Below are 61,833 nucleotides of genomic sequence, written 5' to 3' on the forward strand. Positions count from 1 at the left end.
TGTTCGGGTCTGAGGAGATCCGGAGATGCGCGGACAACAAAGTGGGATCGGAATCTGTGGATGTCCGTGTGTAGCTAGCCGCCGGCCCCCCTTCCCGAGGCGACGGACTGGACGCACCGGCACGTCCAAAACCAGACTTAGGGTAAATAATGTCCACCACGCTTTTTCGCGAACATTGCCATCACATTTGCTTTGTGTCTGGTGCAGGAAGAAACGGTAAAAACTGGCTTTTGTCACGAAAGGGTCCAAGCAGCAAGTTTGGTTGTTGAGGAACAGGAAGTTGTGGGAGGGACGTAGGCAGATGATTGACAGGCAACGACGGTCGGTGTATAGACAGCGATATTGAGAGTTGAGAGATTTGTGACATTTAGCGTTTTTGGAGTGTATAGTTAGTGTGTTATGTAGTGTTTGGTGTAGTGTGTTTAGTGTGTAGTGGAGTCGGTTTTTTGTTTAATAAGTCAGAACAATGAGGAGAAGCTGAATGTGGAGCAGGCAGTGCAGCTCTTAATTCAGCTGGAAGGAGCTCAGGCAGACCTGAGCATTGCCTGCATTTAAATGTAAATAGTTACTTATAACTTTGTATATGCACAAATTTAACAAACAACAAGTTATATTTGCATTATAAGTAAAAAAAAAAAAAAATGGTTTGTTAAACATATTTGTGGTTTTCACAGTAAAAAAATCTAACTTTTTCTACTTGGATTTTATGGTTTTTTTTGTGATTTTAGGTCCATTGTGTTAATACAGTATGTCAAAATAAAAAAATAACTGTACAGTCACACATGTGAGGTTGTACTGAAAATAATGACACCAAGTAATGGCAAAATCAAAAATTGTCAAAAACGGCCAATTATACCCTGGAATATCGGATTTCACAACAAACCTAAATATCCCTGACGTCCCACCTTCAAACACAGCCTCATTTGGCCATCCATGAAAAAACTACTTAACCTCCCACTTTTTTATAGGAATACATTTTTCTTACGGGCACTGCACTAGTAATATACAAATACACGTGTTTGGAATAATTATTTAAAATGAAATCATTGCATTGAAACAGTAACTTCGCTGGGAGTTTTTTAATTTAATTTGTTTGCCTTGTATTCCAGCTGATTAGAGACACATACTATAGATATGCATTTCAACATACTAATAAAAGTGATAAGCTTAGTTTCACTGTTATCTTTTAAATGATCCATGTGAAAAATAGTTTAATTGAATAATTTTGTCATGTGTATGACTATGTCTCTGTGTATGCACCCCTGTGTATGTGTGTGCGTGCATGTGCATGTCTAAAGTGCAGACAGGTAATGTGTGGGTGATAAAATATGTTACACACAGCTGCCTAGTTGGTGGTTTGACACTTCAGCTTTGAGGTGATATCCATTCTCAGATGTGTTGTGTGAAGCTCTTCAAAGAGTGCCAATAATAAACACACATCCAACCACCTCAATGTGATCATACCTGCACAGCCCTGATATGAAAGGGCACAACAAACTCGAAATCTAATTGAATTACCATTTAAAGCAACCTTTAAAAACAAGCTCCACAATAATAAATTCCCATATTTGGTTGAACATGAATCAGGGGATTTACAATACTCACTACCATTGACTACAGGTTGAAAGAACTTAAGAAATAAAACCAATATAGAAATATGCAATTTCATCTTATAATAATACAACGCAATTGGAAATGTGCAATAAATTTACTCATCTATGTTAAGTAAAACAACAATTAAACTGTCTAAAAAATTTAATTACGCTTGCAGTTTCTACTCATCAGTCACTGAAAAATAGTTTAGTACATCACTGCATGTGACTAAGTGAATGAATACATTGTAGTACAGTGAGCCCTTTAATAATGCAATTCAGTCCTCTGAAAGGGTAAACCTGCAGATGGCGCCCCAGTCCTGAGCCTTCAGATAATCAGTACTGAAGAGACGGTGTGCATGAACATTATAGAGCCTTGATTAATCCATATTCAATAATCAAATGAAAGACAAGTTGATTATATTTTGGCCTGCCATTACATGCACCCTGAAATTATATTTATTAAAAGCACCATAGTTTCTTCCAGCACTCAGGAAAAAAGAAAACTATTGCTGGCAAAAAAAATAATAATTTATCACATGGTACACATTAATTCAAGGGGAAAAAAGACAAATCATGAACATGTGTTGATGTGAACTTCTGTCCCATAGCATGTTAATGCAACTGTGTTTGCTTGTTTTCAAATAGAAGCATCCTGTGTCTTGCAGTGGATTAAGCCAATGTCAACAGAGAGCTGAGCTTTAAACAAACTGTGCTTTGGGGACAGTCAACTGGTTGTTATCTGGGGCCAACAACCAAAGAGTCGGGGCGTATTAGAAAAGAAACACATCACTGCAGCATGGCACACAGTTGGAGGAGAAACATGTCTCACTCATAAACAACCATAACCTAAAAAAGAGGTTTTCTAAAAATAAAAAACACCAAACAAGAGTAGGTTGTACAGACCTTTTGTTTGTACGTTGTATGTATGTTCCATTCAAATCATGCATATTTTTGGTACTCGTGATTTTATATGAAATTTGAGTAAGACTCATGACCTGAGTTATGTTGATTGATTCATACTTAGTTGATGTATCATCTAAGTTTAGTTGTACAATGTTGTACAATGTGTTCAAGAACTATAGTATAAAGACTGCACATATAAAGAACTGTTGTATATGAATGGACAAATTACTTTTATAATTTACTTCTTATTCACACAAAGAGCTGTCATGTAAGCCTGTCGATGAGACCATCTTTATGGTTGGGGGGTTTGTATTTACTTTCACATCTGAAGGTGGAGGGGGTGATGGTGGAGAAACAGCTAGGAAATTCCAAAAGTGGACACCAAGACTGGAGATGTTTTACAGGAATTTATTCTCTTACCACAGGCAGTTTATAATGGAAGGAGACTCAGGCTCAGGTGGTACTGCAGGTGTGGTAGCGGAGACACAGATGACCCACGAAGGAATGAAGGCTGCTGGCAGAGATGCCGGAGGCTGGGTGAGGGATGGTAAAGGTGGTGATCACTGGAGAAACCAAAGAGAAACAAAGTTACTATAATTGCACACAAGAAAACAAACCCAGAAATTTGGTGTTTGAAAGAGCATTTAGCTGTGAGGACATGTAACACAACACAAGGACGAGTATTTATTGTATAAGGGTAAGCTTTCAGAGGAAAACCGCCCAGCCTCCGCAGCGCACCTCTGAAAGTACACAAGCATAACACATAACACCCAAACAACCAAAACCACACACCAAAAGTCCAGATTGTGACAGACACCACAGAATATTTTTGAGGAGACCTCAGGACAATTTGTGGCAACAAAAATTCGATACACCAAAAGTAGGTCCTGTAAGCCAAAACACAATCTTCTTCACACAAATCTTTTTTTTTTTTTTTTTTTTTGTGACTTAACCTAACCAGATCATAAGTGTTGTCACAACATATCATTAGAACCTAAAGAGCCTAAAGAAAAATTCATTTGTAATTTAAAAAAATTGGACGTTTTAAGATATCCTTGGTTTAAAGAAATGTCCGAATAATGTCCTTAAACAAGATGCAGTTTATAAATTACAATGTAGCAGCGCTGCAAGAAATACTTATCAGGTTTTCCTTTGTTCATAGTCTAACTTTCCATCAGATTTAACTGAAATTTGGACAGCAGATAAACATAATATCCTTGGTAATCATCTTTGTAAATGCTCTTTAAACAACTGACCTTAGCTGTGCAGTTGTACTAAAATGATATTTTTTTTGTCACCTTATAATGGGTGAAGACTAAACTCACGGTAAATACAATATGATATTTTATAACATATAATATAACAAAATATTGCAACTGAATTATAAGTGGCTTCATGCACATTGTTGTTTTCGGCTTTCAGTTTGTTTTACATTCAACATGGTAATTAGTTTTACGTTGGGAAAGTTAAAAACACAATGTGATATACTGTTATGAAAAAGCAGGTTAATTTTCTACTTCATGTTTTGAATGAACAATGGGAATCTATGTCTTCTTACAGATCAGCTAATATATTTTGACTGTGGCAAATACATCTGTAGCTTTAGACTTTTAATAAATTCATGCCAAAACCCCCTACTATTAGACCAGCAATATTTGAGCCTAAAATCAAGTCCATGCATCTATGCAGTCCAACCTTAGAACTGGAATGGGGAGGAGATAATGCTGAATGACTAACCTTGTCTGTGAGTGGGTCACCATGGCTGGCTAGCTGCCATTGGGAACACTGAAAGTGTGAAAGGGATAGCAAAGCCCTTCAATTGGCTTCCAAAACTGAGCTTAGCAGGGCCTCCTTTCTTGCTCAATGTGACTAGCCGCCGAAGCAGGATCCCCAAGAAGCCTGTCACGTTGACCTAATCCGTTTTCTGCCCAGCTGTGGGGGAAAGTCATCTCTTAGTTTTATCACATTTGAATGCAAACAAGGCCGGGGGGATGCTTGTTTGTCACATCACAGGGCCTAAGAACTCCACTGAAAGGGAGCCCCTGTAGTCAGGGAGAAAAATGTGACAGGCAACTCGATCATTGCTCACCAGCCAGACAATTTGAAAAATATTGCCCCTTTTAAAGCGCACTTTTCTCTTTGGGGGCCTAACCCAACACACCAGGCTGTTTAGCATCTCCACAGCCACAAGATTGCTCCTGATAGCCACATTATGGGGCCTCATTGTCAGTTCTTGACATTGCATTGGAACTAAGAGGATTAACTTTAACAATCCAGCAGTCAACAGGTGCATGCATTAATTCAACAGAACATTTTAACCGTAAATCAGCAGACCATCTGGTCCAAGAAAAAAAAATCAGACTAATAAACTCTTCGATATAAACTCATTTCATTTTGTGACTTTAAAATATCTTGATTGGCTGCAAATTTTGACACGTCTTTTTTTTTTATATATATATATATCTTTGCCTCATTGGGTGCAGCTTTTAACACAATGCATGTGGTTGTTCCACCGACATTACTGTATAAGCCTAACAATAGCTTAATTATAAAGGAAAGCACAAGTTTGTTATCGGGACAAGACCATGTGCCCATAGATCTGCCAAGACATTATTGTACTGACACAGTGATGAGGTCATTAGCTAACAGAGAGTTACTTAATGTCCAGATGTGAGGGCTCAGCAGTAAATTGTGATGCAATGGACAAATATAACTATTTATATATAAACCATGTAAGTTCCCTGTGATTTTTGGGATGATCTGAAGATCTTAAAAGTGTTTTATTTTATTGTACATATTTTGACACATTTAAATAACCATTCAAGCGTGTGTAAAGCCGTACTTGCCTTTAACAGTCATTTTGGATGGCTATGCTGTTAAGCAATTTATGGAGATTAAGCATAATGACTTTAAAAGTTACCTGAAATCAAGACAAAACAAAGCGAAATGTCAACACATGCTGATTGTTCCAAACCACATTCTGTGTTAGTTCTATCCTCCAGCTACTATACTGCTGTGACAGTCTGCTCTGGCTGAAATGATGAATGGGTTTAATAAGTCTGTAGCTCATGGTTACACCACAGGCAGATAAGACAAAGGAAACCAGTGTGTTTTTAAAGAACATGCAGAAAACAAACATGTACAGACAAACTTGGCTATGGCTCTCTGGCACTCCATCACAAAAATGTCTGATGGATGTTAAGACTGTGCCCTCAGAGAAGTTTTCAAGCAAAGTAAAAATAGGAAAACACAACAGTAAATAACAAAATGTAACAACAAATGATGAAACACAATGGCAAATAGAAAAACACAAAAACAAATTTGAAATCAAAACTACAAAGCAGAAACCCTGACAACATTAGCTTCTACCAGAAAAGGTTGGTACCTTTCAAAAACAAGGATTATTTCTGATTGGACGGACTCGCTATACTACTTTTTAACTGAGAGGAACGGCGTCATTCATGTTGTTATTTCATGCACACAACTGACCTGTACCTTCTATAATGTAGCATAATAAGGAATGCATGGGCATATGTGATTCAAGAATGTAAATCAAAGTGCGCTCGGAGGATTAGGCTTCATCATCAGGCTATGAAATATGGCTCATTTCAGTCACACAGAGACTTAACAAAGAACTTATAGGCTCCTGCTATATTAAACACACACATAGCCTATAAAAATACTGTCATGCGTGGAGTGGATGGATTCTTGAAAAAACAACAATAAATGCTTCACCTTGGTCGGTAACAGATTGTAACAGGTTATTTTACGCTGTTACCGCTAAAAGAAATACATAACTGTATTGTTAACTCCAACACTGGTTGAACAACTGAACTTATATTTACACTTAATTTGGTCAAATGCCATATACAATGGAAATCTATATGGTTTATCAATGTTTGCATCGCATAGTATCTTTGTTTTATTGACTTCGGTGTACATTTTATATTCTTGTCGACTTTATAAATAGATTGGTGGTAGTAATAAAAGAGAATTCATGTTCATGGTTGTAGTCAACCATATTTTTCTGTATAGTATTTCCAGTGAGACACATAAAGGATTTTGACTGGGATCAAGCCCTTGCTGTACCTGCCATTGTAACCAGAGAATCATTGGAGTTCAGGAACTATTTATGGTGGTTGTGATCGCACAAGTATCATCTGACAGTGCCTTTGCCACATTTCATTTCAAAGAAGTACTGTAGCTATGTCAGTGGCTGCTGGTAATAATAGTATAGCTTTCCCCTCTGGCAGAAAAGTGAAAGCAATCTTACCACAGCATCGCTCTGCTTTTAAGCCTCGCGCACACTGCTGACATATCACACAAATGCTTGTTTTATTACCTGGCAGTGATTGTTTGCTGAATGGGGAATGGCCTCCAGGAACCTGCTAAGCATTCCAGAGGAGCACTACATATTCCATGGGGAGAAACAGCCATTGTGTCTCTGCTGCGACCCCCTATCATGTGGCCCAGAAATTAAGGACGAGTTTGTAAATAGTTGGATTTGATCTTATTTTTAATTTTTTTTAAGAGAGGTGCACCACGGAGGGTTTTGTTTTATATACTGTGTCTGCATACTGCATTTTAATTCTTCTGTGGCCTTCTTTGGCTAGATGTGTATTTTAAGGGCAACTTTGATTATTTGACATTGTTGCAAAAGTTTTATTATTTCAAATGCCATTTAATTTTTATTTTAAAATGTTCAAATGCAAACGTTAAACAGCTTTTACATTTTAAAATGTTTGATTTTTTTAATTAGGTATGTGAAAATGAATATGCAAATTGGATGTTTGCAATTTATTTTTATCACTTCAGTTTTTACTCAAAATACTCAGTGACTCAAATGAAAATTATAACGTTATTGTAGAATCAACACTTCCATCACTCATCAGATCTTGATGAATGAATTATTCAAGTTGAAAATCTTTACTGATGTAATTCTAAGTGCTGTATCGTAGGCAAGTGGACATGTTTCAGTTTCTTGAAGACGTTTCACCTCTCATCCAAGAGGCTTCTTCAGTTCTAACTAACTGGAGGGGGGTTGCAGGCTTTTAAACTCTGTGTGGGAGTGTCCTTACAGAGTCGTTAAGGACACATGTGAGTTCTGAGTTTCAGGGTCATGCGGGCCACTTGTGGGTCATTGACCCAACTGGCTTTCATGTAGGTTGCTAGGGCTAGGTGATTCCAGGTGTGAATGGTTGTTAAACTGTCTGGGGAGAGAACTCAGAACTACATTGTAGGTGGGTGATAAGTAATGTCTTAGGCCATCTCCTCTGTTCAATAACAGCCACACCAGTTTGACATACAGTACTAGTTAAAAGTTTGAACACACCTTTTCATCAAGTTGGGGTTTTGGAATGGAAAGTTTGGAATGTCTTGCACTGAATTCCATGCACGGAAAAGGACATTTGTAGAACACATCAGTTTGCATTGAATAGTCAGTGCGCTCGTTTTGTAAGCTCAAACAAATATTAATCAAAGACAAAGCTGTCATAGCCTATAAATAATTAAATATCAATCTTACCTATCCTATGTGCTCCTAATCAACACTCATAATGATCATGATCGCTAAACAGTTGGTTGATTTTTTTGTATTTGGAAGTATTTGTGCTCAGTGTGAACCTGCTCTCTGTAAAGAGGACAGGGAGCCAATGGTTGACCTGCCAATTCTGGTGTTCCCTCGTGAATGCCAGTCGAGCTGCACAGTGGTGGGCTGTGAGCAGAGGTTCGACGAGGGGGTCCTCATGCCACCCTTATGGAGTCTGTTTTTGACAGTTTGGTCAGACGCAGGCACACCAGTAGCGTGCTGGACATTTTTTAGGGCTCTGGCAGTTCTCCTCCTGCTCCTCCTCGCAGAAAAGGAGCATTTACCCCCAGAGGTGCCGCCAGGGATTTTTGGCCCCAACAAAAGAAATCTAATCGGGCCCTTGTATGGGCCAGCGAAAAAATTTGATGCTGTTTTATATAAAACTATGAATTTTAATGATATTTTTGACTATCACTCCCATATTTGTGAAAAGAACCTTGTAGTCCTGCATGCAGGTCTAATTTATCTCCACAACTGTAGACTCTCAGGTGGTGGCTGTGGATTTGGGGTGAAAAAATACATATATGAGGCTATATGGTCGTTGCGATTTAATCTTCTGATTTCCAGAAAATACAAACATTTCTCTGATTGCACTGAGAGTTGTACTGAGTCACACAGTCTGCATGCACCAGAAATGTTATCCTCCGTTCCTACTGAGAGTCCCAAACTACTGACCAAACATTCTACTTTAGTGATAGCTGAATTTGAACTATATCATATATAAACATGCATATGCTCTTTTTATTTAAAAACTGTTTTTAATACATTAAAATCATTCTGAAATAAATATGGATTATAGGCTTTTTTTGTATTATAGGGGGCTGACAGACAGCTGCTGCTGCTGATGATGATGCACTTGACGTATCTGTTCTAACAACATGTTTATTTTAATTATACTCTGCCTCATTGATCATTATGTGAGAAAATAATTTGTGTTTGAATTTCTGTCATTTATAAATATTTTCTTTTCTTTTTTGTTATGGTAAAAAGAGCAAGAGAGACAGAGAAATCCCCAAAGACAACATGCAATGATGCTAACTGGCATGTCATTGAACACAGTGTTGCTCACCTTCTTCACTGGGACAGTTATGGGGAGACTGGGCTGCTGCTGACTCATCTGTTGGTAAGTCTGCTAAAAGAAGCAGGGACAATGATTTAATATGAATATCTTGTTAAACGTTTCCCTGCACTAATTAAATGTTGATGAAATGTAGGCTAACCCTAGTCTGTAGCTAGCTAGCTTATTTCACTATGGACAATAAGCCACTCACAGACTGAAGGCTACCCACCCTGACACCCTTTCCTTTTTTTCCCTCTCTTTCCCTTTTTGATGACCAGATTTTGATTTAGGCAACATTGTGATCATTGGAGTTCTGGCGCATTGACTGACTGCAACTAAACACATCAATGATAAGTGCGCTAAGGCAGGACCAGACCATTTCATGCAGATACAGGGGGGTGGTGGGTTAATATTACTTTTTGGTCAATGGGGATATTTAACTTTTACTGCCAAAAACAAGTAAAAAGAAAGACATCAGTAATTATATTATTAAATTTGAAATATACTCAATGATGATGGTTTAATAATTTCATTTTTTTTTTTTTTTACCTAATTTGTGGGGCCCCTGACTGACAGGTGCCCTTGGAATTGTCCTAACTTTCCCCCCCCCCATAATGCACCCCTGTATACCCCTCCTGCTGCTGGGCTGATGCCCTTCTATGGCCCTGCCCAGATCTCCTCTTGTGACAGCCTGTCTCCTGGTATCTTCTGCTCTTTAGACTGTGCTAGGAGACGCAGCAAACCTTCTTGCAACTGCACTTATGGATTTGCCATCCTGGAAGACCTGGACTACCTGTTCAACCTGATTGGACTGCAGGTACCGCCTCATGCTGCCAGTAGTAGTTGCCCTTTTTTGGCAGTTGTCTTGCTTTTACTTCTCCATTTCACCTGTTGTCACATTAAAAGGATATTCCGGAGTAAATTTAATCCATGGTCTAACACACCATGACACCGAATAAGACCCCCCCTTGAGAGATCAATTTTTCCGATCGCTAGCTCATGCAGTAATCTCAGAAAAGACCACACGATAACAATACACTGCAGTCGATGCCTCCACCAAGAAACCGCCATCAAAAAGCCAAATTTCTATTGAAAAGACAACACAACTCACCACTCTCCTGCCGCAGCTTGCTTGTTGTGGGGAAGTCGTGACGAGTCGATTACCATGTGCAGTTAGAAATGCTCAATTCCTATCTTTTCCCTGTCAGCTCTTGATAATAACTGTTATAAACTGGTAGGCAAGACACATATGTACTTTGATTGCCTTTCCATGGATTAATAATCATACATTTTCATCCTTGAGCTGCAGAACTCGACTGCACTCGGTAATCGACTCGTCAGGGCTTCCCTACAACGAGCAAGCTGCTGCAGGAGAGTGGTGAGTTGTGTTGTCTTTTCAATAGAAATCTGGCAAAGCTAGCAAAAGTTTGATGCCTCGAACTATGTGCTGGGACCCTATTTGTACTGTTGCTAAAGTTTGGTGCCGTTCTGAGCATTATTTGTGGCTATGAGTGGCTTTTTGATGGCGGTTTCTTGGTGGAGGCATAAATTGCAGTGTATTGTTATCATGTGGTCTTTTCTGAGGTTGCTAAAACTACATAAGCTAGTGGTCGGAAAACTTTATCTCTCGAGGGGGGGTCTTACTTCATGTCACGGTGTGTTAGACCATTGATTAATCTTACGACGGAATATCCCTTTAACTTGCACCAAAGAAGGTGAAACTGATTCACAATCACTTGTTCTTCCTAAATGGACAGATTGATATCCTTGAAGATTAACTGACTTGGAGTTAAGATTAAGTGTTCCCTTAATTCTTTTGAGCAGTGTATTAATGTAGTACAATTTAATGACGGATATGAATATGACACAAAGTTATTCATCTATAAATGATTTTTTAAGAGACTGAAGCTAGAGCAAATAAATTACAATGACTACACTGATTATCTACCATGTTCATTTGTTAGTGCAATCAGTGCACTGTGTTTCTGTGCATTTCTTCATGATCATCCTCAGTGTCCTTGCACCATATTAGCTCTATGTCAGTCAGCCTGGCCGTCATCAGTTATTTAATTATTATCCTCAGTCTGATATCACTTGTCTGGCCAGCTGTGTTTTTCTGTGCGGAGGATGACACTGACAGACACCTCTGACCTCATGCTGAACTCCACTCTCTGCCAATCAGGCAGCAGCAGGGATCCGCTCCTGCAGTTAGCTATCGCTGTAACACACACAAAGGCTAAATGAATATGGAACATCTTTTCAGATCAAACGGAAAAAGAGGAACATAGGAGGAGTTCTCTGGAAAGTGTGTGTCAGTGGAGCTTTTAGTGATGCAGCCTGCCTGCACTTCTGAAATACACAAGAAAAGTCATCACCTGTTAAATCTAAGAGCCACTGTCTTAATCTGTACATTTTCTTTCCCAAAGTGCTCTGCAAAAAACTTTGTATCAGTGGCAGGCTGCCTAGGTCCGGGAAAATGCTCCTCCTGCTTATGGTCAGTCCAAAAGGCTCAACATAAATATCAACTTTCCCTTCTTGAGGAGGCCTCAAGCTGTCTAAACAATGACAGAGGAGGGACAGCAACAAGCAACATGAGGCTGCCATGGGAAAGCAGAATGCACATCTCATGGAGCAGAAGGAAGAAATAGCCTTTATTTTTCTTATTCTGAGAAATATGTGCCTAGATCCCACATGTGCTTGTTTTACTTTTTTATATTCACCAGGTGCAGAGCTGCACAGACTCCCTACATTTCAACTATCATATCCAATTAAATATCGACACCATGTGATATTGACTGAGACCAGTTGGAGGCAACTTGTGTATCTGAAGGTTTAAAAAGCACCTTAATTGTCCTCAGTCAAAACTTAAGTTAATCTGCTAATAGCAGGATTCTTATTAACCCTGAGTCATCAATTAAATAAAGTGCTGACTATTGGTTGCGAGACTAACTCAACTATTATTTGCTGCCCGTCGTCATCAGAATAACCATAAAGGTCAGTTTTGGAAGCAGCTTCTTATGTACAAATTTACATTTTTTGTCCGGCAGTGACTTCTTCTGGCCGTAGTTATTATTATAGAGGAAGTCAGCAGAAGTAGTGGAACAGGGTGGACCATTCGGTTTAACCAACACAGGAATGTTACCCAAGAGATCACTATTTGTGTCCAGTGTGACAAGCCAACAGTAGTAAACCTGCCTAAACTGAAACAAGTAGTTTTTCTGCATTAACTGGACAGAACTATGACTGTACGTCAACATGGGAATGTGTGGATTTACTTAATACTTACATAAAAAATACCCCACTGGCTTCTGCGGGTGGTCTTGTGTTCTTCCTATCTCTTCCAAGCTCTGGTCCTTGAACCAGAAGCCTGGGAAACTTGAGGGTTCTGAGCAGTATCATAGCTGTTCTTAGGACTGCGCTCTAATGGACAGAGATCTCGGATGTTGTTCCTGTTAGCATTGGTTTGATGGAGTCAGTAAAGTTGCAGTTGTGTTCCCTAGGTTGTTTCTTATAAACTAAAGGACGCCTTATTATTACATGAAGTCATACATGACATTTGTGTGTTATATTCCGACGTGATGACGTATCAACCTTGCTCAGGCGTGGTTGGGGCCGGAGCAGTGTGAGTGCAAGCCAGAACGAAAACTGGAAAGGAACAACAATTGTGCTCCGGCACGGTACAGAGCAATTGGAGGAAGTGTGAGTGCACCCTAACTGTGCGTTCAGACCAAAGGCGCATAAAGAGGAAAATGATCCCGGAAGTCATTTATTGTGTATTGGGAACCAGGCGGACAAGGAGGGAAAGGTGGAAAAGGCGGATTAGGGGGGAAAAAAAAGTTTAAAATCCTCCAGCTTTATGTAATGAGCTATGACGCGTCTTGGTGGAAAAGGTGGAAAAGCCATGCGATAACCAATGGGGATGTCTCGTTCTGCTGTCGTTCCTCGAGATGGCGCTGGAAATGTTGATTGCTGCAGTAGCAGAACTCCTCTACGATTTGACCCTGTTCACGTATAGGGATTAGAGTTTAGATCGGGCCCACAAAATCAAGCCCGACCCAACCCAAACCCGGCCCGGCCCAACACATTAAAGGGATAGTTCGGGTTTTTTAAGTGGGGTCATATAAAGTACATATCTATAGTCGATCTGTTTCCTACCGTAATCACCGATCAGCACAGCCTCAGTTTGGAGAAGTAGAGAGCCGCTCCAGCCCAGACGCTCAGCTTTGTACTGCAGTGAACGGGGTTCAGCAAAAAAGCGAAATTAACCACCTACAACAAGGCTCACCTAAAAAAATCGATATCAGGTCAAGTGTACGTTGTATAGGTAAAATTCACACCGCTTTACATCGCCGTCAGACCGCGCTTTCTTTTGGCACTACATTTTCTCAACCGCAGAACCCCCGTGTCCCTACGCATGAGCGCTAATGCGGAAGGATACGGAGAGTTAAGTTTCGTTTTTATCGAAAGTAAACCTCTCGTCCAGCCGCCGCTCGCAGATCAGCTGTTGCCCAGTTACGCTAGTGCGTAGGGATACGAAGGTTCTGTGGTTGAGAAAATGTAGTGCCAAAAGAAAGCGCGGTCTGACAGTGATGTAAAGCGGTGTGAATTTTACCCATACAACGTACACTTGAACTGATGTAAACATTTTTAGGTGAGCCTTGTTTTAGGTGGTTAATTTCGCTTTTTCGCTTAACCCCGTTCACTGCAGTACAAAGCTGAGCGGCTGGGCTGGAGCAGCTCTCTACTTCTCCAAACTGAGGCTGCGCTGATCGGTGATTACGGTAGGAAACAGATCGACTATAGATATGTACTTTAGATGACCCGCATTCAAAAAACCCGAACTATCCCTTTAACTGTAATTATGAGCTGACCACTTTTTTAAGGCGTTAATATTTCCAAACCAGTAATCATATTAAAGTGCTATTTCAAGTCACTGTGTGTAACTATTATTTTTGTCATTTTCCATTTCCATTTTCCATTTTCCATGTCATATATATTTTGCTTACTTCTTGCGTCTCAGGGAGTGATGTCACGTGTGCAACAAGTCCCGTTTTCAGCATGAGGACAACTCACTCACGTGTTAGACCATGCAGCGACTCAAACAACATGGAGGGAGGAGAGAGATGCGCGTTTTGTAGCTGGAAATACAATCATTATTTTTGAGTTATTAAAAAAATACAAAACACAAATGCTTGATCAAGCAACCCGCGGTCCGGGTCGGGTCGGGCTCGGGCAGAGAATCTAAACTCTAATAGGGATCAATTAAAGACGGCCGATGCGTGGAGGAAGGTCGCTTTTTTAATTGTGTAATATGTTTGTAAGAAAGGAGAGAAATTATTGCATACAATCTTTGCAACGTAGCATGCTAGCATGCTATTTAATGACTTTATGAAGTAACTTTCCGTGATCAACGATGTCGGTAAATGGATGGGCTGCTACAGCAATAGGTGCGTGGTGGTGTTTAACACGAGTGGCGTGTGGGCCCTTTAAATTCAGAAGCAGGAACGAACAGGGTGACAAAAGCGACTCAAGCAACTTAGGTGGAGTGGACAAGGCGGACAAGGCAGATTTTCCTCTTTGTGCGCTTTCGGTCTGAACGCACAGTAAGGCTACAGCCAGCAGTCAGTTAGCTTTGCATAAAGACTGCAAATGGGGGAAAAAGATAGCCTGGCTCTGCTGATTCAGACAAATTATGAATACATTTTCAGAATTCATTCATTATGGATTTCGTTCCTGAAGAAACTGGCCTGTAAAATCCAGAAAGTGGGTTAAATACTGAGAGTGACATAGCTTCCTGCTCTCCTTAACAGATTTATATAATTGCTCTTTTAAACAATACCAAGCAGTCGACCCATCCCAGTACTAGCTGCAGGTTTCAAGGACAGAGGCCTATACAAACTACAAGGGAATCTCTTTCAACCTGAAAAAAAGAGTAGAACTGTATTATAGATCTTCAGAGGGTTTTGATCTCTGTCTCCCTTTTTACCTCTGCCAGACTTTGTCTGAACATCAGAGGCTGCAGTGAGATGAAAGGTCACCACACCCAGAGGTACAGTAATGTTGTTGTCACTATTGTTTTCCCTGCAGTATCATTACCCTGAGAGCTGACATGCAATCTGGCTTTAATATGTCACGCAGACCTACAAAGGATCTGCATAATGTTTACAGACACCAGGTAGTCGGGGCTGCCTCAGCTTCCAAAGCATGACATTTGGCACAGACGAGAGAAGCGTTTTTTTTCCTTTAGAAATGATGACTTGTCACTTGTTAAAACTTGTTTTAAAGCAACACAGCAGATAACTAACCAGTCCAAACATAGGCTAATGTTGCCAGCGTGAATGACTAAGCCCCCGAGTCATCATTGCCATACTAAGTTTCCAGACTAGTTTCCACGGTTTATAAGGCTGTGCCATTCTTGTGACCTTACTGTGAACCTCTAAACTGACTATTTTCTATGCTGGTAATACAAAGAAGCATGCAGTTTTGGGTGCAAACTCCAGAGTCATGCATGTTTACAATATGAGCGTGTCTTATCTTAGTAATTCCTCATGAAGCTCATAAAGATATGTGCTTGATGAATGTGGGCAGAATAGTTTCCTAACTGAAGCAAAGCATACATAAAAACAAAGGTGATTGCACGTTTAAGATAACGTGCAGCGAGGTCCTGTACAGGTAAGCACACCCAAACCTCAGAGGAAAACAAAGCTCAGGTTTCCTGTCTGGGCCTGATTCTCAGGAGGAGATGTTAGAAAGGTGACAAGTCCACTGAGGCCTTGCAGGTTTTAAGACCAGTTACATATGATCTGTCATAATTAGCTGGCCCGGTGTCTGGTCAGGGGAATGAAACACTGGATTCTAAGGCTGAACAAGTACCCCTTTCACAATAACTGGAACTGATCATCATCAAGCAGCAGCTAGCAGCTAAAGAGCCGGATTTCCATCAGGAGTTGGAAGAGACTAAAACCAGAGTTAAAACAGAGTATGTATTAGACTTACAATGGCTAGGTGGACACAAAGACCACAGCGAGTGAATAATCGTCTCCCCCCATATTAGATGGATGAGTAAATCAGCAACTGGCTACTAACAAGTTGAATATAAAATATAAAAATTAACTGGACTTTCATAATATTTTTTGTTGATATTAGTTAGTAGCAATATGAATTCAACCTTAAAGGTTCTCTAAGTAACAATTTGTAGCAACTATTATGAATGAATCACCACACTCCACAGAGCCCATTTAAAACATTACCTTACTGGTTAACAATTCTCCCTGAGTCATGTGGATAAATGTTCAATATTAATGATTAGCAATGATTCCCATTCCCATTGTCTCACATTGCTTACGTCTCTTTTTTTGTTTTCAATGGAGTGACCCCTTGTGGCAGAAATTGCATTCTGTACATTTAAAGGTCCCATATTATACTGTTTTTCATCAATTTCGCACAGCTGTCAGAGGTCCAACAACTCTGTATTCGATATGTATTGCCCCAAACACATGTCACACACAGCTGTCTAAAAGTTGCTCTGCTGAGCTCTATTCACAGCACTCTGTTTCTGTGCCTGCACCTTTAAATGCTAATGAGCTCAGTCTGTCAACGCCTACTTGGGGAGCCTTGCCTGCTACGTCACTCTCAGGGAGAGGAAGCCCCTCCTGCTAACGGTAGCATGCGCTAATGTTTACGGCTTGCAGAGATTTTTTCGTTCAACCGAACCAGTTTGACCCAGAGTCGGACCCAGAAGGAGAGGCTCCTGAAGAAATGCAGACTCTGCGGCTGCAGCAGGACGTTTCAGAATGGTTAGTGTGGCTGAATAATGTTAGTTTGTTTGTATGTGTTGTTACAGTTACAACCATGTAGCTAATGGCTAACAGCTAGCGAAAGTTGTGTTTGTCTCCAACACAGTCTCCAAACTATTATACACTGTTCGCATCGTCTCTGTCTCCAGTCTGCACATGTTTCCAGACTTTTTACTGTGACAAAACAAGCTCCATCGTAATAATATTAACATCAAACTCACTTCAAACGCCATTGCATAGCGGACCGAAGTCAAGCTAACTAGTTAGCCAATTTCCAGCTGACTTCACCATACTCGTCGGCAACTGTAAATACTATCAAACCGCATAGCGGACCGAAGTCAAGCTAACTAGTTAGCCAATTTCCAGCTGACTTCACCATACTCGTCGGCAACTGTAAATACTATCAAACCGCGGCGGCACTTATCGGTGGCTTAGGTGCAGTTGCTGGGTCCGGTATGTTTGGGACTGATCCTTTTACGAGGGTCAGTGTCGAGGCAAAGCCAGCTTTGTACTGACCCTCGTTGCTGAAGCAGTCCAATGTGAAGTGGTTAGCACACACATACAAGCTAACACGAACCGCAGCCGACACGTTGTCGGTAAAAATGAAACACAAATGAAATCAGCTGTCTGCTGAAAACACTGATAATCAGTCCCTCCAGAAAAACGCGATTATGGGATCCACATATTTATGCGGGGGCCGCATTTTTTTCAAATACGCCGCACTTTTGCCACATAAATTACCAATTTCCGCACAAAATATGCGGGGCTTACATGATTTCATAATCCCCGCATTTTCGTTGCAAAAAAGTCACATATATCATATTATGAAGTGACGTAATTACGCGACGTGAACATCATCAAAAGCTGCAAACCCCGCAATGAAGCCATCATGAAACCCGCAAATCAGTCTCATATGCCAACAAAAAAATCATACTAGTTTCAAAAACCTTACAGTTGTAAGTATATTAGTAGTGTGTAAATTTACCCAATAAGAGACTGCACTTTGTGCATTGGAAGCACTTTTTTTAACAGAAGATGTCTATTTTGTATAGCTACCTCTGTAAAAAAGAAAGCACACATTTTATTTTTTTATATTTTATTTATTCATATTTACAGAAGTTGTAGCATATTCCTTTTGTAAAGCTACAGAACTTGTTTGACTCATCAATGCTTTGTAAGTTTGAGCCATGTGTTCATTAAGGTCTGAAATAAAAGAACCTGAGAACTTTAATATTCCCAGCACTTTCTGTGATGTAGTATGCTGCTTATCATAGGAAGTAATAAGAAATGGCTTTTTACATTAAGGTAGTAGCCTAGTGAGAACAGGGTGTTGGGGGAATCACTTTTTTTTCTATTTTTCAACAAACCGCAGTTTATGCAAGTTCCCGCAATTTTTGCAAGTTCCCGCAATTTCATAGCATAAAATTGCATAAATATCCTGCATATTCCATCGCATTTTTTAGGAAAACGTGCCGCATAATCAAGGATTTTTGCCTGCAACAATCACAAAAAAACTCTGTAATAATTCTCTGCTGGTTTGTATCTACATTTTGTCATTTTTTATCTTTGTTAATATGAAAATACTGTTAATATCAACTGTAATATCATTTAAATATTGTGTGTCATAAGCCAATTGAGGGCTTTTTGAGGGCCTTTATCATTGCAGATGTTAACTATCAAGATGTTTGATTTCTTAAAAAAAAAAACAGAAATGCTTCAGACACATGGAGCATTAAAGCAGACTTCTTGTGGTAATTTTCAGGTTGATACTTTTATTTTGGGTCACTAGGTTTACATGCTTTAATGCTCAAAAAACACATACATTTTCTCGTACTGTCCAGTGCTGCAGCTCTGTGTTCATCCTCTGTCTCAAACGCATTGTTTTAGCTACCGTCTCTTAAAGGCCCCCCTCCCAAATACCCAATCTGCTCTGATTGTTCAACTCATGCCTGCCTAAACTAGCCCCACTAACCAGTTCGAGCTATGCTAAATAATCTAATATTTCTGCATAAATCATACAAATATATGACACGGTGACAATGTGATGTCAAGAAGTCACAGAATTAAAGGCAGGACTAGTGACTGTTTCAGGCACTTCAGGAGCAGTGTTTTCTGTGAGAGAGGAGCTCCTGTTGGTGCACAGATGTTTGACTTTCAAGACCTGTTACATGCATAAGAACATACTGAAGGAAAGGAAAAATAAGTATTCAGTTCTACCTATAATCAATAGAAACAGCAACATTGGTATGGATTGACAGAAAACATCACTTGTTATTGCTTGAATGCAAGCTCTGTGAATGTGCAATAGTACTTCCAATATAAAGGCTTCTCATTCATCTGACAGGAAGAGAGAAAGCAGGTTTTTGGGATATATTAATTGTCAAGCTGTTCATTACTCAAACTTATTTTACCATGACTGTCACAACTGTGTTCAGGTACCTCAGGTTCAGCTGCCCTCACCACTGCTAACAGATTATCCATCACATTCCTCGGCCTAAATCAACAGCAAATGGTGTGAGGTGATGAAACCATCAAAAATGAGCAAATTCAACACAGGAATGTGTGTGTCACTTAAAGTGTACCTGCTCGCTCCATTAAGAATGATCTTTGCTGTGATTCACCAGTGCAGCAAACTTAAAACAGGATACAGGATTAGTTGTCGATTCAACCTCTCCACCCTCACTTGTGCTTCAGGCCTCAGACACAGTTTTTAGATAATTGAATTGTCCTAATTGCTTCAAGCTTTTTACGTCCTTTTATTTAGATAAAAATTACATCTTGCTGGGTGTAAAGTAGGAAGTCGTTTGTGTAGCTGATGCTTGCTTTTTTGGTGTTCATGTCAACATGGCCACGGGGACATACCTCCCATGTGCTGTCGGTACAGCGGTTCAAGCAGTGCATACCATGTGTCATTACTGCATTCTTCACACAGTTTTACAGCCAAAGCAGCAGAGGATGTAGTGTCTGATGTAAACATTTGTAGGGACAACTCATGATTAGGTTCTCCTGTGCTGTAAGCTTTTAAAATATTTTGATAATTTTATATATACTCAACAAATTGGTATGAACTGCAAGCTAACACACATAAGAATCATATCTAATCCTTTTCATATATGGGGTGTAATTTCAGACACATGCTACACATATGGTAGAAAGGCCTGCATAGGAAACAAAGTGTAACTATGTACGTGCATCTTCATGTTATTTCCTTTGGTTGCTCTATCATTAAGCTGCCTTGTCAATCACTGCAGGAAACAAAGGCGGCCTGGGACGTTCTGCTGCATGGCTTAATGTCTCGTAGCACAACCACAGTACAACTTGGTCCACACATGGATCTCTGTTTGGACTGATGTGGACAGGTAATTGACATGACTACAACATTGAAAACTGGGACAATCCTTTAATTATAGAGTTCCTTATAATATTGGACAAATGTGTTATGTGTTAAAATATCATGAGAGCATTGTTCCTACATTGAGATACCTCACTCGGGTAAGTAGATCTGGAAAGTAGATGTTCTGGACATTTCTCAAGTCAATCTTAAGGCTGGGTAAGGTAAGATTGTAGGAACCAGCAAGAGTAAGCTCATTTTTTTTAGATCCCTCCCATCCAAAGTCACTCCTCCAGAACACATGAAGGGGCATGTGTTACCAAACTGAGCTTTTGTTGGCCTGCAGGAATATGTTGTAGCAGCTAGTTTGGTAGTTTTAACAAGTGTCTTTGGCTTTTTTAGTGTAATAAAAAATAAAAATAAACAGCTCTGTTAAATGCCACAATCATATACAGCAATCAGGCATAACATTATGACCACCTGCCTAATATTGTGTTAGTCCCCCCTTTGCTGCCAAAACAGCCCTGATATGACCCATCGAGGCATGGACTCCACTAGACCCCTGAAGGTGTGCTGTGGTGTCTGGCACCCAGCAGATCCTTTAAGTCCTGTAAGTTTCGAGGTGGGCCATCCATGGATTGGACTTGTTTGTCGAGCCCATCAAACAGGTGCACGATTGGATTGAGAGCTGGGGAATTTTGGAGGACAAGTCAACACCTCAAACTCATTGTTGTGCTGCTCAAACCATTCCTGAACCATTTTTGCTTTGTGGCATGGCGCACTATCATGCTGAAAGAGGCCACAGTCATCAGGGAATACCGTTTCAATGAAAGGGTGTACGTGGTCTGCAACAATGCTAGTTGGTACATGTCAAAGTAACATCCAGATGGATGGCGGGACCCAAGATTTCCCAGCAGAACATTGCCCAAAGCATCACACTGTCTCTGCCACCTTGCCTTCTTCCCATAGTGCATCCTGGTGCCATGTGTTCCCCAAGTAAGCAACACACAGGCACACATGATGTAAAAGAAAACATGATTTGTCAGACCAGGCCACCTTCTTCCATTGCTCTGTGGTCCAGTTCTGATGCCGATTTGTGCCGATTGTTGGTGCTTTCGGCAGTGGACAAGAGTCAGCTGCCTGATCAGTGTATAAACAAGCAAACTGGCTGTCACAAACGGAAAAGGCTTCCTGGCACAACTGTTACTGCAGTGTGTGTGTTTTTGTAATGGGTTAGCTGCTGAAAGCTACTGAAGGAGGCTGCTGCTGTCGCCAAGACTCTCCTCTTTGGTTTAGAGGCCACTGGGTAAGCTGCTGAAAAACCGGCTCAGTGGCTGTGTACTGTGAACACAGAGCATTGTTGTTAACGCTAACCCTACCATCCAACTATCTCATGACGATGAATTAAAATGTCAATGTAATGTAAATGTCAATATACTATAATATAATCCAGCATGCAAAATATTTTTATTCAATCGTGTTTTTTTATTTTCAATTTACCAATTAACTGTAAACTAAACTTTCATATGCAATTGAAATAAGAACACAATTGTATATATAGCGCAACATTTGAGTTGGACTGGTCACAAGAAATGCAATGAGCAGCTGGCTCTGCTGTCGCTCATCATAAATGTCTCTACAGAGCAAAACAAATAGTAATTTTCGGATTGAGATTAAATTGATTTTTAATGTAATTCATAAAACCACCCCAGATATTTTCAAAATCAATCAAAATGCTTTTAAATATGTCTGGGAGTGGCTCTATGAATAAAACAACTTTTTTTATTTACAAGAAGGAGATATTAGATAAAGAGCTGCAGGCCATAGGCTGCACACCTCCAACTTCTCATTGAGGTAACAACACCTTTTCCCTCATTAACCTTATCACATTCTCTATCACTGAGTTTAAATCCAACGTATTGCCAAACAGGCACTTTTGCTTTTCACTTTGACACTAAAAGCCTAATCCAAAACAAATGTATACAAAGTGCTGTTTGCATTTTGAAATACCAGCAGTGGCCCAAAGCTAATTTAAGTTTGAGACCCCTAAGGTAGCCTGTCCAAGTATTTAATACAGGCTTAATGAGACGATTGGGTGGGTGTTATGATTCAGACTTTGTGGTGGCCTGTTTGTGGTCTGTGTTTTGTGCTTTTCGTTCTAGAGATGATTGGTGAGGCTGGGCGTGGAATTGTGGCTGGCCGGACCTGTGCCGGTCCACACACCCTGCAGTGCATCAGGTAAAATCAGCACCTGCACTTATACCCAGATACACATATCTCTTGAGTTTATGTATTTAGAAAGCTGGACCATAAAAGGCTCCTCAACCACTTACCACCCAGCCTTCTACACATCTACCACCCCTTACAACCCAAACTGCCTTAGCCAGCCTCACATGTAAACCGTGAGTCTCCAGGGAGCTCTCGGCCTGTGCTCGAGCTCACCATCTCATCCTACCAGCAAAATCATTTTTGTGATCAATAAATTCACCTTTCACTACCTGTTTGGCGTCACTTTTTTAGTTGGTCAGATCAGATGATTTATCATCTGAATTATTATCTGATTTATTATCTGTCGGATGTTCAGAGAGTTTTCTACAAATGTAACAAAACTTGCTAGTAGAAAAATGTTTCAACCTTGGCTTTAATACATACAACATTCAGATGTGTTGGTTGGCTACGGTTATTGGTCACTATGATCACTCCCTAATTTTAGACTAGCTATAAAGTAATGTTTCCATAACTCAACTTTACTGAAATAAATTGACAAAATCCACCATGCAAATTGCATTCCAAAGTTGAGCCAAAGCTAATACAAGGCTTCAGCCTCAGTTAACAAAATCAAGAGTATCTTCCAAAGTTCTGGGCTTTTTGGTACCTCTGTGTTAGTCCACAGAGTGGTTTATTGTTGGGCTGCAGGAGATACATCTTCCAAAGTTGTCAGTTGGTTGCAGGAATGACTTTGTGCTCCAGGTGAGCTCACACTGAAACAGGAGGTGAATTTGCAGGTTGGTTTACTTGTGTTATTTACTTGCTTATTGGATCCAATGGCCATTAAAGGTAACAATACAGACTATTTCTGTCAAACTGAATGACATGCCCTCCTTCTGTGTGTGTGAAGAGTGCATTTAGGTTTCATAACTGACCAAAAACTTGCAAGAAACCCCAGATGCTTATCTTACTTTTCTCTTCACCAGACACTCTCACAGGGTCCCTCTCAGGGAATTTACATACTTCAGAGTTCATGGGAGGAAAGGGAAAAAATCAAGACCTTGAAAGTTTTTAAAAATAGAGATATTTAGACAAAGTGCTTAAAGTCATATTTTATTCATATATTTTGCTCAAGCATGGAAAATGTATTTATTTCAATATTTATCTATTTCACATTAGTTAAACAAGTGACATAAGAAGTTGACATTACTAGGCATTACTCAAAATAATTTGTTCTAATTTGTGTTTAATGTCTGTGTTCAGTTAAGCATACAGTATGTAACAAAATCATAGTGGCTTAACGCCGAATTCAATACTAAACTTTATTTTGGTAAGCAATGCATTCCTTATTGGAAAAACAAACAACAATTTTACATTAAAAACACAGCAAGTTTCCATGGACTACTGTAACTCACTAGGCTCATTCCACCCAAGCGCCCTCTTTTTGTCCAGTTTTGATTAGGATTGGTGATGGCCCGTATGACAGACAATGAGCTTCATTTTGGCTCCTCGCAAAATATGGGGTGATCTATGGCTCGGCCCACTAATTTTTCAGTCAATGATGTGCACTGCCTGAATTGACTGCCCTGTAGCTCTCAATGGTCGGCTGTGAGATATGTGAATGACTAGTTTTTCAGTGTTCCACAGGCTCTCTTTGATTTTGTTGTCAAATATGTATAAACAACCCTGTTACATGCCAGAGTCATAAACGACAGCAAAATAACCACCATGGACTTACCTCTGGTTGAAAAGGCTACCAGGCCTGGCAGTTCCTGCTCACTGCCGTGGGTGTGTGCTCTGTTCTCCAGGGTTAGCTGCTGAACAGTCTGTTGCTGCTGCAGCGACCTGTTTTTCAGCTCAGGAACAGTGAATCAAATCAGATCAAATCAATTTTATTTATATAGCCCAAAATCACAATCACATTGCCTCAATGGGCTATACAATCTGTACAGTGAACAACATCTCTGTCCTTAGACCCTCGATTTGAGTGAGGAAAACCATGTCCACCATGATGACCTGGAAGAGGGCAGGCCACACAAGATAATTAGTAATAGACAGAGAGAGGCATCAAGATTTACAGAAATATAGATATGAGGAGATAGTGAAGCAGAGGAGAGCAATGATCCAGCAGAGCCCGGGGTGTGACAATCCAGATCCATCAGTGTTTCAAGGCAGCAGGAGCCCAGAAACAGTAGATGGTCCCAGGGGGCCGTGGTCCATCGGAAGGGAGCCTGAAAGACAGAGGGGAGGAGGAGAAAGAGAAGGAGGAGAGAGAAGAAGAGGAGGAGGAGGACGACGAGGAGGAGGAAGAGGAAGCTATAGAGAGTGTAGAGAGTGACACAGCTTGCAGCTTGTGGGAACAGAATCAGCGATATTGATCTGAATAAACAGATTGTTTCTCATCGGCAGCACAATGTAAATCTAGTACTATAGGAACTCATTGAGACTGACACCGACCCACTGAAGAAGCTTACATTTGATATCAAGGGCTAATTAAAGGCTAAATCGAAGAAGTGAGTTTTGAGTTTAGATTTAAATGCGTCAACAGAGCCAGATTGTCTGATGTCAGCTGTGAGGTTATTCCAGAGGAAAGGAGCCCGATAGGAAAAAGACCTGCAGCCAGCTAACTTCTTCTTTATCCTAGGAACCAGCAGGAGCCCTGAATTTTGAGAGCGTAATGTCCGAGTTGGAATATATGGTTTAATGAGATCTGACATGTACAACGGGGCAAGGCCGTGTACAGTTTTGTATGTCATCAGCAGCACCTTAAAGTCTGATCTTAGATGAACTGGGAGCCAGTGTAGAGATGCTAAGATTGGTGTAATATGATCAAATTTTCTTGTACGTGTTAAGACTCTGGCTGCAGCATTCTGAACCATCTGAAGACTTTTAGTGCTCTCACGTGGAAGACTTGAGAATAAGGCATTGCAGTAATCCAGCCTAGACAAAACAAAGGCATGAATCAGGATCTCTGCATCCGCGGTGGACAGGAAGGACCTGATTTTAGCTATGTTGCGCAGGTGGTAGAAGGCGATCTTGGTAATTTCTTTGATGTGCTAATCAAAAGAGAGTGTAGAATCAAAAGTAACACCTAGATTCTCATTATCATAATAAACATAAACAAAGAACATGGCTATGAGTTATGGTGCATTTCAATTGCATGAAAGTCAGAATTTTCAAGTTGATATTCCGGACCTCCAATCTAAAAGTGCATTTGCTTGGAAAAACATGGACGCTTGGTGCAAACCAGTTTTTGAATGGCAAGTCTATGAACTTCACAAGCAACTACAGCAGCTGGTTTAACAGTTAAGGGAACTTGACAAGGGAATGCATACTATCAAATACTTTGTGTTGATCACAGGTCAATTGAATGAAAGTAAAAATGATAACTACAAAGTTGTATTTACTGCATGTTTCACAAACAAAGTACTATATGAGGTAAAAAGTAATTTTTCACTATGTGTGACACCATACTGCTGTAATATCACCTGCATCAGCAAATTCAGGCTATGTGAACCTTGTCCGAGTTTCATACTGGGAATACTGGCTTGGATGACCATTCCATGCACTTTTCTGTGTTGGAAGTTGTTTTTTGCGAGTTCAGAGTACAATGGAATGCATCACTAGTATTCAGCCCTGTCAAGAAAGCAATTAGGTATTGGGGAATTTGCTGCCCTTTCTCTGTCCTTCTTGTGTGAAAAGCTTGGTAATGGCTTCAGCAGTATATCTACCACTGGGCAGGTGAAAAAGTTTGTGGTTTTTTGGCAATTTGTTGAACCTACACTTTTGATAAGAAAATATTATGAGGCCATAACTCCTCAAGTATTCATGCAAAGGATCTTTACAAACAATTCCAATTGCTTAAACTATAAAGCTATTTCAGCACTGGAAACATTTTACAACCAGATAGCAGAGGTTTAGCTTTGGGCTATAGCTTTATCATTATCTGGCATGCCCCAACCATGGCCTATTTTAACCAACAAATAGCAAATCATTCATTATTCAGTCACTTCTGAGCCAAATTATGATTTATTATAGATGCAGTCCTTAAAGTAGGTGATATGAAATGTTTGATTCATGCATCCTTCAATTAAAATGTTCATAACAACCTTTGGTTTTCCAAAGTATGTTTACCATGTTTCTTGCTCATTCCTCAGCAACGACTTTGTTGGCAGAGGAGATTTCGTTTTGACTGTGATTGGCCCTTGCACTGAAGGTACTGCTATAATGATAGTTATTAGGCAGCCCCTGTCTTAAATAATCAGTGTCCTGACAAAGAATCTCTCCCGAACAAGCCAAGCATGACAGCTTCCAGCAACATTTGCAGTGGAGCACCAACCTGTCAGCTCTTCATGCTAAAAGAACCTGATCTGAAAACATCAAAGTTCTGTGTTAAAAGAGTTAAGCTCTGCACAAATGAGTTCCTACTCTGTTCTCACACAAGCAACCTCAGATATAGATAGCGATGAGGCAGTCGCAGTAATAGTCAGCTCATCTTGAAGACTGGCAGCCATAAATTACGACGACCACCTTAATGCAGGATTTTCACAGGTGCACTGCGTGATGAAAGGACAGAGCAAGGCTAGCCCCAACAGTTCCAGACCCCTTAAACAAGCAGAGGGACCAATGACACAGTGGTGTTTAAAGGAAAAACACCATGAAGCAGTTCATTAGTACTACCATGATCCTCTTTTGGTGTGGGGTTTTTGACAGAGTAAGGCCTATGAAGGATGAGTCAGTGCTGTGGTCTGGCTTATAACTGCACTGTGTGTTCATAGTTAGTTTATGCCTATCTTAAGATGCACATGGTTTAATTTGATTTACGATTAAAGAGCATGTATGACAAAATGTATTCAAAGAAAACATTTCAGGCGTGTGGCACATCGTGCGACAAAAATTTGTTTGCATTGACTTCTGTAATTCCACACTGATTTTTATGTGGATAACAAATGGAATCTGCATCTTCTGTTCCTCAGAAGAACACAGAAATAAAAGGTATCTAAATGATATCATATCATCACACTTGCAAAAAGGGTTATTAGTTGAATGAGTAACAACTTGATTTTCGGAATGTTTTTTCACAATTAACAAATTATTAAACCAAAAGAGAAAAGAGAAAAAATGCTGTTTTTAGCTTGTTAGATGTGATTTCCTGCTTTTTTGTTTAATAAAGCTGAAAAGTAAATCAGTAAAGCAATTGATGCTGCATAGCAATTAACACCATCCAGGCACTGTTGACCGAAGAGTCCCACCACAGGGTCCATTTCCATTGAGCTTTCAAATCATACCACATGATCTTCCTCAGACAAGTTTGCCCAGTGATCATCAAAATTCAGATGTTTCGATTTCCTTCTGAACACATCAAAGACTTCTCATCTGTGATGGCTTAAAGTTGAGATTGTAAATACATTTTTGACCCACGAAATAGTTGTTGACTGTTGAGATATTGTCATGTGAGCAATGGCATACTGTAAACTACGCTGCATACTATGCCTTAGTATACTTTGGTTGTACCATGGTACTTCTGACATTACCATTTACATCGGCACCTCAGACAGTTCAGTGCAAGATCCCCATACCAAGTCAATGGTATGGGGATGACACAACAAAGGAAATATTACTCAAGTGCTTCTGAACCTTGAAGTCAACCAGGAGATTGAAACCAATATTACAGATATATGGGGCCAGGTTTGTTAGTGAATGGGAAGGATGGTCATAAGACAACTATATTAATACCTAATAGAGATAGAGATAAAGAACTGATCTATCTGTGGTTGTGTCTGTTAAGTGTCAGATTATTTCATGTTGACAGAATTAGTTGGAAGGAAATGTGAATAGGAAAGTTAAGCATGTAACAAGCCAGACACTTGAGTTTTCAGTGACAGTGGCCTGGTGTTACTGAAACCAATGCTGTTTGGCCAGCTGCCTTTTGAAAGCGTCACTCCATTGAGGCAAAGTTTAGCTGAGGAATGTTTTGTGCCGACTATTCCAGGAGTTAAGACCTTTTCTGTTGCTCAGATTGAAATTCTTATCAACATCATCCCCTTGCAATTGTAAAGACCCCTCCTTGCTTTCGTTCCATTTGCCATTTCCACAAAATAAATAGCATCCAAATTTTATCTGGGTTTTGCATGGTTACCATTTTGTTAATGGGCAGTCTGGCCTCTCGATGAGATGAAGAGCATTTTTGTGGGGCACAGTGAGGTTGTTGTAGCAACGTTGTTGAGGAGTGAATGACGCAGATGTCAGAGTAATCCATCAGCTGGCAGCTCCACACTCCCACTGCTCACTGAGGCACACACTGCTGTGACACCCTCTGCATCACAACCCTCAATCAGACCCACTTCACCCTGATCGGATCCTTAGACTTGAAAAATTTGTATTAAATATGAATTTAGCTCCTTCTGTTTATTCTGAGAAAGCATTTATTAACCAGAGATGGATGAAATGATGGTAAGGTTTAACTTGAAATAGAGGAACAACGATCCCTGATTTAAGAGCAGTACAGCATTTGGGTGATGTCATTTCATCAGTTTATCACACAAAGAGAATAGCCTCTGATGAGAACTGTTTCAGTATTGACAAACTCTTCATTAGAAACTTTATAATAACCAAACAAGAGAAATGCAACCAAAACCATGGAACACACTTTTGATACTTATACTAATAAAGGCGAGTTACAGTTTTGATACTGCACTGTCCCAACTGGTTACTATTGTCCCTGTTGAGACACATCTGATTGTTTTATATTTCAGTGTTGGGGTTGGGTATCAAACCTTTACAGTAATTAAGTACCATCAGCTGCCAACCATGAACCTGAACCCATGAACAATTTGGTTTTGTTGCTTGCCATTTTCTGACATCACAAGGAAAAAAAATAAAAATAAAAATGGTTGACATGAAACAATACCAGGCCCGAGTTGCCGTCAGTTAGAGACTTCCCAAAAAGCATAAACTTCATATTTGTGGGCCAATGGTTAACCTTATTGAGAGCTAAAATAACTTTACTTTTGTACTAACACTAATGACTAAAAATCCTTTTTTTTCAATGATTGTACTTTAATAGATGATAAGGGTCTGCATACCCCAATACATTTAATGTTTCAACAATACATAATTAATCATTATTTCTTGAAAAATCTCAAATTTCAGTAACTGACCCCATTTGACAACTGACTAAAAATTCAGCCTTGGAACAGAACCTTGGTCAACAGTATGTCACGCCAATCCATATATCTAGATGGATGTGAATGAGATGGATATTTTCTGATAAAATAATGATTCATGTGTATTTATTATTTTTTAATTACCTTTGTAAAGGTAAAGATGTAACATGCAAGATGCGGCCACCTGCCAAAAGTAACCCAAAATCATACGGGGTAGCATAACTGCTTACTGCACTATACTCTTTGCTGAAGCTATGGCTGTAGTGATTAGCTGCTGTTGGCAAAATTTAGCTCAGTTAACTGTGCAGCTAAGTGTCCCTATTAACTGATCACAGGTCACAGGTCAGGACCCTGACCTGGGATAATGGGGGAGTCATTACAGGCAACGAAACTCAGCCTCATGGGGCTCAGGAGCCTTATAGTAAACACTGCTGGACACTAGACTGGGGCTTGACAAAGCCAGAAGATTTATTGTCTACCACACCAAACATGTTTTGGACAGACAACCCATGACTGTTCTGATTACTTCAGTTTCTGCTGAGTTTGAATGAAGTGTGTTTTATTATTTTCCTTGCCACACTGAAAAACACTGAGATTTTCAGTTTGGTAAGGAAAATGATTTAAAAAAATTAAATTGTATTTCCTTTCTTGATATTTTGTTAGTTCATTTTGTTAATTCGTTAGTTGGGGAAAAAAATCGCCACTGATATACACTACTCAAAAATTAGCTAGGGATATCGGGATATGGGTGTATATATGCATGTGCATGGATATGCAATAAAAGTCCAATTAAATGAGACACAGTATTTTTGGGGACCAAAAATATTCACAAAGCACAAAATTTAAATTCAGATATGTCAGAGAAGAAACAATCAAGTGAAACACTAAAATATACCAATATCCCTTAATAATTTTGTGTAGTTCACATCTCCTTACTGAAACTACAGCAGCTATCAGACTATTGCATCTTGAGGTATGTAGTACTATGAATGTGTCCTTGAGTGACCGAAAGGCGCCTATGAAATAACATGTATTATTATTATTATGAAACAGAAGGGGCTCGATTTACTGGTTAGCATCCTCACTTAAGCAGACACCTCTGCAACAAAATACACAGACTTCTTTGAAATAACATATTGTTTCTTCACATTCTGCAGAAAATGTCTTAAACTGAAATTTTGGGCAAATCTTACGAATTCCCCCTTTAACGAGCACCTCTGATGCCCTTCAACAGGAGATGACAGTTGAGTGGCTGTAGCTAGGCATGGCTGACATGAAAAGTACAATGGTGCAGACCTTTTCAGACAGCACAGGCTATAGCCAAAAATATGTAAATATGACAAAAAAACATGAATGAACATCATAGATAAATAAGAAACAGTTATTTCTTTTACTGTTAATATGAAACACTGGCATACTGTTCTGTTAAACATTTATAGCAGCTGTAGTTTCTGAGGCTAACAAATTAGTCATGCGCAAAAGCACAAAAGTTTGACCTTTTCAGAACATTCTAACATTTATAAAACAACGAGCCTGGACGTGACACCAGGAGTTTTACACTCAATGGGCAGTAAGACAAGGTGAGATAATGTTTTCTGAAATGGGTTACAAATCACAATACTGCGTATTTCAGTATAATGTTGTTATATTCTACTGCTTAGGAACAAGGCACATTTTCAAAACTGTCAGTGGGTAATTTTCTTTCAGCAAGCTAGGTAACTGTACAGATAGAATTGCTAAGGCAAAATATCTTACATAGAAAGAAAAAATAAATAAAAAAAAAATAGCATATAAAAATAATCTCTTACAAAATATACTCTATCAACCAACATTAGGGGGATTTATGTCTGGAAGCTTGTGTTTGTTTCTGGTGGTGTCAATTTAGCTTAAAGAGTCAATATGGCTGCTCAGTCACAAACTCCATATCCTTCCAGACAACTAGCAGCAAACTGAAGGAGAGAGGGGACAGAAACAAGTAGAAAACAATACTATCATACGGCGCCCAGGTTCAGTAGTTTAATGTTCTTCTGCTAGGTTTAATGCACTTAAGCTGCAGGGTCCCAAATAAGTAATTCAGTCGAGTTCAGTTTTGACTGTTTCAGTTTCCGCTCTAAGTTCTCTTGTTTTCACTAACATACCTAAAACGCTGCACCACCTTAAACTCTACCAGATTTAATCAACAGTGAATTTTAAAAATCATCAGTAGTTTTCTCATTGAATAAATTATTAGTCTAGGAAAAAAAACGGTTTGAGGTGAGTCATGCCAATAGACCAGTATGGTCAAGTCTGGGGCATGAAATGTTCATAATATAAAATAAAAATACAATTTATGAGCCCGTGGGTTGAGTCCAGTGTCATGGTAGATGTCCATTGGCATCGGAATAATCAACATGCGTTAGAGAAACTGGTTGCCGTGGTGCCCAGACAGCGAGTCAGTCCACATGTGTCTATCATCCACAGAGAACTCCTATTCTGAAATACATACATACACACGCATGCACACACACACACACACACACATATGCACGCACATGTTCAACATCTAGCTGTGTGTCTAAATGCACGTCCAATAATTATTTCTATTTACAGGTATACACCTCCGTCCTCTCACTGCAGGTGTTGCATTTAACATAACAGCACCATAGGAATTTGCAGTTGCACTGCCAAACGCGGGAGTATTGGTGCGTGTTATATCCTCGACCGCAACACATCAGGTCACAGCTGTTGGGCTGCAGAGCCGTTTTATTGCAAAGGCGACCCTGTGTTCCCATGCTGCCAGTCAAAGAGTCAGCCTCACAGTAGTTGGGTGACCTCTCGATGTAGACCAATTCCGTGTCCATGGGCTTTCGGTATGAGTGGGGTTTTTTGATCTTCAGGAAGGTGGGGCGCTTGTTGCGGCTGGCTCGTACAGGCTCCACATGCACGGCCTGGTTGTACTTGTCCTTGAGGATATATCCCAGCTGACGGAACTTTGGGAGCGTCGTCCAGCATGTCTTGGTGGTGCAGGATCCTGACACACCGTGACACTTGCACTCCAGCCGCATGCCCTTCTCCAGGACCTAAAACATCGACGAAAAGTTCAGTTGAAGCGAGGTATCAAAGTTTAAACTGTAAAGTATACAGAGTTACATTTGCCCAGTTGAAATTTGGTCAAATGTACTTATTTCTTTTATTGTTAAATCAAACTTGTGTGCTTTACCTAATACATTGTGCAGCTATGAGATATGAAGTTAGATAATTTAATTTCTTACAATTTGTTGTTGTTTTTCAAATATGAGCAGATAGGAAACGTGATTTCACAGATATCCTCATTCAAATATATTGCATGAAATAGTTCAACAGGTTGAGACAAAAGTTTTCTGGCATTCCAAATGAATGTAAGCATTCCAGAGATCTCAGTCCTGCTACAGTATGTCACCCTGTGGCTAGTAGCTATGTACGTGCCATTCTTTTACAAGACGGGTTGAGCTCAAAAATACTGGAAACTTCATGCATATGATTTTATATGACTGACATCTTAAAACTTCTGACAGTTAAAGGAAAATTATGGGAGTTATCTTACATTTGCATTTCAGCAATTTAGTGGCAAAGAATAGAAAAATCACAAGATTAGTCACACAGAAGACCTTCACCCAGGCTACTGGGGTTTTTGTCCTGTGTGAAAGTCAATACCAAATGAATTATTTCCTTAAGTTACCAATCCCTCCACCGGCCTCTTTATGACACCACATGAGCAGTAATCACCAGACACAGTAGCAAACAGGCAGACAGGATCTCTTCTTCATGAAGTTCTCTGTCATGATTGGATAAAGTGGTTAGGGATACAAGAAAATTATGTATCTGTTTTACTGCATGAGCAGGTGGAGGAGAGACATGAATAACTTACCAAACACTCTATAACAGTGATTTCTATTAGAATACAGGGCTAATCTAAACTTAATTTTAAGAACAATATATCACTCACAGCAGCTTTAACAAAGTAGTTTTTGTGCCCCAAGTCTAACCAAGCATTACCCACGTGTTAGTTAGGCAGGAAGGCTTTGTTTGTCTCTCATGGATGCTAACATCTATTTGAGATGCTGAAGGGCTTGACAAACCAGTCTTTTTATTTGACCATCTTGGATAGGACCGTGTTGGTCCAGTGGAAAATGCTATCAAGTTGCATGAACAGAAAAGTAGGATGCAGGGGTTTTGAGGCTTGAACCATACTTGGGACTGGTATTTGTGCTAGTATTTGTTTTGTTTATGATAGATTTTCAGAAGAAATATACCTGGATTTTTTTAAAGAAATAGATTGATTGTAACTTATTTTCACCCAGATTTAAAGAAGAGGAAGAATCTCAATTTGATCATATATCATACAATGCACAGCATACTAAAACTGGTACATTTAACCCATCCTGAGGGAGCAGTGGGCAACTAACGCATCTAGGGACCAACTCCAGATCTCGCCTTGGTCAAGGGCGCTGACTGAATCAATGTAGTGTGCATGTTTTGATGGTGGGGTGAACCGGAGTACCTGAAGAAAACCAACGCAAGCACAGGCAGAACATGCAAACTCCACACAGAATCCAGGACCTTCTTTTTTTAAGGCAACAGTGTTAACCACTGTGCCACCATGCTACAAACCTATGTTCCTTAATGTTTCCAGTTGACTTGAAAACATCGAGTATCAAGTGATAGTGTCACATCAAGTCATAAACTCAACATACAACATACAAAATGTATTTATTAACATTTTACAACACAGCGTAGGAAAAGTTAATCTTAATCTTAATCTGGTATTAAAACAGAAATTATATAAGTGGATAAATAATTAATTAAAACAAATGAAACCATTTTTTGCTAATTGTGTTGAAAATTGTGTTAACATTTGATGTCTGCCCCACATTTGCATTAACGTTCATGTTTGCAAACAGAGTCACAAATAAATGCATCTCTCGTCCTCTCCCTCTACAAAGCAATCTGCTACTTTTCATGGATCTGCAGTAAATTCATCAACTGCTTCACTATGGACAACAATACTGGAAAAACAAGCAGAATCACCACAAATCTAAGTATGTGGTTACACTAAAATGAATGTGTAAAGGTGATGAATTGAGACAGAAGCTTGATTAAGTTACAAGTTCTTGTGGTGACTGAAGAGGCAGTTTGGTTTGTCACCCGTTGAGGCGTTTACAACAAGCAAACTGGCTGTGGTGATGGGTCCTTTCAGGGATAGAGAGGAACCTTTCGGCATGTTTTGTAAAGCAGCTTGGATATTCTCTATGCCTCAGGCTGAATGACATCAGCTTACCCTCCTTCCTCCTCACAGAGTGGGAACCCTCGCTTGCATTAGAGAAGCCTCACCCTGCTTTTAAATGACTCCACTGTGATGTGGCCTCAGACTCTCTGGAGTCTCATGGGGTAATTGTCGAAAGCCTTGGGTGCATAAAGCTTAGTGTGGTCATGCCCCCGAGACCTGACAAACATTTAATTCATGGAGTTCAGTAGAGTGAAATGCCAATGAAGCTGCCATTGTTAGTCTAACAGAACTCCTGTAAGCCTCCCGTTGCACCTTTTACATTATTGTTATTTCTCCTCAAGAAATTTGAAGGCACTCAAACCACACACTGACATCATCTCCAATTTAACATGAAAACCCTACTACAATAATTACAGAGGAATCAGTTTAGTAAGTGTATATTAGGAGATTCACACACACCATCACATTCCACCTGATGCCAGACCTCAAATATGAAGACTAGACTGAGATGAGTGCTCCTCTTTCCTCCTGAATGGGACCAAAACCTGTCACTATAACGCTGTCATGAAATCTCTCTCTACATAGTCACCTCTTAACACATTCTGGCTTCTCAAATTTTACATCAATAGCCCTCCAAATGTACATTCTTCTTTAAAATAAGATTTTCAGCAGAAGATATTATCGAACAAAGAACTCTGCTAACAGCTATGGGCATTGCAGACAGTGATAGCATCAGTTTATACAAATCTATGGAGTACACAAAATCTGTGTATATGAGAAAAAAAATAAACAATATATTGTAAACACTGGGGTATGCAGTGTATTTATTAAATATTTACAGTTTTTATGCATGTTTTTAAATTATGTAAATGTGGTTTTAAAACATGGATTAAAACCAAGCAATATATTGACTGGTATAAATCAGAAGAATAACTGCTATGTTGAAATAACATCTAGTGACCAGTGGGGTTTTAATCTAACCACGAAGCATTTCATAAAATTGCTAATCTTTCAGTCTGTGTAGGGCTTCAGCCAACAGTTCTTAAAGGGTGCTGCTCCCACAGGGGATGTTGAGCTGTGCTGCAGGAAACCTGGTTTCATCCACTTTCCATGTGACGATGTAACATAAACTATAATGTAAAATAAAATGGCTCATACATTAGAATGAAGCTGTATGAAATGTTTTCCTTGTCATTATCTCAGAGCGTGGTCTTTCAATTTGACAGCATGTTGCGGCACACACATGCACTTCTCAAGCTGCCAGTGTGTCCAGTGGTCACTCCTCAACCCATGTTTTTTTCGAGCATAAAATTTAACCATGGACAGCACAACCCCTGCTATGTCAAAGGATGCCATCACAACTGGAGTTAGAGAAAGAGTTCTTAAATCAATGTTTTAACATCGCTGAAAACCAAAAACAAACACTGTTTTCCAGAAAAGTTACTGTGCTCGGACGTTTTCATTAGCTGTAACGCTAAGAGGCCTTGCAACGGAGGCTTGCTGGTAAGTGGTTGTGTGTTGCTGTATGTAACTACATTTAACGTTACTTGATGGATGTGCCCTGTGGAGTAATGATACAGTAGATGGTAGAACTGCAGTTATTTATAGGCTTGGCAACGTTCTATAACTTTGATTAGCACACAGCAGTTAGCTTGCTAATTGTGATCTGCTGAGCATTATTATGGTACTAGTAACAATACTGATGCAGCAAGTGCTAAATCAGTGTAACACCTCAGGGTCATAGTGTTTCACTGTTTCTTGCATACAGGCCAGCACATCACTACAGTTCCCTGCTACAACAAGAAGTATCTTTATTTGATCAAATATCACACAGTGTAGAACAGGTTGTCTTGGTTTGAGTTTGTGGTTCAGTTAATTACTGTATTATTTTGAAGTTCCCTTCCTCACATGTCATGTTTTCATCTTCTCTCTTTGTCTTTTCCAGTCCTTCTTCCTGTTCAAAATGTGTTTCATTTGTTAATTAGTCCTGTCTGTTGGAGCCTGTGCTTCTCTATTACTCGTTGACAGTTTTGTCATGTCTCTTTCATTCTCATGTCCTTCTTGTTCCTGCCTGTGTTCCCAGGCGCTTCTTTGGTTTGGTTTCATTCTGATTTTTCAGAGAACTAAAGGAATACAAAAAAAATGCTTCTGTTTTGTTACCTTTTGTTGCAGTTTTTGTATACTTGGATTTGATATTTTGGAGTTTGGATTTATTAGATTTTGGACTTCAGCTTTTTGTTAATAAAGCTTGCTTTTTTCAGTTACTTGCCTGCCTGTGAGTCTTGCATTCGGGTCCTCTTTTTTTCTAACCATAACCAAGGTAGTCTGCATTTTACCCATCCCAAAGGAGCGGTGGGCAACGTATACCTCCAGGAACCATCTCTAGATCTTAGCAGGTGGTAAGGAAAACCGACGCACAAATTTTATTTGAAGATTTTTATGATTAAAGTGCTTTGTTTTTCAGGTGCTCTTTGGTCATTTTTAAATCAAATAGCAGCCCTGTTGTATTAAAGAAACAGGTTTTTGTATGTTCACTGTTAAAACAGGTGATAAAAAGCAAACTGCATTCTGAAGTGTTAAAAAACCTGGTTCATTAAACATCCTGACTAAGAAGAGCTTTGCTTGTAACCCTTTCCTACAGATAATAATAATGTAAGCAAAGATTTCTGTTTCACATTCAAACTCTATTGTGGTGTTACTATTCTATGCAGTATTTTTAAAGGGTATCAAACATTTAATCAGCAGCTTTGACACAGATTCAAAAGCAGAAATAAGGCAATGATTTAATACAAGCAAAAACGTCCTGAGTGCTCAGATCCATGTTACTCTGAAACAGACACAGTATAGCCCTCACAGTAGCTAGAGATACTTACTGAGCAGTTTTCCAAGATAAAAGCAAGTTACTGTAGGCCTATTAAATAAGTCTTACCCTCAGTTATGTAGTGTTCTGTTGTCAGGATAACACACAGGGACAGGGACAGTGGCTACAGTACGTACTACTAGTGTTGATTACTTCAGTGGATTGGTTAGTTAGTTGTCCTTTTAACAGAAATTATTGTTTAATGTTTCACCTCATCTGTTCTGAATCATACTTTTCATTTTATTTCCACCCCACATTCTCGTAATGAACTTGCTGTGATAGTATAATATGATTATTGTTTAAGTGTACTATGCTGCATGCTTATGCCAACAGTTTACCTCTGTAATACTAGCTCCTCACAACAAATACTTTATAATGTGATTTCACTGGGTTCTCTTGTTACTTATTATGAACATACCTGTAAAGATACATTTAAAAAAACAGTGTTTGTTTAGAGAGTTATGACTTCAGTAAGCTACTAACCTAATATTATGTGACAGAGAAATATAAATAATGGTAGCATTATTTACCCGTCCTTGTGCTGTAATATGGATTCATGGAGAAAAAGTATGCCAATAAATTGAACACGTGCCGTCTGGTAAACAGGCCAAGAGTACAGCAAAACATGTTTCAGCAGCACTCAGCACAAGGACGTTACGTTAAAACCTGGATGCAGTGTTGGAGGCGGAGCCCCATTTACTCCTATGAAAGCCACTCAGTGGCGCATGAAGCCAAAATAGCTCAACTTACCAGCTAGATAATTATCTGCTGTGCTGCTCATAGAGCATGCGCACTCAAGACTGCTGCCAACCAAGCCGGCTAACTTGAAATGAAATAACATAATTACATCACCCGACTCTTCTAGACTCTCCAAGTTTTATTCGAACGCATGGCCTTAAATTATGATAGTCAAACAAATCATTTTGTACGGGTTGTTCTGGTACACAACATGACATTGTAATGACATGGTTTGACCACTACGCAAGTTGGCTTCAAAGCCTGGCGCTCTTTCTGGGGTCTTGAGTCAGCAGCATTCACTCTCTCAATCTCTTTTGAAAGCTTCTCCAGCCATGTTTGCTTTACAACAGTGCCCCCTAGTGGTATACTGTAACATACATCTCTCTTAAAAGCAAGTAATCTCTGTCTGTCTGTGTGTGTATGTGTGCCTCAAATATCTCTGCAACGTCGCAATTGCTTGGACTACAATGATTCCGTTAATAAATTATTTCATAAATGCTTTACGAATTCCGCTAGCATTGTCAACCATAGCCACCATAGTCACGTGCACACCAGAGCCAATCACCGCACACCATAGCCACGTGCGCACCAGAGCCAATCACTGCAGAGCTCAAGCGCACGACACACCTTAAGAAACAAGCGGATTTATACCTGCAGTGGCGCGAGCTAGACCGGGTTTTTGCCGGCGGTTCGGTCCCGTTCTGTGCATCTAAACTGACTGTTGTGGATTAATGAGACTAAACGAGTCCGGACCGAGTCTGTTCCGGTCTGAGGAGATCCGGATACGCGTGGACAACAAAGTGGAATCGGAATCTGTGGATTTTCGTGTGTAGCTAGTTGCTAGCCCACCCACACGGCCCACCTCCCGAGTCGATGGACTGGCACGTCCAAAACCGGACTTAGGGTAAATAATGTCTGCCACGCTTTTTCGCGAACATTGCCGTCACATTTGCTTTGTGTCTGGTGCAGGAAGTAATGGCAAAAACTGACTTTTGTCACGAAAGTGTCTGCAAGCAGCAAGTTTGGTTGTTGAGGTTCAGGGGAAGTTGTGTGAGGGACGCCGGCGGTGATACAGACAGCGACAGATATGGCGAGTTTTGAGAGTTGAGAGATTTGTGACGTGTTTGGAGTGTATAGTTAGTGTGTAATGTAGTGTTTGGTGTGGTGTGTTAAGTGTGTAGTGTAGTCGTTTTTTTGTGTTGTGAGTCAAAACAATGAGGAGACTGCTGAATGTGGAACAGGAAGGAATGAGCTGAGCCCTGAGCCTGAGGCATTGCCTGCATTAAAATGTAAATAGTTACACATAACTTTGTAAATTTCAAAAACTTATGCACAAATTTAGCAAACAACAATTTATATTTGCATTATAACTAATGCAATTGGTTCATTAAACATATTTGTGGTTTTCACAGTACAAAATCTAACTTTTATTATTATTTTGTGATTTTAGGTCCATAGTGTTAATATAGTATGTCAAAATGAAAGAATAACTGTACAGTCACACATGTGAGGTTGTGCTGAAAATAATGACACAAAGCAAGGCAAGGTAAATTGTTTTAAAGGTGAAATATAATGGTATAATCAAAAGTACTACTTAACCTCCAACTTTTCTATAGGAATACATGCTTCCTACGGGCAATGCACTAGTACAGCGGTGTTGTTAGTTTTGGAGGGGGACACCAACGCTGCCATCAAAAACACTGTTTAGCAAGAAATTTGCAACAAACTGTTATTATATGTACATAGTGGAAACACTGATTTGCTGAGTAATTGAAAGACAAATAAATTAGGGGTCTTACCAGCATGTTAAAACACTAAAATAACTATATTAATAGTCATAATAGTTATAAATGTGCTCCTCAGCAGATTTTGTACGTTCAACCAAAAATACCACAAATGGCCAGTGGGTGGTAATGGCACACCATATATGGATATAGTTTTCCTAATTACATGAGAATGATGGTATCTTATCTTACTGAATCTCTTTGAGAAATATCATGTTTCAGTATGAATTTGCTTTATAATTATATTTTTGGATACATTTATGCAGTCATTAAATATGTGTCACTGGTTTAATCTCTTTGTCAGTTTCAATAGCTTTGGACAGATAGTTCAAAATAAGTAGTGAAGGCATAGGCAAAGCATATTCTTCAAAAGTATTTATCATCTGAAGTGCCTCTGAAAAACAACTTTTAGACATTTACAGTATAAGGCGAGTGAATATTGCACTTTTAAATTATTACTGTAACTGTATGAGTAAAATAAAATATATATATTCACCTAATTATATTACAGAAATATCACTGTTATCATCTACAAACAACAGTATTTTTGTATTACAATTCACCTTCTTAACTTAAAACTTAACATCTGGCATTTCTAACAAAAAGAAACCCTGGCATACTATTGGCTGGGGAAATTTGACAGGATCACTGCACAAAAAAAGAGAGAAAACAAAAGAGAAAGCAATAGTTTCACAAGCACAGAGAAGTAGCCTGGTGAAGAGAGGAGAAGGGCATCTTGTCAGACACCCTAACATCTTGACTAAACTTTGTTTTGTAAATGACAGTATGATCTGACCACACCTTGTAGCTCATGATTTTAATACATGTATAACCATTCATGAACTCTCTCATTGTTTTACTGACTATACATGTCAAAATATATGTAAAACATATTCAAGTTGTTGTCTTTATTCCCTAAAAGAAAATATTCCTACCAAGTTCCTACCATGGCAGATAAATATTCCACTAATATAGCATTCAGATTTGCCTGACTCTGACTGGCTTAGTGATCACCCCCGAACTAAAGACTCTGGCGTGGCTTTAAGTGAGAATGTGTTTGCCAAACAACATGTTCTGATGTGATATGTTGGATCTGGTGTGACAATGCTGTGACCAATTCACACTAGCTTGAAAAAGGTATTCCAATACAGATACAAATGACCTGTTTAAAAAAATGTAGTCAGTGATGTAATCCAAGTATTACAAAAAACGCATAATGTTACTTGATTACTTTCTATTGCTTTTGGAATACTTTAGTACCAAACATATGCAGGTCAAGACAAGAGAAAAGAAATACCAATTACATTACTTTTATTTAAACTTAATGATGAATGAATTGTGTGTAAGAATACACAATGTAATGTATGTATGTATGTATGTATGTATGTATGTATGTATGTGGATCATTTTATGAAAATGGTAGCTTTCCTGTCCCTGCATTATTCACCAGGAAAAACACTCAAAAGTGTTAAACAGTGACACAAAATATACATGTTTTGTTGCAATTGAAGTATGTTCTTGTTATCAAACCATACTTAAGACGGATACAATGCAACTTTTTTATATATATCTTGAAGAGCATGGCTAGCGTCATGAATTTGGCTTGTCCCTTGGGTAAGGAGTCATGGTTTAGTGACATATTTTGAATTTAAATTCATGTTTTTCTCCTGTTTTAAAGATCATAATACAAAGTAAAGTGTTATAGTTATTTAGTATAATACTAAAAAAAATGAAAATATCAATTAATAATTAAAATAGTTTACAAAAAACAGGTGTCCCTTGATTTCATGTCACTGGTTTTACTATTTGTAAAAATCTTTATTTTGAAAAACTGCTGCATCCCTGCAAACATCTTCTTGGGTCAAGAGGTCATTGGAGGCGTGTCCATTTTGAAGAGCACATGGCAAGTCAGCACCTTCTCTTCATATGTTGACAATTTTAAGAATGAACTAGTAATTTCATGTGAGGACTTAAGATGTGTCACTTGTGTTATAGAGTTTATAGTAAGGGGAAAGGAAATTTGATTAAAATAATTGATCAAATTGCATGATTAGCTGATATATTTATAAGTTAAGAAGTGTGGTATTGCCTGCAATATCCACCATCTTGAATAGGCCATCTTGTCTGTCGTTGTGTCACTGGTGTAACTTTCATGGGTGTTATTGTTCTAGTTAGTAACACCAGTGACGATCATTAGCACCAGTAATTCCTTCCCCCAAAATAAATAAAAGGCCAGCATTTAAATAAAACAGACTTCATTTAATTCCTGTTTCACTATTGTAACCATATGACTTTCCTTTGTATAGATATGGCAAAGTTGAGTGCTGCTGAAAAGCAAAGACTCCACAGACAGCGCAGGGATACTGACCCAGATTGCAGCGCAGCCTACCTTAAAAAAAAAAACAACAAACTTATTTGGTGCATCCTGACTTACGACGAACAACCATACCCTGACATTATACTGGATGTCTATACTTTTGTGTAAAATAAATAAATACACAAATACCAAGAACACACACACACTACATACTCACACACCACTATACCAAGCACACATACATACAAATACTCACTCACCACAAATGTTCTATTTTATACGTTCACTTGTGTGGGTGCATCATCATTGGGTGCAACCCCTGGTCCAACATTTAGTTTTATTGAATTATTTGTTCAGTCTCTTTTATACTCATTCCTCGGTTCCTAAGTTCACAAATTAATGAATTTTATGTTATGAAATACATATTTTTAGGCTTCATCCTAGCCTACATTTGAATAAAACAAGTCATTAAATGTGAAATTATTTGAGGTGAAACACTAAACAATAAAAAAATCAAACAACTGTTTGAAACATCTTCTGTTGTGCCATTTCCTTCACATTGTGTCAGTGGTGTAACAGAGCATCACTGGTGTTACAGTATGGCATGTTGGTGTTCCGGCATCAGAGTTGTCCAGTTTATTTGAATATGTTTTTCTGTATCTAGCTAACTGTTGCAACAGTCATTAGTAAGCATTTTAAGGATATGATATTTCAAATTTGAAGACTCAATGCCAATTAATTCCAAAGTTTTGCAAAAATGTGAATGACAGAAATTGAAAAACGTCACATTATATTACTATACACATACATATATAAATTGTTACTCATTTAAAAAAACGTATTAATAATGTCATTAACCTTTTCTTTCTTTGATTATACTTGCAAATGAAATAGTCCAATTACATCCCAGGAAGCCTGGGAAAAAGGAAAAGGCAGAACAAGCATTTTTTTTATATAATGTAATAAAAATATTTAAATAAATTAAGCAGTAATTTATGTTGATTTAAAATGTATGTATGTATGTATGTATGTATGAATATGTATATTGTATATATATATATATATGTATGTATGTATGTATGTTTGTGTATATATATGGATGTATGTATGTAAATAAATATTCTACATAATAATAATTATTGTAACAATTGGTCATATTACTGCTACAACCACTAATAATAATAATGATAATAATCAAACAAAAATAAAAAGGGGAAATAGGAAAAATAAAATAAAGTACTCCCATGACCCAGCTCTCCTTGCCTAACTTTTTTCTTTGTGTTTTTTCATTTACTCACTCTACATATTGTCTCATTGACTTCATTTACTCACTCATTAAATATAATATATAATATAATATAATATACTATGCCCTCTTTCACTTCATACAGTTTCATACCCTACAAATCTTCACCCTATATTTTTGCTGTTTTATTTCTCCTTCTGCAAATAGTCTTTTTTTTCCATATCATTATTATTATTATTTATTTTAGTTTGTTTCTGTGTTTCTTCGTTCCTCTATCTCGTCTTATGCCATGTTATATATATGTATGTTCACATACGTCACTTGTACTGCACCTAAAAAATATATGAATAAAAAAGAAAAGAAAAAGAATTACATCTTTTTACTGTAACTGTAATGGAATACAGTTACCTTTTGTTTTGTATCCTAGTTACGTTATCATGTTACATGTGTTCCATTACTTGCTCCAGTCAGGTGACAGATTGCCACCCTTACGAAACATGCACACAGGTATACTGAAAAATAGAATGTAACATTTTAAAATACTTTTTAATATATGGAAGGAGTTCACATGCACTGTCCTGGACCACTAGACTAGACTGTTTTGACTGTAATACAATCCATTGGAAATGACAATGTCAGCTTCATAATTCAAGTCTTAGTACTTAGTGTTTAGAGTCTTGCTTTCATTATTTAGCAAATTCTGTGTGAAGTTTGATGTGTTGATCTTCTGATGGGGTGGTCACGTTTTGGATACAATTGATCTGTTTCTTTAAAACGCTTTAGATTTCCATACACCTATATTCATCCTTAGAAACCTTGAGTCAGAACATGATTTGTCGCTGAGAAAGACCCTCTTTCACAATTTGGCTCCTGACACTTAGATTAACCTCTAATTCATCAAACTTTCTGAGTATTTCTATCAATCAATCAATCAATCAAAAAAAAGTAGTGCAACAAAAAAAACAAAATAATCTAGAACTAAAACTAGGGGCTCACGAAGTGCAGTAGTGTGCATGCTCCAGATCAGCAGCTCAGCAATCTAACAGCTTGTGGAAGGAAGCTGTTTATGAGTCTGTGAGTTCTGCCTTTTTACTCCGGAACCGTTTCCCTGATGGGAGCAGTTGAAAGACAGTGTGGAGAGGGTGATGTTCTGACGATGTTCTAGGTTTTCAGTGTGGTCTCAGACTTTAGGACCACATTGTATAATTGACGAAACATGCTGATATTTGTTGATATTTTGTATTCGAAAACATATAACCTAAAAATTATTTTGAATGGATTACTCAATAATATACTTTTGGAAAATATATAGTAATAATTTTACAATATATTCAAAACTGCAATAATTAGTATATTTGTTAACATATATCACAATGTATACATGTACGTGTAAAGATAACACCAATTCAAATGTAAGCCTTTGTCCACTTTTCATATCAGTGTAGTATATTATTATGAGGTGAAAATATTATCATCAAACACAATTCACACAAAGTAGATGTCAGCTGGGTGTACAGATGTCCAGGCTCTATCCTGCCTCTCTGCCAGGGCATGCTGAGCCAGCACTTACAACCATGGACAGCAGGTACAGATGGGCGTATAGAGCACAGATGCCTCAGATATTCCCTGGCGTCTAGGTTTTCTTATCATCATCTTTCAGGTAATTTTTGGATGTGTCAAAATACATAAAAAAAAAAAAAAACAGACTTCAAAATAACAAGCCTACCTTGCGTCCCACTTCATTATTATGTAAATTCATGAGCGTCCGGGCATTCTGCTTGATCTCCCGCGCATCCACAAACACCTTAGAGAACCCCAGGCCATAATGGACATCTGCAGAGCAGCCGCCCCACTTCCAGCCCTCCTCCTGGTTGTAGAAACCCTGTTTCTCCTTGTCACAGCCACAGCCGCTTAAGCTCCCCTGGGTGCAAGCTGCAGTGACTGCATGGGCAACCCCGGCAGCAATGATAGCGTATGTGAACGCAGCCTCCTTACTGCCTGCAATAAAGAATACAAAAAATTATTTATTTTTTAATCACAATTACAGACAACCGGATTCACTATTTCAGGCACTGTCAAGCCTCCTTACATACCTGGCATAGCTGCCTCAAAGAAAATCATAAAATTCATGAGCCATGCCAAATCTGATTCATTAATCAAGCTCTGTACAAACAGATAAACTTCAGGATGAAGTGAATCATGCAGAAATACAAAGAAGTTTGGAGTGGAAGGTAACTGATCTGAGGGAAGCAGGTCAGCTTCATTGTCTTTATGATGAGCGATGATAAAAGAACCTGCAGGACACTGACTGCTCAACAGTATCATTTCACACATTTACCAACAGTCAATCTTTTTTGGTAAAGATATTTTTCAAGATCATTCAACAGGAGATAAATCATTACATGTTTAGGCATAATTTTTGGCCCTTGTCCCAGACACCGTCACACTCGGATTCATCTTGTGGAGGTGAATCTCAGAGGCATGCAGAACCTCCCTATATGGATGGATTTCCACTCCATAAATCTGAGTGCTTCAGGTCGACTTTTTAATTAAAATGGAGATAATTCCTGTTCAAGCACACATGGGAAGCACCCAGCAATTACCATAAGTTGCAAAAACTCTCTTAAGTCCTCATCTTTAACAATTAAACTGCCATACAAACTTTTTAGACACTTCAGGTTTCCGTTCACACACTAACATGTACGTGTGACTGTCGAGCTCTGCACGAACGAGTAGATATGATGCTCACATTCACCTGTCATCAAAAGTACAATCTCAAAGTGCAAAGTAGATAGAAGATCAAACACAGAAGCAAATCTGAGATATTAAACCGCTTCTCTGATGAGCTTTAACACCCAGCAGGAGCAGCCAGTACCCACAGAGAGTTACTTCAAGTAACCGTCTTAGTGGGTGGGGAGGATACTTGATTCTAATGCCAAAATACTGTACATTGCTGCATCAGTGCCAACAATGATCTTAATTGATGTATTCTGTCAGTTATCAGTGTTCCAGTCTGCTGAAACAAAACAATGGATTCAGACAGACGGTGTGCAGGGCAGCTGGACCCGAGCAGCACTCAAGCCGACCTGCTGTCTCCTGGAAATCAGCCTGGATCTCATCGACATTTAGAGAATTTTGGATTTTTGCAATACTAAAATGCTTTTGTAAAAATGGGATGATATAAATCAAGAGCTCGGTTCTGCCTGAAGCAGCGGCCTGAAATCATTCGACATAAAATGTCCCCTGCCAAAGATGCACAACCTGGAGGTAAATTTGTAAACCTAAGACAAAGTACTTGTCTGAACATGAAGCTTTTAGGGGAAAAGTATTTTATGAACATACATGAAGGTGGTTTAGCTGAGAGTAGCTTAAAAGCATGTCAGACTGCATGTGCAAGAAATCCATTGACTTACAGTGTATATTCATGATGAAACAATGATATGAACAGATTAACTCTTACAATCAAAGACCACTTCATGAATTGTACCAACAGGAAGCCTCATCACTGTTTATACTGTCCTGTATCATTCACACTCAAATTACACATCTCGTGGCGTCTAACAGTGGATTGGGAGACTCATTCAGACTGTTCTCATATTTGTTTCAGCTAATACTATGAGCACCCCAGCCAATATAATATCAGGCCGTCGCACACAATGCAGCAATCATCATAAATTAAAGGCTCAAACAAATGTGAGCAGTAATCCTTGATGACATCTGGCGTAAAAAATGACATCCAAGATCTGCATCTGCCTCTGAGATGACAGTGGGAACTTAAAGGACAAGACAGTGGAATACCAGTGTGCATTAGCCAGACTCAGTGTGTGAAAAATATGATTCTCCACTTATTTCCGCAGTCCTGTGTTTGGATCAAGCATTGCCTCGAGCCTTATTCCACATGCAGGACCAAATCTGCAGCTTATTTTCCCACCGAGAGCAGATGCAGGGAGTCTGAGCTTCAGATTTACAGACATTTGTCAAAGTGTCAGAGGTCGAGTACCTCAGGGGAATGCCTATTTTGGACAAATTATAGCAATTTCCAAAACTATTTCACGACTTCCTAAACAGCAAAGACAACATAGAACTCAATACATGACGGAAACATGGTGTGTTGACTGATCCGTGTGCAAGAAACAGACAATTACCAAGCTGCTGCTGTACTATTATGCAACAATTTAGAAGGGAAACAGCTTATTTCTTAGTGATAACAATTCTATTAGTTAAAAACAATCGTGTGAGTGCTGTAGCTATGAAGATCAGGGCACGCTGACATGTTCCAACAACATCTTTTGTGGCACTTTGGAAGAAGAACTCAATTATGAAATGGTGCTCTCAGATTAACAAGGGGTTTTTTTTAAGCTTACTTCTCTTTTAATACAACAATATTAATCCTGTAGTAACATTTAGATTGACACTCAACTGAGCTGTTGTATATGTATACATATGAGAGAAAAGTGTTTTAAACTCCTCGCAGAACTCCATGTTATAATGTGGGAAAATAAGGAAATGTGATGTAATGGGCTTTGCACAAAGAACCACTAGATTGAGTGAGTGAATATATGTGTTGCTTTTCCTTGTTGCAGTCTGATCAATTGAAATCAAGTCCAACATACCCACTCTGAGCTCTTTTCCGAACACGGTCCTCTCTCCAAGTGCCGAGCAGTTCCAGCGGCCGTGTCTGAACTGAAACTGACACTCATTGATCCCCATCTGGACTCCTTCTCCGATCACTATGATCGCGTCGGGTCGGCTCTGACAGATCGTCCTCTGACGGGGTGCCAGGCCAGGGATTTTATTACAGATGATGCTCGCTCCCAGCGCGACCACCGAGGACAGACCCCTGCGGTGAAGGTGACACGTTAATACATGGCATGTCTCTGTGGAAGCTCTGCAGGTGTTTTCATAGTTGCTCTCTGGGGTCCCTCAGCTGGGCATGTAGACACTGTTCTGACTCATTACACGTGTACAATAACTGCGTTATATATATAGTCTAATGCCATCCCACTATGGATGGAATACACGTTCACTGAATTTAACACTACCCTACTTTCTGAGGAATAGCCAGGAGGGACCCCGGACCTTACTCTGTGGGCCCCTGGGTTTTTTTTCTGTCATAAGTGAAACACATTATCAACATCGCCGTTTGGCTCAATTTTGCTCTGCTATCGTTTTCAAATCTCTCCACCGCTTTCCACCTGCGCGACATTCCGAAAACTCACCCGATTTTCAAATACACTATTCCAAGGCACAGGAAGAAATGGAAAATCCAGCGTCGCGTCTTCCTGCTCATGGTGCTCCGCCAGCTGCTGTGTTAGTGCTCCGCTGCTGCAAAAACCAGCCTCACTGCTCCACCGAGTCCCACAGGGTGTCCAGGTGTTCCGGGCTGCACACAGGGATAAAGCTCCTCGGAACAACTCAGTTTGTGGAAACACACTCGTCCTAATCTCATTGGGTCGCTGTCCGTTGCTGTGAGCCGGTGCTGGAGCATTGGGTCTGCTGTTTTCAGGTGCGCAGCTCGGCTCCACAGTGATCAAGCTGAGCGTGTGTGTGTGTGTGTGTGTGTGTGTTGTTTGTCCACCTTTTCTATCAGGGCGTGTTCTGCAGAGGATCTGCCTCTGAGCCGCTCAGCCTGCAGGTACACGCTCAGCTCATCAGTCCTCCTCTCTGACACCCGCTCAAAGCTGCAGACCTGGGTACAGCTGAGACTCTCAGGTCTCGTTCACATGTCGTCTCCTCTCCCGGAAACTATCTGATTCATGCTCAGTTCGTGTCTGATGGACCACCAAACCACTGGCACGTTTTTATTTAGTGTCCAGCAACTAAGTCCCTTCCACAGCTTCACTGATTCCTCCATCTGGATCTGGTTAGATTTCATGTGATGAGGTGAGCTTCAGTTGTAAAGAACCAGCTGTTACGTCAGTTGTAAATAGACACGTCCATTTTAACATTGTCAAGAAAAAATCTGAGGCGCATGTACATGAGAATTTCAATCTTATAGACCACTTCTTATACTTCTACTCTACCGCTGTTTCAGCTTATTCAACCATTAAAGGCATCAGTACTGATACACATGTCTATTACATAAAGTGTGTAAGATTAGCTAAAAAGAAATGCCACTTCAATTAGTAATACAGTAACAATAATAAGTCAATACAGAAGTTTAAGTTCAACAAAAAATTAAAATGTAGCAGTTTTCTTTCCTGCATCTCTTCACCTGCTCACCAGGCCACCTGATCCCGGGACCAGGATTACACCACACCAGATGTATGAAGCCATCTTGTGTTTCCCATTGTTTTTCTTTTTTGTATCTACTTTCGTTGTTTGGGAGAATGCGGCAACACTGATCACTCGCTGCTTGAGGCTTGAAGCTTGAGGAATATTTTGTGGATTATTTAACTTCATCTCTTTTTTTCTGCTTGGAGCCGAGTGGATACTGACTGAATTCTCTTTTGGGTGAACTTCTTTCTTTGGAAAAGAAGGAATAATCTGCAAGAGTACAACTGCTTTGACTTGTAATACTATAAGTACATTTTCATTGTATTTCTTGTATTAGATTATCATATAGCCTTATTTATGTGTACACTTTAAAATTGCGTTTTCATTTAATTTCTGGTATTGCTACTTTTACTTAATGACCCAAATCTGAATTATTATTCATGTATGCTTTCAACAAGCGTACTAACGTTGTCTGCCAACATCATCTAAAAGGCAATGCTCATCAGGATGGACAGCACCACCTTCAAAAGATTAGGCATATCCCAAAATAATTAAAACTAGGGGAAATAAATCCAAGTCATGAAACTCATCAGCTCAACAATAGAAGGAGTAACATGTAATAGGAACAATAATTAAACATCAGTTATCATATATGATGATCGTTTTTCAGTGATTGGCACAATTCATGGTGGTTTTCAGCAGAAGGAAGAGGGTTTGACTTTAAGGACTACAACACCATCTGCAGACACAACTGTGGAACTACTATCAATGAGCTCAACAGTGAACGACTGACTGAGGCTGCTCGTGTAGTGAACACTCCCTACATCCAAAGAACCAGTGCTAATCACACACCTGTCTGACCTGACCTCTACTCCAGACAGTGGCCATGTACACACTGAGCCTGATTGACATTCCCATCACTTGCCAGTCAGTTCTGCTGCACCTGATGGTGGAAGACATTTTATCATACTTGACAGTCCAGCAGTGCAGCAGAGAGAACAGAGTCTGGATCAACCACAAGTGACAACACCAGTGTTATTGTTCAGGGCCTTTAGTTACAATCCTGAAGGTACTCCATCTTTGATTTCCAAATGAATTGGAAGTGTTTAACACAGTTTGTCTTTAGGTCTACCTTCACACAATAAAAATGTAAACTCGCTAGTTATAATAATGCCCTACAGTACACCAGCCCCTTCATAAATGCTGAGATGGTTCAATTCTACAATATACACACCTTATATATTTATTTCAATCTATAAATGTATGTAGATGTTAGGGCTGGGCGATAAATCGGCAAAATCGATTAATTCGAGTTATTGTTTTAGGACGATTTAAAAAAATGAAAATCGATGTTTTATTTAACTTGCTCCGCCGCCGCTCCTTACGGGCTCCCGTAGTTCTTAGTGGGCTCCGCCCTCCTTGCATTGACTTTCCAAAGAGAAACAAACAACATGCAGCGAGCAGAGTTCGTTCCTAAAAAGTCACTGTCTCGTTAGTAGTTTGGTTCTGTAGCGTCAGACCGCGAACAAACCACCGTCCGCTGCAAAGTTTGTTCAAAGGCTTTTGCAACCAAAGGCAGCGGACCGAACCATTTATTTCAGCATCTCAAACAGACGCCTGGATCACAGTGGGACACTTGTTGTTCACTACGAGAAAACCGCGGCAGCCCACAAACACCCGCTATAAAGCTGCCAACATTAGCGGAATCATGTAGTTATTGTGTCCCGTATGACAAGAAAGCGGCCCGGTGGACATCTGTTACGGATGCAGTCACGTTGCATATCGCTAAGGACATGCTGCTCGTATATACAGTGGAGAAGCTGGAGGTTCATCCACGTGCTGAAAATGTTCGACCGCAGGTTTGTGCTACAAAGCCGCAACCGGTCCTGACTCAAACCATAGGAAGCAGAAAGGCTCGTCTTCCTGGTCAAAAATGTGTAAAACAGACAGCAAGCACACCTCATGTCCTGTACATCTACCAACATGTCATGTTTACTATGCAATGCATGCAGATGGTTAATTTAGTTTACACATCTTCAGGGATATAAAATACTTTTTTGTAAACAAAGGAACCTTTTGCAAAATAAAGTATTTAATGAAAGTTATGTTCACACTTTATCAATACCAATATGGAGACTGATCTGTTTTAATAATAGCAAGCAATCTGACATGTTAAATTTATGTTTACAAAAGCATTTTATCAAAAAGGGACACATTCTTTTCAAAAGGATGCACTTTTATTTATTGTTTCAAGTGAGTTTGAAGCTGCACTGTTTACAATGACAGGGCAAATTTGTTTAAAATCATAGGAAAAAAATAAACGCAATGCTTTTAATAATTTCTTTGTAATTTGAAGTTTGTTCTTGAGAAGGAAAAAAAATCGATTAAAATCGTAAATCGAGTTTGGTGTGAAAAAATCGGAGATTCAATTTTTAGGCCATATCGCCCAGCCCTAGTAGATGGAGATAGAGAGAACACTATTTTCACATTTGCAAGACTTTTAGCTACTGTACAAGTTTTAACAAATTAGTCTGAACCATAAAAATCACATTGTTATTTCTGTTACAATGCAGATAAACAAGGCCCAGTGATTTTCGTATGTCAAAGATTTTATTTTAAAAGCTCAATGAAATGTGACATGAAGGACAAAACAAATGCAAATATAATTGATCAAATTTATATAAGATACAGAGGATTTTGTTTGACCAACAAAAATTGACGTATCTAAAAAGTAGCATACAACACATATCAGAATAACAAACAAAAATGTGGTGAGGGCTGTTTAAAAAGGAGCTGTCTTTAAGAATTAATGGACTGAAGAAATGCCACCCCTCAGGGAAGGCAATAGATTGTATAGTTATCTCCCAAACAGGGCAAAATCTCTACCCTACAACTATACAATCTACTACCTCACACTGTGTCAGCGACTGCAACATGAAAACACTTTTGATCCATCAAAATGTGAGATGTGTGTCTGCCACTTTGAGAAAGACAGTAAGTTGAATAGTCATCTCCAAGTGCGGGTGTGACCCTAAAACTATACAACCTACTACCTCATCCCACAGCGCAAACAGTGCCAGGCCAGTTGAAATGATGAGGAGACACCTCAAACAAGGACTGAGGAGGACAGCTGACATCTCACACTGTGGAGACAAAGTCACATGGAGAGGTTAGCTTCTATGTCAATAATATTACACTTTAGGCAGGTTCTCAACAGGTGGGAACCGAACAGGGTATTTTAACTGTGTTCGCTGTTAATAAGCTTACTTTCATCCCAATCAACAAAGTGGGAATAATACAACTGAGCTCTGTCCCTGGATGTTGAAGTTACTGACTCCGACCAATATGTACTCATGTGACCAGATTATCAATTTTATAGTAGATCCTCAAGACTGCTGACGATGGCGATCAATCTGACAAACAGAAGTGTTCATTTGAATTTCAGGACCAAGGACAGCAGCTGCCAGTGGGGTAATTTTGTGCTGCGAAACACACCAGACATCTGGAGGAAGTACTCTGTTAACCTCAGCTGTCCACAAACCATTACTGGACAAGGCTGATTTTTACCATTAATCATTTAGTGTAGTGTTTCCCACACATACACTTTACTTTGGTGGACTTACAGAAAATTTGGTGACCATTGGAAAACATTTTTACCCTCCTGTCTACTTACTGCACATATTCTGCAGATTGTGATGCGACTGCTCCCAGACCAGGGCTCATTGGTAATGTTGGAGCTGGAGTAAAATGCCATCTGCAGAGAGTGCTATCTGCCCTTGCTCTTCCCCTCCAGGGGTGTTCCAACAAGGGTACCTCACGATTCGATTTCGATTATGGGAGCTTCGATTCTTCGATTATAACGATTGTCGATTCGATTATTGGTGCCACGATTCTTCGATTACTGTGATTTTTAATGCTTTTTTTCCCATACAAGATTGATTTTGTCTTCATCTGTGGCTACATTTGTAAATAAAAAGCCTATTAACTCAGTTCCTCTAAAACTACACTCATTAAGTAAATAAGGTTTTTTGAACATTTTTTAAAAAGACACAAAATATTTTATTTTACGACTATGTAAACATTTGCACTTTGACCAGAGAAAGCTCCACTTGCACGAGAGCCCTCCCTATTGGCAGAAAACACTGAAAACAGCAAATCGCGTATGTCTTGTCAGTCATCTTGTTTGCTCTCTCATAAAATCCAAAGTGCTTCCACACGGTTGCAGTGAAACCCGGTGGCAAGAGAATCGGCCGCTCTTTGGGGGCTGCTGAAGCTGTTGCCATTTAGCAATGAAACTAACGTTACTGCTCCGTTTGTCGTGGTCCCACTCATTAAACAGTCCGGGCAGCGCGCGCGCTAAGGTTCCGGTCTTACGGCAAAGCATCGATGTTAATTAATCGATGCCAAATCATCGCGTGACGCATTGCGACGCATCGCCACATCGATGAATTGCACCCACCTCTACTCCCCTCTACTGACATTCGCACATGCTCTGCAAACAGAGAGATGCTCCGTGGTCTTAAATGCAAATCTTAACATTTAAGAAGCTAGAAACAGCAAATGCTGGACATTTTTGCTTAGAAAATTAAAAGATTAGCTGATTACCAAAATATCTTTGCAATACATTTTCTTTCAATTAACTAATTAAATGTGATTGCAGCACTATTATTGAACAGAACTAAAAAAGAATTTGCACAGGGTGTTCAATGGCATATAGTTAGCGACTTTTCAAACATTTCATGACGTCTAAAAAAAAAAAATGTTTAGGGTGTACATTTTGTCTGGACTAAAGTAGACTTGCAGCAGTACAAGAGATGCCCAGTCTCTCCTTAACTAACGAGCCTCCATGAATGTCAGAAGATGATAATACATTTTATGAAATATGGTATTAGGCTTGTAAAGCTTCAGGGGAAACAACTATTATTGGTGTTACATTACACACCAAAGGTCAAGTTTAACTAGAAAGACCAGCGATGTCCTGTACCTGGAGATACTTAATTTACAATGAAATACAAGGAAAAGTAGCACATCTTCTCATGTGACCACCTGAAACAAGAACATCTGGCTTTTAGTGAATCATTTAACCCATTCTGTGACATCAAAACTGAGGTGTTAAATAATGAGTTGATGTGTTATTTAAGTTGACTTTTTTTTTAGCACTAGAGAAAATTCTAACTGTTTGAGAATGATTTACTTCAGACTCAAGAAATAAGGTTATACTTCCAGAGTAGGGCTGCACGAAAAATCGTTAAAAAAAATCGCGATCTCGATTCACACATACACGTGATCTCATTTCCACACATAGCAATTCTGAAGCATTTTATATCTCGAGCTGAATCACAAACAAATGCTCCTATTTTCCTCCCGGATTTTTTGAAGCGCCCCCAAACGCAGCACTTGATTCAGTGGAGGAAGCCCGCCTGCAGTTGAGTGTTTGGAAGGAGTGAGTGAGAAGCCGTTTTTAGACAGGGCAGCAAGCCGCCAATCTGCCCGTCCTTTTGGCGGCTAGGTCCGTGGTCCGCCGGTCCGCCGATTTGCCGCCTCGGAGGGTACACTTATTTTCACCTTGCCTGCTAGATGGGCAACTGGACGGCCGCTGAGATCCGGGAGATGCTAGCGTCTCCTGGATCTCTAGCTTGTTGTTGTAGCGCAAGCTAGGAACGGTCGGTACTTTCAAATTAAAAGCCCCCCGCTAAGAACCCAGTTCTACACTCCAATGGGGTGCAATGTAAAGCTCTTATTTTGAAGACAAATTCGTTGTCAATTGTTCACAGCCCAACTTCGGGCTTCACGTCACATCTCATGTTTACGCCGACCCCAGAGGCGACTTTTGGAAAAGGAGGAATATTACGCCTCCAGCAGCTATCACATATCACCTAGCCAAGGATACGGCCCCCAATAAACACTGTACAACATGACGGATTAAGGATGCCCTCTCATCTTGGAGACTAATTTTTTTTTTTTTTACTTTTGTAAAAATAATTTCTCATCCAATGATAGAACTTCAACAAAACAAAAAAACATAGTAGTATGCCTCTGCCATACTAAAATTATTATGTTTTTGTTCAAGTTCATCAGTGCAATACACATTTTGTGAAAAAAATCGTGCCAGAGAATCGTGATCTCAATTCTAAGCAAAAAAATCGTGATTCACATTTTTTCCAGAATCGCGCAGCCCTATTCCAGAGTGATCCAATCAACCATGACTGACATGTATCAAACCACAGTCACCTCGGACAGGGTCAGTCCCAGCTGCCTACCGTCTCCATTGTGAGGTGCGCTGTATCACTTTAAGCCTGTCCTCATCCCAGTCTACCTCAACCTCCACGCTTACACAAATGTTACTCTGTGCCCGTTTGAAAGAAAGAAACCCTTCAAATCATACACCTACTGCCTGCCCAGTGCCACCCCACAGACATACGACACTCGTTTTCCTGCAGGGTTGCTTTGTTCCTGTTAAGTAGGTGACTTTGACAGATTTACTGTAAGTAACTCTTAACGTTAGATAGAAATCAACCTTTAAGCCTAATACTGAGAGCAGGAGCGACACTCCTTCAACAGGCAATGGAGGCTGACAAGCTACGTTAACGTTAGTTCTTGTAATTAGCCAACGTGACTGGGCATTTAAGAACTATATTTTAAGTGGATATTATCTCCGATGGGAAAGCCCCACCACATGTAGAAATTAAAGCACATCTAATGTGCGTTGGTGGTCGCACCGCACTCTGCCGGGTATGCCAGTTAACCACTCCTTACAACTTGCTAGCTAGCCCTATCGAGCTAACAGCGGGCTAGCAGCCCGTTCCAGCATGGCTGTCCAGGAAAGCAAACGTCGGTAAAAAGTACAACAGCTGGCTTTTTCGCTATACGATACTACCAATTGCTATTATAAAGTATTTTAAACAGATTAAGTCCGGGCATTGAGGTATGTGTATTTAAAAATGTACGGTTAATACGGTCTACCCACCTGTCTGCCATGTCGGAATGCTCCTCCACCCTCCAACTGCTTCTTCTTCTTCGTGGATTATTGTCGCAGTTTACAACGACTATAAGGGGTGCATTACTCCCCCCTGCTGTTTGGAGTGAGGACTACATCAATCATTCCAATCAGTGTGCGAATGAATGATCAATGAATGAATTATTGTATCAAGGTAAAAACAAACAGAAACATTACAAACTGCACAAGTCTACTACAGTGTGGCCTGAATGATTAGAGACCGTGTGGGTACAAAACTCTTCCTAAAGCATTTTCTTTCTTTTTTTTCTTGTTAACAGATTGGTTGTCTCTGCAACCAGAAGGAATTTAGAGGGTGATGAATGGGTGATGGGGCAGGCCGGAGTCATGTTGTCAGTGCTCTGTGAATGGTTGTGTTTTTTAAGGCACTTGTTTCTATTGCTGAGGGAGAGATTTTTGAAATAGGAGGATGGGTTTATACCTTGGAATAGAAGGTGGTGTTAACTGAAAGGGCTTAAGTTTGTCAATGGCAGACAGTCTTTGTTGGTAGCATTTGGGGGTGTGGTTATTAAAGTTCATTTGATTGTCCAAGATGATGACAAATTACTTAAGCTCTCCACTGTCTCCACTGGCTGGCTGTTGGTAAAAGTGGGGCAATAAGGGGTGGAGTTTATAAGGGTGTCCAAGATGAGCTCTGTCCTCTTGGAGATGCTGAGGAGGAGGTGTTTTCCTGTGCACCATGGGGTGAAGTATGCAACAGTTTGTTGGTATGTTGTGACTGAATCTCTATCTGTGAGGAGGGCGAGTGTGGCTGTAGGCGATGAAGCATTTTGTAGGAGGAGATGTGACTGCGGGCTAACAACCTGGAGGATGGAATTCAGTTCCATATTCTTGAAGCATTTTGCAGTTATGGAAGTGGTCTACAAAGACTTAGTTCAGTGGGGTGGGTTTTCTCGGGACAGCAATGATAGTTTTCCAGAGGATGAGGATGGTTGCAGTTGCAGTGAAATTACTCACGAAGGACAGAATAGAGAACAAGGAGAGCTCCAAAGAGCAGCTCTTGAGCAGCACCCCGTTGATCCAATCTAGGTCAGGAGCCTTATTAGCTTTGCACCTCATAAGCTGATGGTAGGCATTTAATTACCAAGTCACACAGAAAATGCATTAATTCAATAATTTTATTAGGTCATAGTACTAGGGAACACGATGAACAAAAAGAATTGCTTATAATGCAAAACACTTTTAGAAAAAACATTAAATGCAGTAGAGCAAGGCCCATGAAATGAATTCAATCAGGAAGACTATCTTTTCATTCTCCTGACAAAGGTGTTTCTTCATGTACTCTCTCGCCGTTTAACCGACCAGTTTCTGCCACGAACACTACCAGCCAATCGTGTCTCTGCTGTCAGCTGCCATTTCAGGCATTCATGGGCCCCTCGTCCACCCAATCCTCTTGCAGCTCTTCATCCAGTGGCGAGGTTCTACTCACCAGAATCAACTCCTCTGTAGCCAGATCTCCAGAATCCTTATTCATCCATCACCAGTGTCTACATTCCCATCCTCTTTTGTACAAATGGCAATAAATATTCACATTGACTAAAACAATTCATTCCGTGTCTCTCCTGATTTAAATATTATTCACTAATATGAACTTATCATAGACATATCAGTATCAGGATATATGTCTGCTGAAGCCACTATGCGTTTCCATGGCGGCGCGTCCAGACGCAGCGGCTTAGAGCTAGAGTATTTTGCATCTTTTTTGTGTTTTATATGTCATTTTTTTTGTTCTTCTGGCACACACATGCCACGGTGGCCCATCTACAGTCGCCAAGACCTGATAAGAATTGGCTTTCAGGCAAAAATAAAAATCACGGGTGCCTTCGCACGGACCCACGGCATCCCACCGGAGATAGCGAGACCGCCGGGCACCCCATGGATTGTTATCGGGTCCAGCAATGGAGGTGGCGCAGGGAGAGGAGGCAGAAACGAGGATGCCGGGCAGGACTACTAAATCAGCTTAGGAACCACCCACACTGACCTCCGCTACCATCTATCTTCCTCACAAACGCAAGATCCCTTGCGAACAAGATAGATGAGCTGCAGTCACAGATCGCCTACAACCGCCACATCCGTGACTGTTGTCTTCTGATTGTTAGCGAATCCTGGCTGCGCCCGCATATCCCCAATGCTACCGTGGAGCTTGCAGGACGCACCTTTCACCGCTGCGACCGGACTGAAGCCTCCGGTAAGAGCATGGGAGGGGGACTCTGTGTTCATGTGCTTGAGGACTGGTGCTCGGACAGCAGAGTGATAGACACCTACTGCTCACCAGACTTAGAGGCCATGTCTGTTCAATGCCGACCCTTCTACCTGCCACGGGAGCTAACGGTTGCCATAGTAACCGTTGTTTACATCCCTCCCCATGCTAACGTTAGCAGAGCACTCGGCCAGCTTGAGCTCATGGTATGTAAACAACCGAGGGCTCATCCGGATGGCGTGCACATCATTGCTGCGGACTTTAACAAAGCGTGCCTCAAGACTGTTCTCCCCAAATTTCACCAGCACGTCAAGTGTGCAACCAGGGGAGAAAACACACTTGATCATGTTTATTCTAACATCAAGCATGCCTACAGAGCTCTCCCCCTCCCCCACCTCGGACAATCAGACCACCTCTCTCTGCTCCTCTTCCCTGCCTACACCCCCCTTAGAATGCAAACAAAACCAGCCACCCAGACCATCAAAGCCTGGCCTGAAAAATGCTCTCAACCAGCTGCAGGACTGCTTTGCCTGCACAGACTGGAGCATTTTCAAAGATCAGGACCTGGACACACACACCGAGTCTGTCCTCTTCTACATCAGGTGCCTTGTAGATAATGTCACCGAGGATAGACGCATCCGGATCTTTCCAAACAGAAAGCCCTGGATGACAAAGGAAGTCCAGACCCTGATCAGAGCTCGTAACTCGGCCTTCAGGACGGGAGACAGAGCTCTCTACAGCACTGCCAGAGCTGACCTGAGGAGGGGCATCAAACAGGCCAAGGTCTCCTACAAGAACAAAACAGAAGGATACCTGACGGACAATAACCCGCGTCAGATGTGGAGAGGCATCCAGGCCCTAACCAACTACAAAGGCAACCCCCCTCCCACATCCTCCAACAGCAGCAGCACACTGGCAGAGGAGCTAAACAGCTTCTTTGCCCGGTTTGAGACCACCACCACACACCTGCAGTCACTGCCTCCCCCTGGTTCCAGCACCCCACCTCTCTCTCTCCAGGAGCACGAGGTGAGAAAAAACTTAAGAGCAGTGAACCCCAGAAAAGCTGCTGGTCCTGACGGTATCCCGGGGGCGGTGATTAAAGCATGTGCAGACCAACTGGCAGGGATCCTCACCAAAATCTTCAACCTCTCCCTGACACATGCCACCGTCCCCACATGTCTGAAGGCCTCTATCATCGTCCCCATCCCCAAAAAACCTGCCATAGACAGCCTGAATGATTACAGACCTATCGCTCTGACGTCTGTAATCATGAAGTGCTTGGAGCGATCAGTTTCCCAGCACATCAGAGACTGTCTCCCTCCCTCCCTCGACCCCCACCAGTTTGCCTATAGGGCAAACGGTTCTACAGAGGACGCCATCGCCCTCACACTCCATACAGCGCTGAGCCACCTGGAGAACAAGAAGAGCAATGTGAGGATGCTCTTCGTGGACTACAGCTCAGCATTTAACACCATTATTCCAGACATTGTCATCACCTAACTGCTGGAACTACAGATCCCCCTCCCCACCTGCAATTGGATTAGAAACTTCCTGTCAAGTCGCCCACAGTCTGTGAGACTCGGCCCCCACCACTCCACTGACTCAGCACTGGTTCCCCTCAAGGCTGCGTTCTGAGCCCTCTTCTGTACGCCCTGTACACCTACGACTGCTCTCCAACTCACCCAACCAACCGCATTATTAAATATGCGGATGACACCACAGTGTTTGGACTCATCCGAGGCGAGGACGAGACAGCGTACAGGGCCGAGGTGGAGGAACTGTCGCTATGGTGCTCAGACAACAACCTGACCCTGAATATCCAAAAGACAAAAGAACTCATCATGGACTTCAGGAAGAACAGACATGACCACACCCCCCTCCTCATAAATGGAGAACAGGTGGAGACTGTCACCACCTTCAGGTTTCTGGGCACCCACATCTCCGCAGACCACTCCTGGACCTACAACATCAGGGCCCTGGTTAAGAAGGCTCAGCAGCGACTACACTTCCTGCGCGTCCTCAGGAAAAACAAACTGGACACAAAGCTGCTGCTGGCCTTCTATCTCTCCTCTGTGGAGAGCGTACTGACGTACTGTCTGGGTGTGTGATACGCAGGCTCAACAGCTGAGAACAGGAAGGCGGTGCAGAGGGTCATAAACACTGCCCAAAAGATCATTGGCTGCCCTCTGACCAGCCTGGAACACATCGCCACATCCTGCTGTCTCAGGAGAACCAAGGCCATCACAGGAGACCCCTCACACCCTGCCTACCCCCTGTTGGATCTGTTGCCCTCTGGGAGACGCTACAGGTCAACAAAGTCCCACACCAGCAGGCTGACAGACAGGTTCTTCCCCTGGGCCATACGAACTACAAATGTGAATGGATACACTCACAACCCCCCCCCCCCCCTTGACAAGAGCAAACCCAATCTACCTCCTCCTACCTCCCTTTAACACCTTAAAGGGCCATTTATACTATTATTTCTTCTATGTGTTGCTTTTTTTTATTTGTTGCTGCGGGAGCACCCTCAATTTAATTGTACTCTCCTGTACAATGACAATAAAGA

General features: G+C 40.2%; 1 protein-coding gene and 1 long non-coding RNA gene across 2 annotated transcripts; both read right to left on the reverse strand.

Annotated features, from left to right (window-relative positions):
* Positions 1–28,887: 28,887 nt before the first annotated feature.
* Positions 28,888–52,067, reverse strand: wnt7aa (wingless-type MMTV integration site family, member 7Aa). Its single transcript, XM_030421028.1, has 4 exons — positions 49,056–52,067; positions 48,450–48,676; positions 45,563–45,834; positions 28,888–32,705 (listed from the first exon to the last, which is right to left on the reverse strand). Exons 1-4 carry the CDS (start codon positions 49,124–49,126, stop codon positions 32,226–32,228), a joined length of 1,050 nt encoding a protein of 349 aa, XP_030276888.1. The 5' UTR covers positions 49,127–52,067; the 3' UTR covers positions 28,888–32,225.
* A 573-nt stretch (positions 52,068–52,640) lies between these two features.
* On the reverse strand, positions 52,641–57,073 carry LOC115583837 (uncharacterized). The gene is made up of 2 exons (XR_003984437.1): positions 57,020–57,073; positions 52,641–53,195 (listed from the first exon to the last, which is right to left on the reverse strand). It is a non-coding gene; the product is annotated as an uncharacterized LOC115583837 (long non-coding RNA).
* Positions 57,074–61,833: the final 4,760 nt, after the last annotated feature.

Source organism: Sparus aurata, chromosome 6 (genome assembly GCF_900880675.1).
Source record: "Sparus aurata chromosome 6, fSpaAur1.1, whole genome shotgun sequence".
Classification (NCBI taxonomy): domain Eukaryota; kingdom Metazoa; phylum Chordata; class Actinopteri; order Spariformes; family Sparidae; genus Sparus; species Sparus aurata.

Excerpts from the sequence above, each read along its gene's own strand:
- wnt7aa (XM_030421028.1), bottom strand. The coding sequence starts at position 49,126 with ATGAGCAGGAAGACGCGACGCTGGATTTTCCATTTCTTCCTGTGCCTT. Across the intron at positions 45,835-48,449 it reads CGGAAAAGAGCTCAGAGTGG|GCAGTAAGGAGGCTGCGTTC; the intron begins GTATGTTGGACT and ends TCTTTATTGCAG. Across the intron at positions 32,706-45,562 it reads ATAATGAAGTGGGACGCAAG|GTCCTGGAGAAGGGCATGCG; the intron begins GTAGGCTTGTTA and ends TCGATGTTTTAG.